Source organism: Miniopterus schreibersii (genome assembly GCF_964146895.1).
Source record: "Miniopterus schreibersii genome assembly, chromosome: 6".
Taxonomy (NCBI): domain Eukaryota; kingdom Metazoa; phylum Chordata; class Mammalia; order Chiroptera; family Miniopteridae; genus Miniopterus; species Miniopterus schreibersii.
In genome coordinates, this window is record NC_138107.1 from 75,006,126 (window position 1) to 75,078,214 (window position 72,089).

Genomic DNA, 72,089 nt, shown 5'->3' on the forward strand with positions numbered 1-72,089 from the left:
CCTTGATCACATTATATTTCTGAAAATGTTACTGGCATTGAGGTTATTGGCTTCCCCAAAGAAATTGAGAGGAAACCCCAGCGAAATTTCCAGACAGATTTTATTAGGCTTATGCTTGAGCACAGAGGAAAGCAAGGTCCGTCCTCTTGGCTGCTTTTATAAGCTGCTGACAAAGCCGGTGGGCTTTTTGAAAAAGGCAGGCTTGTGGAATTTTCCATTCCGGGGGTGAGTGACTTCCTTTTCCAGCTGCGTTTCTGGTAACTATGTTCCAGGGCCTTCACTGTTGGGGCCGGAGGGCAGACTGCTCACTGCTGCACCCCAGGAAGGTGTAGAGCAGTAAAACATTGATCAGCCTCCAATGCAGGTCAATAGTTTCAACATCGGCAGTTAATAGGGAGGTAATATTGGCCACTTTTGTGTTTTTGAGTAGGGAGCAGAGGGGTGGTGACCTTCTTGAGGTCAGTTTATCTAGCATTCCTTCTGGCTACCTAGTCTTAACTTGACCTCCTGGCCGCTGGTATTCTCCATTCCAGGCCTAGGTTCCTCTGCTGTCTCATAAAGGCTGTTCTGTATGTGGTTCAGGGCAGTGCTTACAGACATCGTGAATACATGCTCGCATAGAGATTTGACAAGGATTCTCAGTAAATTCTTATGAATGTGATAATATTGTCTCGGATGCAAGGACAGTCGTGACTGAATGAATGATGGTGTGTGAAATGTAGATTAATAACTAAGTGGCAGAAAGTTTCTAGTGTTCTGTGTGTGTGTGTGTGTGTGTGTGTGTGTGTGTGTGTGTGTAAGCATATGTATGCATGGATATTTCCTCAGTGTGAGAGGCAGCCTAGTTGGTAGGTAAGAGTGTGAGTGGTGGGGCCAGACCATCCTGGGCTTAGATGAGATGTAGATAAACTACTGGAGTGCCCAGCACAGCTCTTAGCTCTCTGGTACTTAGCTCTCTTAAATGTTATCTATGTTTATTACTATTACATCATTAACTGTATTCTGTAAACATGCAGCAAGTATGTTTAGGCAACTTGAAGGTGACCTTTGAGGCATGAGAGATCCTAAATACTTTGAAAAACAAAATCAGATTGGGTCTGATCTTAATAGACAGGAATGATCATGAGGTAGCATTTATTAAATATAAATGTAAAATATGCTCAGAGGTTCTCAAAGCCAACTTCATGTTATAGGGTGGGGATGACATACTTACTGAGAACATTTCATTCAACATGGATCAGGATGTGATGTAGAAACGTAGAGTCTAGAAGGACACTCTCCACTATGTTGCCACTTAGATATGTGGCTATATAAAATGAAATTAGGTAAATAAAATAAACATTTAGTTCCTCAGTTTCATAGTCACTTTTCAAGCACTCAGTAAGCAAGAGCAGTTTGTGGCTTCTGAGCAGGATGGCACAAGCATAGAACATTTCTGTAATCACAGAAAGTTGTGTTGGACAGTGCTGGTCTAGAATGCAGGTGGCGGTCATATCTTCCTGCGCTGCACTGGTCAAGCATATGGTTGTATTAGAATATGAGTAACACATTTTAGAGGGTCATAGACCAAATGGGACATGTCAGATTAGAGGACCTGGAAAGTGAGAGAAATAAAACCCATGTCGTATGATGCCTGTTGAAGGACCTGGGTGACTGGTGAGGAGAAGAGACGGTGCTTCCTCTCTGCTAAGTACCAAGGCTATCGTGTGGAAGAGGAATTAGATGCCCTCATGGCCCAAGGGGTAGGCCAAAGACTAACCCGTGGACGTTAGAGGAAGCAGGAATCGTTATGCTACGCAAACCCATTAATTTAGAGAGGCTCTTGACTTAGATAGCCTGTGTTCAAATTCTACCCTGTCTCCTTTCAGTCGGATGACCCTGGGCAGGTTACTTAAACTCTCTGAGCCTCAGTTCCCTCATCTGCAGAACAGGATAACATTAGTGTCTTCCCCACAGCATTACTGAGGAGAATAAACAATGTTATATATACAAAATAGAATAGCTAATGAGTGTTAGCTATTATTATGATGTCATATTCTGGCTGATAGAAAAGAACCATCTAAGTATCGAATGAGCTGTCTGGGACTTAGTAATTCCCATCGCTAGAGGTGTTTAATGTGTTGGTGACTTTTTGGTGGGGAGTATGGGGGGCTCTGAAGCTCTGAGTGAGAGGATGAATTAGAGTTTGTTTTGTTTTTTGTTTAGTGTTTTGTACTTCTGTAAACTTAACAGCTTTAACTTCTAAAAGTATTTGGTTGTTTTATTATCAAGGAAAAGGTACTCTTTGGGGATCATACAGAACTTTACTTTTTTGTGTTTTTCTACATTTAATTGTTGTATAAATCTTCATGGTAACCTAAGACAATTTATTTATTTATTTTATTTTTTTATTTTTGACAGTGTTACAGATGTACCCCATTCCCCACCCCCTTTTGCCTCCCTCCACCCAGCCCCTGCTCTACCCCAGGCCTTCACTGCATTATTGTCTGTGCCCATGGGCTATGCATATAAGTTCTTTGGTTAATCTCTAACCCTCCCACCCCCACCCCTTCCCTCTGAGATCTGTCAGTCTGTTCCATGCATCTATGTCTCTGGACCTATTTTGTTCCTCAGTTTATTTTGTTCATTAGATTCCACATATAAGTGAAATCATGTGATATTTGTCTTTCTCTGACTGGCTTATTTCACTTAGCATAATACTCTCCAGGTCCCTCCATGCTGTCCCAAAGGATACGAGATCCTTCTTTTTTACAGCTGCATAGTCTTCCATGGTGTAAATGTACCACAGCTTTTCTTATTCACTCATCTACTGATAGGCACTTAAGATTCCTTCTTATGTAAGCATCTATGGTTATTTTAACTTATTTTTTTCATTTCATGTTTATTTTTACTAAAGCTATTCCCAGGCCTTAAGCATTTTTGACTTGGTCTGATGGCAGTTCCTTGCTGACCTTGAAGGATGGAGCAGAAGGGTGAGGAATGGACTGTATTCAAGAGTAAATTCATAGTAAAATACCAGTAACTTTAGCAGGGCCTCAAATATAATTCTTATAGTAAGTAGTAGCTAAATAAATTTTAGTTTAGTTTGTGACTATTGCTTTCTGCCTTAAATCTACTAATCTTGCATCCAATATGACACTTCTTAACCCATTTCCTATCATTTGTATTTACCTGGTCTCCTCTGAGAGGAGGAAGCAGACCGGTACAGCTCATTAGAATATGCTTGGATGTTGGCCATGCACAGTGGCTTAAGCGCCAGGGTCTGTCGGGAGGGAAGGGCCCCTTTGGGGTGTTCAGGTTCTGCTACCCAGCTGCAAATGTGTGACCAAGTCACTGTGTGTTGGGTTCTTGACTTGATAGGGTGTTCACTTATTAACTCATGTAAGTATGTGTGTACATATCAAGACTAAGATTTTCTGATGTCATTAGACACTGAAAATATTTTTAAAAGATAATTGATTGACGTGATGAGGAAAGTGCTATTTGCACATGTAGAGGAGTCTGAGGATAGAGGGAAAGGATTTAGCAGTTTGAGAGTTGTTCTGGCAACATTTTCTGAGAGGCAGGCCAAGAGGATGCTTTGGGCATCTGCAAAAGTAGCGATATTGAACACACGATTCCGTATATGTTACTTGTTAATTGGTAACCCAAAAAAGAAAATTAAAGAACTCATCATGACTTCTTAATGTAAGCTTAGTGACAGTGGTGATAGAACCCAGGGAAAAACGGATAATCCAGATCTCCGATTCTGTGCTCTCACACATGCTTCCTGTGCAATAAATTGCGGCGGATTCCTTGAGTGTTTTTTGTGTATCATTTTTCTGTTCCTCCTCTAGTGTCGATCATTCATACTTCTAGCTCCACAGTCTACCCAGTGTCTGGTACAGGATAAGTACTTAATAACTGCTCCATGTTAAACTGCATTTGCTGCTTGCCCACTTCTCGCTTAAGTGGAATACAGCCTGGATCCCAATTGCAACTGGTTTCGTTTGTTGGGAGCTGAATTAACTTCCTTGAGACTTTTCCAGCCTATCCGTGGTAAACAATCACTAAAGTTGGCAGAAGATGAGGCCTACTTAATTGCTCTACAAAGGTGGTTTTCAGGCCTGTTGCTGGGTGACAAGCAGGCGTGGGCTGGCCCGGACGCTGGCTACATCTCCGCTGCTTCAGTAGGTGGCGCTCCTGTTCTCTCTGTGCTGGAGCTGGCGGCGCCCGAGGCTGTGGGTTGGGCAGGCAGGAAAGCAAATCGCCAACTCACTGCAGCTTTCTGGGGCGAGCAGCAGCACAAACCCATTAGCGGCGTGGTGGCAGCCGCTGCTCTGTCACTGCTTGCAGGCAGTTGCCGAGTAAAGGCCTTTGGAATCTGGCTGTGAGAGTGGAGACATCAGGAAGTGGTTTAAAAATAAGCTGGTTAGGAGTCAGTTATCTGGTTCCCTGCGGGCATTGTCTGGGAGCAGTGTGGAGGCTGAGACCAGGCCACAGGCAGGCCCTTCCCTCCTGTAACTCTGGTTTGGAACAATCTTATCAAAAAAGCTAACTCTCTGAGGCCCCATCTTGGAACCAAGTTAGTGAAAATCTAGCATATCTTGAACTGGTCAGAATTGTATTTTTTATACTTGAATGCTGGCTTCTCCTGATCAGTCTTGATTTCTAACGCTCTGTCTTGTTGCTGATATAAGAGCGTTAGCCCTTGTAAGATGGTGTCTCTAGTTGGGGTTTAGAAACTATGGTCACCACATTTACCCTCTATCTCCTGACAGCTGAGTTTCAACCAATGCTATGGCCTGAATGTTTGTGTCTTCCCAAAATTCATATGTGAATTCTAACCTCCAGTGTGATAGTTTTAGGAGATGGGGCCTTTGGGAGGTGATAAGGTCATGAGGGTAGAGCTCCTATGAATGGGATTTGTGTCCTTATAAAAGAGCCCCCCCCTCCCAAAACATTCTTGCCCCTTCTGACATGTGAGGGTACAAGCAAGAAGACAGCCATGTATGAACCAGGGAGCAGGTTCTTACTAAACATCAAATCTCTAGGCACCTTGATCTTGGACTTCCCAGCCTCCAGAACTGTGAGAAATAAATTTCTGTTGTTTATAAGCCACCTGGTCTATGGTATTTGTTATAGCAGCCCAGATGGACTAAGACAACCAACAATGTGCCTCCTCTATCTAATTCAAACTCATAAACTCTTATACAAAGTGATGGGGAACCTTGAGCCACTGGGATTTGATTTTTGCTAGTCTTTTAGTTTATGGGATGACTGTCATGTTAGCAAATTTTTGTCCAATAGCTGTATCTAGAGGCAATAGCTGTATCTTTCTAAAATTTCAGAGGATAGAAAGTGACTCCTCAGAGAGACGAATTCACTTGTGGATCATCTCATATGTGTCTGACAAATGCCTGACAAGTATGCTGCCACCACCCCTCTTTCTAAGGTAGGATTATTACTTTATCGCGGCACATTCTCCTGCTGGGATAAAACTTATTTGTCTGGTTCTAACCGTGGTTGATCTTTAATATTTTTATTATATTAAATAATAATAAAGGTCAAAATATTAGTTGAAACAACAAAAGTTGTTGATTCTTAAAAGAAACTTGAAAGGGACAAAGCCTCAGGGAATCATTTAACTTTAGAGCTCAAGGGAAACATGACGAATCTCTAGAATCTTAAAACGATGAAATTGATGCCCCTCAGCACCTGCACCTGGGAGGGCGGCTCCCCTTGCCTCTCCCCACTTTCTTTTGAATTGTTTGTCTTGTCTTATTGCTTTGTATGATTTCCGCGTGTAATCTACACAGTCATGCTTTGTTGTATTTATTGTGACTGTCTTCTCCCTTCTGTTTTTGTCTTTTAATTTTATTTATGTTTAGCTGTTTCATTCCCTTTAACTTTTGAAGATCATCAGTTTACTTGTATGGCAGGCAATTAATTTGTTATAAAAAGCTCTCACTCTTCTTCCTTTGAGTATTGCTCTAAATCACTCCCAGACTGAATCAGAGGACTTCTGGATCAGTTTCCTAATAACAGGCAAGGGAGCATCCAGATGGTCCAGCAGTGACAGCACAGCTAGTCAATAGTAGATATTTTGGGGAGATGAATTGTATCACAGCAAAAAATCTCTCTGCCCAAAGAATGAGTCATGGGCCCGACTGGTTGGCTGGTAGCATCTGTAGTCAACTCTGGTTTGCTATCGCTGACTTAGTGATTAAAGCATAAATGGATTGGACACTTCCTCTTTGGCTTTTAATTCAGGGAAATGTGCTCAATATTCAGGGATTTGGTTTCAGCTGGGTGATAGTAGTAGAGATAAAGCAGACTATAGCTCTGCCTCCAAGGATGCCAACTTTGTTAGAAATAGTGGCCACATGGGGAGCTCTTCTTTTAGAAAAACCAGAGTCAAGTTAACCTGGTTGCTACCACTTCTTGTATTCCCTGCTCAAGCCATGGCTGGTCTATGTGAAGAACAGCATGGAGACTTTATCAAGACATACCCGTAGCCTTGTCTGAGGATGGGAGTTGTGAGTCAGTGGTGCCTGTCATTTTGGGCCGGTGGTAGGTACAATTATTTCATGAAGAGCTGCCACTACGCTTGTAGCCTCATGTATCTGCCTGCTTGTTCAGAAGTCAGATTGTTAGCCAAAAAAGAATGAGCCCTCTGACCCTGTAAGCAAAAGAGGATTAGTTGTGCAAATAAAAGTCTGCAACAAGACATGATCCTATAAAAAATGAGCTAGTCACAGAACTAATACCACATCTGCAGTGTTTCAGCTTTTCAGTTCCCAGCCCCATCACACACATGCCATAAACTTGCACACAACTACACACACTTACATGGGCTTGCATCAATTTATTAGGCACAAATACAGTCATGATGATAAACATTCACACAGAACTACATACATACAACACACTCTCACAAAACTACACACATATACTCGCACATGTTACACACAAATACGCATACATACTCTCACACATAGGCATGCCCTCACACACATATATGGCACAGGCAGATAACCACACACACATTTCATAAAACCCTCCTTTTCTGCCAAGAATGCAAACTTTTCCACTTAGAGATCTGGGTATCATTTGTAATAAAATGCTCGTAGAGGTTTCCTTCCTGCTTTGTGGTTGCTGAACATTGTGGTTGAGTAGGACCTCTCAGTGTCTCTTGCAGCCCCTTTCCTTGGTAATGAGTCCCTGGTGCGTGTAGTGGGAGGAACACTCAGGCCCGTCACATGACCAGGAGCTGTGTTTCTGAGCAGATGGAGTTCAAGGTATGGGTGGTCCTGAAACCCTGTGTTCAGCCTTGTAACCACTGCCATCCAAGGGCTAGCACAGAACCTCACACATAGAAGGCCTTCAATATATGTTGAATAAATCCAAGAATTTATGATTGCTCCCTTAATGCTTCCTTCATCTAATTTTTAAAATTAATAAAAATTAAAAAAAAATTTTTGAGTAATTTCTTGTTTCCTTCTCTTTGCCTGCCTTTTAATAGAGGTGACCAAGGTGATGTGTAGATTTCTTAGAATGAAACCCTCCCTAGAGAGTAGAAAGCGTTACATAACTTCATAAGCCTCTAAAGGATTTTAAGTCTCAAACAATCAGAGACTCCAAAACCCTCAGACATCTAGTTCAAGGCTCTGGTGAAGAATTACACTGGATTAGGTAGAGCAAGTGCTATATTCTAATCTAGCCTATCGCTCATGACTTTGGGTGTGATGAAAGGCATCTCCATTGTACTATTTCTAAAAATGTGAACTCTTGACTTTTAGATTTCCATCCTAGCTAAGCAGTCCTCTTCTCCAATGGCTAGGAAATGCCGCGTTCAAGGAGCCCCTCCCAGATCGGGATGGTTTGGGATGAGAGATTAAGCAAAAGGCAGATTAGCTGGGTCTTTCTGGGTCTTGCTAGAGAAAATTCTTGGAGCAGTTAAAAGGACTAGGTAGAGGCAAAATGAGCCGACACCTTCTACATTTCCTCCCTTGCTCCTCAGAGTATTTCTGAAGGACACTTGGCAGAGCAACCTGTGGAAACATGATCTCATGGGAGACTGGTACTGGAGAGAAACTTGCACACAACTACACACTTACATGGGCTTGCGTCAATTTATTATTCATAAATACAGTCACGAGGATAAACATTCACACAGAACTACGTCCATACAGCTCACTCGCACAAAACTACACACATATACTCGTACATGTTACACACAAATATGCATACACACTTTCACACACAGGCATGCCCTCACACACACATATGGCCACAGACAGATAAGCACACACATTTCATAAAACCCTCCTTTTCTGCCAGGACCGCAAACTTCCACTTAGAGACCTGGGTATCATTTGTAATAAAATGCTCGTAGAGGTTTCCTTCCTGCTTTGTGGTACTTGTCCTCCAGCTGGGGGTTTTGTTCTTGTTAGCCCTGGGCATCATGTTCTCTCTGTCTCCCTTCCTTTCTCCACATAAACACCCCCCCCCCAAGATTTTCGAAGTTTCACTCCGTTACGTTCTATTGAGACCAAAAAATCAACCAACAGTAGAACGAAACCATAATCTTTGTTAGGTGCTGTTGAAGCATAGAAGTAACAAAAGTTAACATAAATATAAGTAAAATTTAAAAATAAAACCACTGCCAGAGCATTTGGGGTGAGAAGTACCTTTTTAATAGATACACAAATTTTAGTTATTTCATTTAGAAAACACCAAACCACTGATGTTTCTGGAAAGTAGACTTGGCATCTCTAGAAACAGGTACATGAACTTGATAAAGATCTTGTTCTTTCAGGTCTTATGAGTTATTGTTATAATTAGTAAAGCCAAATTCTAACACAAAGGACTCTAATAAAACATTCTTTGCATATTGAAATAATTCTCCCAAGGCCTAAAGTTTTGCAAATTTCAGGAAGGTTATTGTATCTGAAACTGCCCAAGATATATAGTGAGTAATGTGTTGCTATGAAAGCGTTTTTGGATGAAAAAAAATAATAAACTTTGGGTATTAGAATATTTGATTTACTGGATTTTGGCTTCTCTCTTGCCTATTTCTCTTGCTAAACATTCAGACTGAGACTTGACTGTGATTATCTAATCTTACTCCATTCTTGGAAGTTTAGCCTCTGTAAATAGTGGAAAAGGAGACCCTCCTGAATTGTTATAGTGAATTTTTGGCTCTGAATTAAATGAATGTTTAAATCTCTAAGACTTCAAGTAATGTTGACTTTGGCTGGATACCCCGTGGTTATAATATCTTAAGTCTTTATAAATACACGGGTCTCAAATAGTGATATGCTTCCCCCCCCCCCCTCCCAACTAGCATTTTGTTATTAACCTCACTGTCTACTTCAAACAAATTTTATGCAGTTTACAATTCTTGTAGCATATGGTTGCTGCCTACAAGCACTTTGTGTGCCTTGGCAGACAGCCACAGGCGACACTGAAGAGTGATTTCCTGCATGAATAATAGGGAATCTTGGTTTTATCCATTTTTCTACTTGAGTTCACCTTTTAACGTAGGGGTGGGTTTGATCTCTCTTTTCTTTGTTCTCTCCTCTTTCCCTCCCTCTCTCCTTTCCCCATCTCTCCTTCTCTTCCTTCCTGTTTTTCTGTTGAGGTCTCCCTCTCCCCTAGGTAGAGTAATTTAGTCTGTCCGGTACTATTAGAGGCTCTTGTCAAGCCGTGATAAGGTACTACTCATGTAGCCAACCCCAGGTGTTTCTAGCTTTTGTCTTCTCCTGAATCCTTACTTATTTTTCAAGTCATTTTGAGTAGGGCCCCATTTTTCTGGCAGAGAAATCCTCAATGTAGAAACTGTGTTGGTTTGTAAGCCTCATCACTCATATTGAGACTCTGTTTTGGAAAAACAATAGCTTTTACTTAGCAATAATTACCTGCTGGAAAGAAGGAGCAGGTGCTTTGAGAGTATAGACTGAGGCAGTGATAGCAAGAGGCGGTGGAGAGCCCTCTGGAGAGAGCGATGGGTGACAGGGAGGATACTGAGGAGTTGGCAGGGCCAGATGAATATTCTGTCTCAAGGCCTCCGTAGCACAAGAGGCAAGGGATGAGCACAGTGTCTTCTTAGCCTGAGGACCCTCAGTCCCTCCGTGCCCTAGCTCCCTTTCCTATTTCCAACAGTTTCCTTGTAGGAAACCACTAGGAGGCTGGGTTGCAAGGCAATGGGCTGAGTTGAGTAGAAGCAGCAGCTGGAAAAAGTGAGCACTCTACAGCTGTGATTGTTTCCCTTTCTCTTTAGTGCCCGGTGTGGTCATCTTTGTGTCTGTGCACTCTACACAGACTTGCAGTCTAACCCAACTGCCATTCCATCAATTGGCTGAACTTATTGACCTACCATTGGGTTACTCATTTTTGCCCAACATCACATGGCCTAAATACTTGTGTTCTGAATCTACTACTGATTCATAGAGCATCAGTCTCAAGTGCAAGTAAGAGATAATTTTTTTTGATTAGCATCTAAATATTTTGCATGAGAGAAATTCAAAAAAGGTTGAAATAAATGTATGTAAATATATACATATATATGATAACATGTGTAATATGTACATAAGCACATACATGTATATATTCACACATAGATACATTGTATATATTTATACACATGTACATATGTATATAGGCACACATATGCATACATGATGCATATAATGTTTAAATGGAACCCGGACATCCATTACTTTCTATGGAACTTGTTAAACTATATAAGGAAATAAATAGAACACCACATTTCAGCATTTATATATTGCAGTGGAAGTCTTTAAATACCAAATCTTTGTGTTGATTAACAAATTGAATTAAGTACCATCTTAATGTCAAATTAATATAAATTTTCTATTAGCATGTCTTGTTGCCATTTGGGAAAATTATACTATCAACCAGTGTTAAGTAGAAAAGCTCCAAATCAGATATAAATTGAGAGCAAATAGCAAAGGCTGAATGTGCTCTGCATAACATTTAAAAATGTTTTGATTCTAATTAAGTCTCTTCCATTAGACACCCCAGACCTTAATGCCTCTTTCAGAAGAGTCTGTTGTGACAAACAGCCTCTGGAGGCGCCATGAGGCTTAGTCTCCTTCGTCCAGGTTGGTTCTGGCCACTTTGGGCAGCTGGGGTCCGGCTGAGGCCCCTCCTGGCAGGCCCTCTCCTGCTGCTTCTAGTGGAGGCTGCCTACTGGGCTCACATCCAGGTACCCCAGCTGGAACTTGCTCACCTGATGGGGGGGCTGGAGCAGGACCATTTGTCTCCATCCCCCATAAGGAGGCCTCTATTGGGGACTGCGGGGCCCGACCGGAAGCTTCTGCGTCCGGAGGGGGCTGTTGATCAGCCAGTACTCTAGTGGGGAGACCCTGGTCTTGGGGCTCTGCTCCAGGCCCCACAGGAAGATTACTGGCCCTGGGCTGAGGTTCTACCTCGTTGCCTCCTTCGGCCTCAGCCTGAGAAGCTGGGGGAGGCGGGGGCCTCTCTGGATGGCATGAAGTGCTCGGAGAGGGCTGTTCTGGCTCCTTGAGGGCCCTGTCACCGCCCCCCTGAGGACTGCTGAACTCTGGTTGGAATTCTTTGGACTGGTCAAGGGTCGACTCTGATTGATGAATAACCATGAAGGCCGTGGCCAGGTTTTTCACAGCGTCGTGAACGCTGTTGGCGTTCTCTGCACCCACCTCTTCACCCACAGACACCGTTGACTCTGGCTCTTCGTCGGAGGTGTGCTGACCTTGGTCATCCTCAGGCATTTTCGCTTCTCGAATTTTTTTGTAGAGTTCATTTCTCTCTTCTTGTAAAGCTCGACAGAGATTCTCTAGCCTCCCAATTTTCATCACGAAGCACTCATATTCTTTGGCTCTCAGTGCTTTCTGTGATTTGAAAATACACATACACACATAAAATGTTAAAAAGCAAAATTGCCAGGATGTTCTCTGGAGACAAGCAAAACCATTTGTCCAGGAATTTGCCCACCAGGCTCTGGGGTTTGATCACAGAATGGTGGCTGGATAGACACTTGGTCAGAGATGTCAATTCTTTTTTTTGCATTGTATGCTAGACTCTGGTAGAATTTTAGTCACTTTGGTAGAATTAGGAAAGAAAGATGGCAAAACCTCTCTCTGCTCCAGTCCAGGGCTTCTAAAATTGTATATGAGCCCGGCCAGGTGAGGCTCAGCGGTTGAGCATCGACGTGGGATCCAGGTGATCGGGGTTCAATTCCCAGTTGGGGCACATGCCCGGGTTGCGGGCTAGGCAGCCGATCAATGACTCTCTCATCATTGATGTTTCTATCTCTCTCTCTCACCCTCTTTTCCTCTCTCTGAAATCAATAAAGATATATTTTTAAAAAAATGAAAATAAAATTGTATACGAATTTTCTGCCTGCAAGACTTAGAGGGTGTAATCAGGGATGGGGATCATCTGGCCTGTGGGCCATATTTTGTTCTGGCCTTACCAAGGCAACCGCAGGCGGGACTCGGGATTCAGTAAGTCTAGGAACTTTTTCCATAGCTAATTTTTAAGTTGATAATTTTGTATGGCCCTCAAATGATATAAATATCCAAATGGCCCTTGGCAGAAAAAAGGTTCCCCACCCCTGGGTAAGTAACTGCTTGTGGCAAAATGAATGAGACGGACTGGGACTTGGCAGTCAGCAATGCCTTATCTATTCTATAGCTAAACTGCTATATGCTAATCTAGCAATTGTTTGATTTATGTTGATGGATAATAGACTCATGTCTTTGGAATTGGTTGCAATTTGGGATGAATTGTTAGAACAGTAATTATAACCAGAGAAACTCACCACACACTAATTCATAATGCTGGCTGCTCACACTGTTCAGTTTTTCTTTCCTCTAGAAATGTCAGCACATTTGTGCATGAAATCATTCCTAATTATCTTACCCCTTCCCCCATTTTGTGCTACTCTGTACCCTTTAAGGCTGCTTCTTTTTTTACTTGTTTATACGGAGAGACCTTCTCCTGTAAGTCCTACCTCTCAGGTCAAAGGCCATGTATTTTTGCCTTTATAGTCTCAAAACCTCCTCAGAGCCTGACATAATATCAGTGTTTAAAAGCCTGTTGGAGGAATTAAACAATATATCTCCATATCTGTCTGTAAAATAGCACGTACCCTGGGTGCTTGGGCTGGTGTCTTCTCTCAGTAAGTTCAAATCAATGAATTAAATCATTCTGTACCTGTTATATACCAGACACCAGGGGAACTCAGAGACAAGCAGGACACTCCTCAGGCCTTTAAGGAATTCACGGTCCTGCAGGCTTGCTGCCACTTGGGGGACAGCTTTGGCACCAACAAGTAGGCATGTGATTTAAGGGACACAACACTCTTTTAGGAGTCTGGACCCGATTCTGAATTACTTTGCTCTAATTACTTTTATTACAATTTCATACATCACGTCCCAGAAAAACTCAGCCCTTTTTCGAAGGCAGTCATTTGTACTGTTAGGAGACAGCTCTCCAGGCTGAGTGCCTGAGTGGCCAGGGGACAGTGAGCTCAGGGCAGAGCTCCTCACCTCTTCGATCATGTCCAGCAGGGCCTTGTTACAGCTCTCGAACCTGGCCTTCCACGTGGCGGTGTCCTTCTCCAGCTTCTTCATCTTCTTCGTCGTCTACGGAAACGAGAGTGTTTTAATACTCATCCCGAAGCATTCCTCTGCCGAAGAAGCTACTAGTTCCCTGTGTGAGGTCAGGGCAAGTCCTTTTGTCACCAGCTGCTGGGCAAACACCCCGTTCTATGCGAAGGGAGGGAGAGTGAGTGGGAAAGTCACCGGTCATCCCCGCATCATGCAGGTCAGGGTGAGCGACCTATGGGCACGGAGCCAGTGCAGGAAAAGGGAGACTACCTAGGGCCAGGCTGTTTTCTCATTGGTTTTTCTCTCTTTTAAAATAAACAAAATAGTTTAATTGAGCCCCCCAAATAAGCTTGCAATTTAGATGGTTTACTTTATTGAATAGAGGCTCTGGGTGAGAAAGTGGCCTGGCTCTTCAGCCATTCAAATGTTGATGAAACCTGGGCGCCTGGGAGCCGCAGCCACACAGGCGGCCCTTGGTCTGCGTTCATTCGTCCAGGGCCGTAGGGTTCACAGAATGTGGTCGCACACGGTAGTCACTGGACCCTTGAAACAGCCCCACGAGGAAGGTTCTGTTTCGCTCCACTTTGTAAATGGGGGAAATGAGGCTCAGGGAGGTGGAGTAATGCTCAGGTGAGTTAGCTGAAGGTGGCGGGGGCTATTGCACCCCATTTAATGCAGTGTGTGCAGGCGTCTGCTGGCTCCAGGCTGGGGCTGTGTGTGGGGAGATACAGGAGTGAATGAAACACAGCCTGTCCTTTTTGAACCCGAAACTGCTCACATTCCTGGTTGGAGGATCTCCTCTCTGCTTGAAGTAAAGGACAAGGCACGTAACCCAGGCCCAGTGTCCCTGGATTACCACAGCTGGCACTTGCTGTTTGGGCCAATCTGCCTGAGACTGGGTACCCTCAGAGGCCAGAGGCTGGGCCCAGCTGTTGGCCCCAGGGCTCTATAGAGAAGCTCGGTGAGCCTCAAGTGGCTTTTTAAATTTTGATGATTTCTTAACCAAGTTAGTAGTTTATGAACTTTTTAAGGTCATTGACCCCTTTAGGAACTTGATGAAGTCTATGGGACCACACTCAGAGAAATGCAAATGTACATGTCAAATTTTTTGGCTAATTCTCAGGTCTACTAAAAGTCTATAAATGAACTCCAGATTAAGAACTCCTGCTCTTAATCTTTGAGATTAAGATTTCTCGTTAATATTTATTCCAATCTTAAAACTCTATAATTAATTTTTTAAAAGTGGATAGATCCCTCCAGGAGTGGGAAAGCTATAACTGTTAACAAGTGTTGGCCTACTAGTTTGCTTACTGACTTGTGGAATTTATCTTACTATTTTATGAAAATGTTTTGACGAAGATGCTTTCTACACTCAAAAATGGTTAATGCCGATGCTTTAGAAACACAACTCTGATGTGGGTTTTTGTTTGGGAAAATATTGAATTGACTAAGATTTAAACATTATATCCCACAATAATATGAGCACCTTATACTTATCACACAATTTTTAAAAGTTGAAAACCCTTTTAAAATATGTTAATTTATTTCAACTCCATACTCTTATGAAGTAAGCTAGGGACATATTGCCTTGAATTGTATTAAAAATAAAACTGAGGAAGTTGAATGAATTCTTTAGTGCTGCCCGATGAATAGGATCAGGTCAGAATTTCAGTCCAGAATTCCATCTTCTTATTCAAAGACTCTTTAGCTTCACCATACTACATGTCTTCTCTTCTAGGAAGGATTTTATGAAATGGCATTTTCTGCCTTAAAATTTTACTCTTGCATATTTGTATGAAAGCTTTTTTTTAATCTTTTGAAGATTAGATTTTTTAAAAAATTTCAGTATAAACAACATAATGCTAAATCACTAGCTCTTCTCTTTTTTTTGTTTTGTTTGTTTTTTGTTTTTGTTTTTTGCTATCCATGGACTAGAAAAAAAATCTTCCTTAGAGTGAAAGTGTATCCTAGTGTTTTGGGGCTCTTTTTAAGATTAATTCACTAGATACTTACCAATAAAAAAAATACAGCTCAAGTCTCATTGGCACCTATATATGTTTCATTACTTCATGAGAATGCACTGGAATATCTTAGTGAGAGAAAAAGGAACCCAAAGGAGAATTGCCTGTCAAAATAGAAAATGTCAGTGTTTTGTGTGGGGTAAGCAATACTCACTTTGTCCATTTCCTGCTTGAAAGTGGCGAACACCTCATTGCTTTTTGTCAGTGTGCCCTGGAACTCTTCAAACCTTCCAGAGTAGAGGGTGAGCTGTAAACGGGAAAGAGCAGATCTATTTTAGGGCTCTTTCAGAATGCTTCCAGAACAAAACAACATGTTCATTGTTCAGTATTTGTTAAGAGAAGTGATTTAAGGGAATTCTCAATTCAGTGTTGGTAATATGTTCAGTTCTTTTCTTTACTATATGATCAACCGAGGTCAGTGACTATGACTGAAGTACTTCTTTAAAGAAAAATTAAGTAATAAAATATGTCATTACCACTTCATTGTATCATAACTTTTACCAACAAACAGTTATTGAGCTCTGAACATATGCAGGGGCTGTGTATACAAAAGTATTTGACATGTAACTCCTGCTTTTGAGGGACCTGCATTCTTGATGGGAAGACAGTCCCAAAGACAGCTTAACTACCGTTCAGGGAATATAAAGTGCCAGTGCAGAGAAGGAGACATGTTTCTGCGGAGGTGAGCCTTGAACTTGGTCTTGGAGGAAGTGAGAATGTAGACAAATGAACGGAAGTGATAAAGGAAACGTGGTCCAGGCATGGACGGGGCTGCTGCCATAATGCAGGTTGTGCCACTCCATGCAATTGCCATTTCCATTTTAGACATTGTGATTTGGTATACTTATGAACACAGTGTTCTAGCCAAAAGCTGTTAAATGCCCCTTTTCATCAAAATCAGTTTCTTATACTAGCTTTCTACAGATGAAAATAATGAGTCTTGAGGAAGGAATGCCTTTTTCTAATTTGCACACAACGACATTGTATGGGTGAGCACTGGCAATTGTGTGGCTCGCCATGGGAGTGTAGGGCAGAGCCTCTGTGCCTCCACATCCTCAATTCCAAAGCCTTGGAGTGGGAATAGGGCAGGACAGGGCAGGAAAGTGTGTAAATACTTGATTTTTAGTGACAATAATACAACCATAAAATTTTGCTTTTGAAAATAATTTTTGGGTAGCATGTTTTGAGTGAAAGATTTAATATGGATGATTCAAGTGAGTAAAGTCTGTATTTTCGGATGAGTCTTTGGTATCTTTGAGTGTCCAGAACAGCCCCAAGTCCTCAGATGGAAACAGAAATGTCTTCTGTATGAAGCAGCAAGTTTGCCACATTCAGCAACAAATAAGAACCTGAGGCTGCCTTTGGTATACTGGGATGGTTGGGTTATTGGCCAGATGGCAGGCACCAACTAACCAGCTGGTGGTACTTGTGAGACTGTCCTTTCAAAGGCAGAGAAGAGTGCACCAAATGAAAGCCAGTAGAATGTAGAGTTCCTACTCTTGGAGGTGGGAGTTAGAGGGCGTGTGTGGGAATCAGCCCCTAGAACTCAGAAAATTTGCTTGTCTACGATGGCTTATTCTCAAATGATTCAGAATAGCAGAGGTTTGATTACAGTAAAGAACAACAAAATGATAACATAAAACCTTTTCATTGGATACAAAATTTCTAAAGAAAAGTCAAACAACAGCTGACCATCATTTTGAAATCATTCATTAGCACTGTGAGTAAGTGACAGAATTTGGGGCAACTCTGGTAGTCTAAACTTGGGTTCCATGGCATACAGATTAGAGAAGACTGGGTAAAGGGGCATCAGGGAGTGCGTCGCCAGGAAGGTTTTACACACACATACACACACACACACACACACACACACACACACACTGTGTAAGACAATACATTTTATTATATGCAATGCATTCTCAAAACAGATTTAATTCTGTTTTGTTTTTTTCAAAGTCCTGGGTGGGATCCAATGAATTGATTGCAGGGCCCATGAGTAGGTGAAGCCTCTCAGTTTGAGAAGCTCTACCCTAGTGTAAGTTCCCGTGGGACTGGCTACTAATACTGCCCAGGATCGGGTGGCCTAGGGTGGGAGTAACTCCCCCCATCTAATACTCTTTACTTTCTATAACAAAATCCCTTCATTTCCATTCTTGGCCAAGCGCTCATATTAATTTCTTTTTCTTCCTCTTTTTTCTTTTTCCAACTTTTCAGTAATTCCAGCAGAGCTAAATGGGACTCTCAGATACCTACTATGGTCCCCTGAGCTGGTCCTCTCAACCCTCTTGCGGCCCTATCGTTGCAGGTTGCAGACAGGAGAGGGCAGGAGTGAGCGCGTGCACGGTCCCTCTCACAGAAGCAACCTTGACATTTCTAGTGGGAGTAACCACATCCATCCCTTTATTTGGGCAAAATGTTCTTTTTATTGTATCAGTTGGGCTGATTGAGATTCCAGACACACCCAGAGTGACTAGAAATAATGTCTTGCTTCATTACTACCTCTTCTGACCTTTTTCTAGTGATTTTTTTTAACTTTTTGCCTTTTAAACAATTTTAAATTTTGGTAAAATATACATATCGTAAACTGGACCATCTTAACTATTTTTAAGTGTATAGTTCAGTAGTGTTAAGTATATTCATGTTGCTGTGCAACCAATCTCTAGAACGTTTTCATCTTGCAAAACTGAATCTCTATACCCATTAAACAGCAACTCCCCTTCTGGTGTCTTTTTAATATTCTGCCTTTCTTCCGATTTGACCCCATTGCCATACGTGGCAAAACCTGTGTGGATTATACCTTTTTCGGGTAACCAACTCCAGCCCTCCACTCATACCCCCTAAAGATGTACACTTCCTGTTTACCACATGGATATTTGTTTGGTAGCATTTTTCCTCTCACTTCCAAGCATGATGCGCATTTGTTCTGATGTGTCAAGTTCCTGCTCTCACTCTGGTATTTCAGAGCAGTGTGGAAGGAACATCCCGAGGTCAGGCACAGGGCCTCTCCTGCCAGAGGCAGAAATAGAAACAGGCCATTCTAGGGTTAGTAAACAATAATTGCCTCAACATTTCTATTTTCAATGGGCTGACACACACATTCTTTTAACTGAGCACCGCATTTAATTACAAACATTCATAGTGTACAGGGAACACAACTGTGCTCAGGAATTTTCTCAGCAAACTTGTGAGATTTGATTTGGGAACAAGTCCATTTATAATAGTAGTTGCAGAGGACTCCCCTCTCATCTTCTGTTGATAAGGTGAGGACTTTGGGGTTGAAGGACGATGATTACCCATCTTTAATAGTTTACTCACTGATCTTTCCCCGCAGGCAGTATTTTGTGTCTGTGTTGTCAGGGATTGCTGACTTCCCACATCGAATACGATCTTCATCCTTATTGATCCAATGAGCAGTCTATTTGTAGTGATGATTGCATCCCATTGATCAGCTCTGACATTTAGTCTATTGCCTTGGTTTGTATAGTTGAAAGCCAGGCATCTCTTTCCTAAGTGAGAATCATGCCCCAAATTGGCAAGCTGTTGGACTGAAAAGTGACTTCCATCCAGGAAAACACAGTCCATCTTTGATATTTCCCTTGCTCAGATGGTAGAAATGGGGACTAAGGCCTCCCCTTCCTACCACCCACCCCTTTAAAGACATCTTAAAACCAAAGGAAGTGTTTGAATGCTATGCAAAATAATCTGTGATAGACTTTGTTTTTCACAGTTTAAATGTTTTACACATATAAAATTGATACTCTTCAAGAGGAACCTGTCTAAACATTATTATACAAAGGGATTCAGGGCCTCTCTAGTCTTCTTGATGATTAAGTAATTGGTGGAGTTTTTAAAGTGCCTTAAAGAAAAAAAATAGACAAAAGTGGGTTCTTGAAGAGTGAGCCACGTGCCATGGAAAATAGGGCAAAAGAGGAGAAGGCAGGGTTAACTCAGTTATGGCTACACTTGTTTAGCCCTGGAAGTTCTTTACATTCATGAACTAGAGCTGAGCAGGTTCTTGAGTTCATCTTTTCCAGTGGTTCTTAAGCTTTTTTGCAAATAGAGACTCCCCTAGACTCATATATATTTCTTATGTGGGGTTTCACCTATGAAATAATACTAATATTAGCTCATATACTAACTGTCAGCATTTTTATTAACATTATTGTTATAACTAGATTGTAAATTTAATTAGGCATGGATTTTGGTCTCTCTTATTGACTACTTTATCTCCAGCACCTAGAAGCATGCCTAGCACTTAGGTGCTCAGTAAAATGTAAGTTGAATTAATTATGTTTATTATGATCTAGGCACTGAGTTGAGTGTTTTGCATGCGTAATTTGAAAGCAAACTACATATATTACATATTTATGAATTCATTTTTCTTTTAAAAACTTACTCAAATATATGAATAATTGCCATCCATAGCCATACTTGCTGATTGAGAGGTGTTATAATGTCAAAAACAACTACATTTTAGCTAGCAGCTGCCGCCTTGTGTGCTGTTATGTTTTGGAAATACTGAAAAGCAATAGGCCTCCCAGAGGTCAGAGGACTACAGCGTGGGATCATTAATCCATTCTATCACCCTCATTTTACAGACAAGGGAATTTAGGCCCAGGGAGGCTCAGGTGCATTGCACAGGGTCACACAGCTTTTTAGCAGAAGAGCCAGGACTCTGACCCTGGCCCCTGGACTCAGTCCAGCATTGGAGGATGACTGAGAGACATTGGAGAGCCTAGAACTCTGAGTAGATGCTTTTTCAAGTGTGAGGGGTAAAGGTGGAAAATTAGAGCGCACCTTTATGTTTTCACTGTATGGGTCCTTTCAGGCCTACATTCTCCGCCGACTGTCTAGCCTGGAGTCTGGTGATATTAATATGTTCTTCTCAAGCTTATTATCTGCATTTAGCAAAGAGGGTAGAGATTGCCTGTAACATGATATGAACAATGAATAGTTTCAAGTATTGTCTGTGTTGTGAATGGGGCAGAAATGGGGCCAGAAGCCCCGACTCGCCCTCAGTCGCCGAGGTCCCACCGGCCTCGCCCTGCCCGTCTCTGGTTGGAGCGCCACCACTATCTGCCACTGACCGCACACAGTGATGCGGTGGGCTCTGTGACTGCCTGGAGGATGATCTTGAGTTCATAACTCTAGGCTTTAGTCTTTTAACTCTGGTCCCTTCACTCCATTAACAGTCAAAAGCTTCATGGCTCCAATGTCTATGTAAGGAGTATTTTCAAACTATTTGGATATATCACTGGAGGGAAACAATTCATTTTGCGTTCAGCGCAGTACGCTTTAGGAAGGTTAGCCATCCAAACGTGATCTGTGTTTTGTCTGTGCACTGGTGTAATTTGTGATTTTTACTTTCTTATTTTTCTTATTTGCTTTTTCTTTTACAATGAGCAAGTATTTAGCAGGCAGCGCATAAGCATTTACAAGGGAACCGCTCAGATCTTAAATCAGTGCTGCCCAGTTTGGAAGACTTCTGATTTCGGCGCCTCCTGTGGGTTTGTCCTGTGTGATTTCTCAGCTCCCCTAGGGCTCGGGCATTTCTCCCTGCACGGGAGCCGGAGCCCCATGGGGTCCGCAGCCGGACGGCTCTCCTGGAACCTGACGGAAAGTGTGCCAGGAGGGGCAGAGCCCCGCAGGCCCAGGAAGGACGGATGGTTCTGGCTTTCTCCCAGAGTCAGATGTTCCATGAGGCTTTATTTTTGAGCCTGAAATATGAATTCCCGTAATCTAGTCAACACATGCACGACATCACAAAGCCAAATGAGAATGGTTCCTGACTCGTCTGCCGTTTTGTCATCCCCCTGACAACGCCAACCTCTGAGAGCACAAAGACTTGGGCGCTGACTCTATTTTTCTGATTTCCTTTTATTATGAATAATATCAAACAGGCAAGGACACTTTCAGTGTTGACAATTATAGAGGTGCATAAGAGCAGTTCACATTTTATTCTTACCTTAGTAGGGTAGTGGGGGAGGAGAGACAGGGGACATTCGAACAGATAGGTGGGAACCTGGACACCAGCTTCTCCTCATTGGCCATTTTCCTGCCCTTATGTGCACGTCAACAAACCTTTTGACTGGATGTTGTTGGTTCAGAGCATTTATTTTTCTTAGATATACGTTGTGATTTTATTTTTACTTAATAATAAATATGAATTTATTACTTATTTGCAACCCCTATCCCCCCTCTTCCTGCCACAAGTGAGCCTTCTGCACACGACCTTGGGTTCACAGCCTCTTACTGGGAAGAGGAGAGCACACCCCATGCACCAAGGTTCCCCCACTTCACCTGAGCCTGCAGGACTGTCTCTTGTTCCTTTAGCACTTTGGCCTGAAGTTTCCACTCTGCTGCCTGGCTCAGCAACTGTGAGAAGAGAGAATGCAGGGAAAGACTGTCAAATTGTTCTTTAAATTACGATTTGGTTCTAATCTATGTATAAAACATAATAACTTGCTAATTAACCCACTCAAGTAATTGGGGGGGAACTTTGTAAAGACTCTAAGAAATCTAAGAAAAATAGTCTCAGTAGTTGGATTCTCAACTAAAAATTAGTAGTTTTATTGGGGGGGGGAAGGGAAATCATTTTCAAGTCAAGGATGAATCACACAAAATTTGACCTCCCACCAAATTCTGGAACCTTCTTTAGCAATCCTGCCTAACATCATTTGGCCTCTGCTTGAACATCTCTAGAACATCCCCACTTGGGGCACTATTGTGAGCCACTGTTGGGGCACTGTTGTAAGCCACTGTTTCTTTATATTAAACCCAAAGTTAGTCTCCTAACTAACCAGTGTCCTGTACCATAGCGTGCAGCAGAATCTCCTAGGGAGCATGTACAACTTCTGCTCCCTCTCAGAGAACGTGAATAAGGAAGTTCAGGGTGTGTGATGGGAATCCATACTTATAGCAAATACCCAAGATGGTTTGGATATTGGTGGTCCATGGATTACATTTTGAGAAACACTGGGTTAGAAATTTGACCTCCTGTCCTAAATCCTGTGTAAGGTTTACAAAATAAGTCCTGTATAAGTTTACAAAACAAGGTCCCTCTTCCATAAGATAGCCTTTCAAATACAGTCAAGGCCCTCATAGGAAACAGGATCAGAACTCAGAGCTGAGGGGTTAAATTGAAAAAGTTGTTTTAGTCATAAAAATGACACAAACATGTTATTTTAACTTATGAGGTATGTTCATTTATTTATCCATTTTGATGTAGGGCTCTGGTGTTTGTTTTGGGTGTGGACCTTCATAATAGAATCCAGAGGGGTTTGTTCTAACAAAAATAATATCCATAATGTGCCACGTAAGATTTATAATGTTTTTCTTTTTAAAACAAATGTTCTAGAATCTAAAGACCAAAAGATACTTGTGAAGTAGCTTGATTTTTTCAATCCTGTAGAGTTTTACAACTCTCTCCCAGTCTTTTATAGCTACTAACCTCTAGTTTGACAATTGTTCCCTGCTCCTTGCTTACCTCTAGTATTTTAAAGCATTAAACATAATTTTCATAGAAACAACTTTCTTTTCACACTTCTGTTTCTTCAGTTAATGTATGATTTTGTTGATTCTCACAATAAAACACAAGGATAACTGGAAAGAAAAGGTTTGGGAGCAAAAGGCTGATTCTTGGTCAATTCCCTTTTACTTAAAGGGGGCAACCACGTGTAGACAGTCCAGAGCAGCTGACTAGCCACAGGATTCAACATGCTGTGGGCATCTGTCAGCCGTGTGTTTGTGGAAAGAAACACATGGTGAGTGTCATGGATTAACCTGGTCAATCAGTCAGGTAGCCATCAGTTAAGAAGATACATTGATTTAAATTTTCTTCTTTGTATTTGTCTCTACTGTAAAAAAGTGTCCATGAGGTCCATGTATTACTTTTGTGATCAAAACAACAACAATCCCAATAAAATCATTATTATTTTTTAAAACTTGAAGATATTTTTTTTCTTATTCAAGTTTGTCTTTTTTCTCATGACTCTACCTCTCCATTTGTAAGATGGGCTATATATGTTCCTCTATACCTCCCAGCGTGCAATTCATCAGAAGATGAATTATTACAGAAGTGAAATAATTTGAGTGGTCTGGGGTAGCTATGAAGTAGAGACCTGCAGTGTCCCCTCTGGCCATCTGAGCGGCATGGTGGTTGTGTACATGGCCCTTGCTTCCCTAAGTGGGTTGAGGAGCGCCTGCTGTGCTGGGTGGTCCCTGGCAGAAAGGAGGCAGGTGGCTGCTTGTTCTATTTTTAGCGAAGGATCCCCCCAGCTCTGACATTATTTCATTACTTTCAGAAACAAGTATCAGACCCAGTGGGGTTTCCCTAGTAGAAATGGGGTAGGTGGCCAGGCAGCTTTGAAGAACTGAGTGGGAACTACTTTCCTTTGACTCAAAACCCACTATGTTTTACTAAATCAGGGCAGGAAAATAGGTAGCATGGGAGTTTCTCACTAAGGCTGGGTCACCCCACATCTGCCCCCCAGTCTCCCTCACATGAACCTTTGCCTAGGTGTTCTTCTGTCATATCTCATATGTTATAGACCACAGGTACTGATCCTATAGGAAGCATATTTTACCTAATAGAGTACTTATGCCAACAGGGGAGTTTCTGTTTTCTTATAGGAATACAATTAAGTGTTTTATTTCTTTCTTTGAGAGCTAGATTGTAGATGGATTAATAAATTAATCTTTTTATTAAGAGCACATGGACTTCTGATTTGAAATTATTCAGTGTTCACTAAGTTATGTACTCCAGAATTATGTCCTTTTGTTGCTACATTTGAAAACCAAAGTTATTTTTAAATTACTATTCTAACAAATTGAAGTGATTCTGATCTGATTTTCAGTAAAGGCAAAGCTTGTGATCAATTATTAAATGGCCAAATTCCAATGATTAGCCCACTGACTGTGTCTTAAATCTCAATCTCTCCCCAGCAATAGACACAAACTTTTAGCTCTGAAACATGCCTCGGAGTGTGATGTGCTATCACAGAGCTTGGGCTTGGGGGCAGATACACTTTGATGTATTATACATCTTGGTCCCTTAGCAGCGTGTGACCTTTATTAAACAGTTGCATATCCTCTTTGAGTCTTTCATCTGTAGAATGGCCCTACAGCTGTCCGGGAGTATTTGGGGTTAATGAGATGTCAGGGAAAGCCACCACTCAGTTTCTTAAACCAGAAACTCAGGAGTCATCCTTGACTGCTCTTTTCTCACTGTCACCTTCAGTTCATTGCATTGCCTGCTGGTTTTACATTGAAAATCTGACTTCCGTCCATGTCCAGCTCTCTTTACCACCGCCACCTCCCTAATGCACACTGTTACCATAGCTCATCCAGATTGCTGCAGTAGCCTCTCCTCTTGCTTCCTTGTGCCTCTTTAGCTCATTTTCTACCCAGGAGCCAAATTCATTTTTTACAGATGCCAAGCAGATCATGTCACTTCCTTTGCTAAAGCTACCCAGTCCTTCCCCATTATTTTTAGAATAAAATCCAAACTACTTTCCAAGCCTACAAAGCTATATAACGCGGCCCCTGATTCCCTCTCCAACTTCATTTTGAAACTTTCTCCCGCTGGGTCAGCGTGTTCTTGCTACCTTACCCCTGCCGCATTGGTTCCAGCATCAGAGTCTTTGTCATTGCTACAGTCACTGCTGCTGGAGACATCCTTCTCATCGGGTAGGCTCAGCTCAAGCCGTCTCTCCTGCGGGAGGCCTTCCTGGTCACCCAGTCTAAAGGAGGCCTCCTCCTTCTGCCTTCTCAGTCCCTCCTTATTTCCCTAGTAGCGCTTATTATCTGAAATTAACCTTCCTTGTTTGCTTCTTAATTGCTTGTCTCTTTCCAGTTAGACTCTAGTCTCCATGAGGGTCATGACCTTTTCCATTTTGCTCACCACTCTACCCCAGGACCCAGGATGCTTTGTATATGACAGGTACTGGGAAAAGATTTGTTGAATGGATGCCTGACTATTTTATGCAGAAAGTAGTTTAGGTACAGTGCCTCCTGCTGGGTTGGCCAGTTTAGTTTCCAGGGGAGCTCAGGCTCTTTCTCTATCAGCCTACGGCTCTGTGATCACTCTCAAAAACAACTTTCCCTGGGGTTCCCAGGCAGACCACACAAGCACACTGACTCAGATGATAAGTACATATTCTTTTTCGCGTTTGTGTCGCTCCTCTGCTTCCTTCATCATTTCTTGCGCCTGCTCGAGTTTTGCATCCACCAGCTTCTGCTGCAGTTCTCTGTGTTTAAATATTTTGTCCAGATGCTAAGGAAAAAACAAAGTGCACACATCAAACTTGACTTATTATCGGTGCTGAAAAATGTAAAATAAAAGAGTAACCGTATAAACACACATTCTCCAGGTTTTAAGAATTTAAAAAAGAGGGGAATAAATGCGTTGGCATCACTTATGGCTTTGTAGAAGAGCCATAAACTGGTGAAGTCCCCTGTATTTTGCATAAGCAAATGTGGTGGCAAAGGTGGAGGTGCCAGAATTCAGCAATTATAATTCCAAAAGTCCTAACATTATTTTTCTAAATTTGGTAACTATTAGATACAATGCTAGTATTACACCAGGCGGCCCAGACAGTGATGTGTATCATAACAGCACTATCACTCAGTATTTTGGCTTTTTCTATGAATATAAAACCACTTTTAAGCACAACATTAACATAGTTTATCATGGTGAATTCTCTTACATATCCTCCTGTTCTTGCTTCAAGGGTTGTGAGGAAGTTCTGGGGTACCAGCATGTGGCCCCGGATCAGGGACTAGGCAGGAGCCCCCTGACTTCAAGTCTGTTGCTCTGGTGGGCAAGACAGGCCAAGGATCGCATGAGTTGATATGCAAATGTGCTACTGTGCCACTCCACACCTTTTCACCTCTCTGCTAGCTTGATCAAGAGCAGCTTCCAAATCTACCCCAGCATGGAGAGTTTCTTGGTCATTAGGAGGTCCCATTGGCAAGAGGACATGTGGAATTCTATCCTTGGGTTTTACTTAGAACCAGCCACAGAAGTATACATCCAGGCTACCAGGCCATTCCCATCTGAGATCTTTCTGAAGAGTATGGCTATTTTCTTTTAGTTCCTTCCCTTTGCCCTTGCCTCCACTCTGGAGCAGGGTTGATCTTCCTAACAAGATGAAATTGTCTCATGGCATTTTGGCTTATTATGGAGAGTTTCTTGATTTACCTAAGTGGTGCTACCTAACCTGCCATTGGCTCAGCTATTTCCTTAGCATGTTGGCAACAGAACCACTTTGAATAAATTATGTTACATACAGATTATGTTTTCAAACAGATTTAAAATTTGGGTGGGATGAGAAAAGAAATACGATAGATCAAAATCCTGATGGGACTTCAGGAGTCTTACAAACATATTCAATATTAAAATATAATTGTGGAGTTATGGAAGCTCCTGATAGCCCCTTTAAGGTAAACTATTCAAGCAAAACTCTTTTGGCTTTTGTGACTGTGGGTGATTTAATCTCATAGCCTTTGCTTCCCATCTATAAAATGTGGAAAATATGTTATTATCTAGTGCATAAAACAGTTGAGACAATTAAATGACATATTGTATGTATAGTTCTTAGCATATGGCCAAAACTAAGCTCTAAATAGATCATACCATGATGATGATTATAATTATTACATTATTAATACTAGTATTGACTTGTGGGGCATATAGAATACAGATCCTTATTGACATGGTGATTCTTAAGAGGGAGTGTGTGTGATATTTCTTGGCTCTGTAGAGGGAGTTTTAAAAAGGCTGAGGATATCTGTGCTCACAGCCTACTACTTTCTATTTATTGCCTTTGCTTTGCAGTGACTCCAGTTTTGAAGAAATTCCATATGACTTTCAGCCAGGTATTTCACAATCCCATCTGCTTTTATTTGGCTGGTAGAAGAAATTCAATCCTAAATAGTAATCAATTGAGAAGGCTGGCCATAACTTTCTTATTAACCACCTTCCCCACCTTCACAACCCAGATCAGGCTCTGTATCCAGCGCTTCTAAGTTGTTTGATGTGGTTCTTACCTCCTCTCTGAGCTCATACTGGTCAATGATGCTTTTCAGTTTCTCTGCGAGCTCTGTGTTCTCCTGACACAGCTTCATATTTCGCTCACTCTGCTGCTCAATCTGGGCCTGGATATCCGTCAGGGTGCTCTGGAAATGATTTGTGATCTCCTTTCTTTTCTCTTCTTCCTCCCGTGCCCGTTGAAGGGTTTCCTCCTGTGTATAAAAAGCAAAATCTTTCGTTATACTGGTTTACATGTACCCTGGGTATATAGGGTTCAGGGTTTGGTCAATGAAAGGAGATTCATGTGCAGGGGAAGCAGATGGGTTTTTTTCATTTCTCTAGAGCTATGTTGCTCAGCCCCAAAATAAACTTATGAGCAAAGGTTTCAGTGGTGAATACACGGTCACTCAGAGCAGGTGCAGCCAGAGTCTTGAATTTGATAGCTGGTGATGAATAGACTTGTTTTAAAGATGACGGGTCTCCTGTAGAGTGAATGAACTGCAGCGATTTCTAACAAACATGCAGCCGCTCGGGTTTGATCTCTTGGCTGTGGCCTGGGGAGAAAGGCCACTCTGTTTTACTGATAGACGAGAGATCATGCGTTCCGCTGGCTGGCACAGAAAGAAGAGTGGATCTTATATTCCTCTATACAAATTATGGGATGTGAACCACATAATTGTATTACCCAAGTTTTATAAATATAAGTGATCATAATATAAACTTTTCCTTGGTAAGAAAAAACTTGCATCAAAAAGCTTGAAAAAGAAACTAAGATAGCTAGAGATCAATGACAGCAATAAAAAAATGTACAAGGAAATCTTAGAAAATATGCTGGATATTTTATTTCTGAAGAAGAATTGTCATCCCACGTGTCACATAGGGTAATTGAAACGTTCAATGTAAATTTTGAATCTGAAAGCAATATTAAGTTTCAAACCTTCTTTAACTCTGAAATGAAACATCTAATTTCCCCTCTTCCGCTTTGTTAACATTCAAGAATTGGAAATTAACTTTTGTGTTATTTCTGTTCCTTTTTCTCTTAAATCAAAACTTTCCCTTCATTGCTAACTATTAACAATGTACCCACATTTCCCCCATATCTATATTGAGACTTGTTTGCTTTGTGATTATTGCGCTCATTCTTTTAGAATAAAAGAGTTTAATCTTGCTCCATCATATCAAAGATAGAGACATTGCTGACAAGTGATACTGACGTTTTAGGATTCCTTTCAGTTCTGATTAATTATTATTATGAAAGCTTGCTTCATTGCTGGCAAGTAAAATTATACTGCATTTAGCTGCCTACTATGGTGATCAAATTATGTACCAAGATTAAAAAAAGAAATGATGATTTAAACAGAAGTAATTGTGCATATCTTTATTATGATAGAATAATGTGATCAACATAAAAATTGATGCTGAGAATATATGCTCTGAAAATATTTTATTTTATCATTAGGTGTCCTCTTTCCTTTACAATTTTAATATCATTTCTAACTTTAATATGACTCCTGATATCAGAATCATAATTTATTCATGGTATAAACATTTCTCGAGTGATAGTATCTTAGGGATATTGTAGAAAATAGCTACATTTCCTAATCTGGAGAAATTAAGTATCAGAGATCTTGTTTCTTTGAACTTTGTATGCTAACACTTACTATACATATTTCACTAGAAATGATTATGGCCATTTGTTAAGAACAATTGAATACACATGTGGTAGTGGTTATTTCTTCATTGCTCCTAATTAGCTTCGAAGTCAACAAGTTCCTGGTCATAGCATTGCAGACCATGATCTGAATGACATTTGCATTTATAACAGTTCCATCCATGAACGGATAAGTTAGAGGAAGAAGCATCCCATGCTCCTCAGGAAATCTCAGTTTTTCACTGGCGACTGGATACTGAAAGAAGGTATGGATGCTATGAGGGCATTAGACACCCATCAGACCACCGCGTCACCCATTCCTAGCCCACAAAATGCCATCTTGCATTTTACATTGAATTCTTTTTTAATAAGAGAAAAATAAATCTAGCACAATCTTAGAAAATTTGAGTCAATTGATAAGGAAAGTGCAATCACTTGAATGGTGTCTGAGATAAAATGTTCTTTATCAAGCACATTATTAAAAGTGAAAATTAATGCAAAGAAGATAGAGGGACAAAGTCTGAATACTTAAGAAAATAAACTCTGCAATCCTCATTGTCTATCTTAGAACTGGTGCTATGCCTGGCATGTGATCCATAGGTGTTCAATATATGTTTATTTAATGTATCAATGAATTGTTAATTTATATATAGACATGCAAGTAGCTTGAACTAGATGGTTCCTATAGTCCTTTCCACATTAAAATTCTGTGAAATTTTTTTATAACAAATCGTCCTTATTCCTTTACTAAAATAATGCTACCTGAGACACTTACCCTTTCCTTATAGGGTAGTTCTTTTCCAGTATAATTTGAGGTTCAGATTTATTGCTTTGAATATATGTAGTATTTTGTTGAAAGAAGTCCATGTTTCAGACTTTCACTGGTCTTTTTCTAAATTATTTTAAATTGTGAGGTTTTGTAGAGTTTTTAACTCACTGAAGAATCAATTTTAATAAGGAATAATGAATACTACATTTTATGGTGGTGGAAAGAGCCTGCTATGCTTTCTCTTCCTCTATCTTCCCAAGCTTCTAGCATTTTCAATTTAGGCATACTTAGGCTGTTTCACTAGTATGGCCAAGGAAGCTTATACCATGCTGACTCTTCTACAGATAACAACTATAAACTCTGGACAAAGTGTAAGAAATAACCATCTTATGACACTGGAGAGTAAACAAAATCAGGCAGATTCTGGAGGGAAGTTTACATCTGTAAAAATGGAATGGTACATTGTCAGTTTCCATTTATACAGCTTTTAGCTTGAGGGAAGACTGCAATGGGCACCAGTATGGACTGGGTAAACTCCCATAGAATACCTACTGTCTTTCTGGTCTGAAGAATAAGAGTACAGAGTTCTGGACAGTGATAGCTACTGGAAGGTGAGAGGAGATTCCTAGGAAGGAGACAGCCAGAGTGAGAGAGCCATCAGCTCTTTGAATTAAGCTCTGCCCAAACCTTTGAATGACCCTAAACCACAAATATGCATGGTAGACTCAAACCAAAAATAAATAAATAAACGAACTGAGATTTGAGTTGCTGCCCAAAAGAGAGAATTTGTAGTTTGACTCTAACCAACTTAATTGCCTACTTAAGAAAAATTCAACGTCCTCCAAGGAGTGTACTAGAAACCATATTCTCCACAACATAACAGCCACAACATCCAGGATATAATCTATAATGACTTAGAAGAACCAAGAAAATGTGACCCATTCTCAAAAGAAAAAGTAATCAGAAGAGGCCTATTCCATAATAGCCCAGATGTGGGATCTTCAGACTTGAGTTTTAAAACAGGTATTATAACTATGCTCATTGATAGAAAGGGAGATATTATCTCAATGAATGAAGAAATAGGAAATCTCAGGAGAGAGATATTATCTATAAGAAAGAAGCAAATGGAAAGTCTGAACTTAAAAGTTGCAAAATATGAAATTTAAATATCACTGGGTAGACAGTGCAGAATAGACATTAGAGAGATAAGAGTCAGAGAATATAAAGATAGACCAATATAAATGATCTAATCTGAAGAGAAAAGAGAAAAAGGATTGGTGAAAAACATGAAGAAAGACTTGAGAATCTGTGGGGCAATATCACGAAGTCTAACACACATGGAATTAGGATCTTAGAAGGAAAGGAGAGAGACAAAGGGGCAAAAACAAAACAAAACAAAACAAAAACCATTTGAAGAAATAATGGCTGAAACTCTCCCAAATTTGGTGAAAGATGTGAATTAGAGGTACAAGAAGCTCAGCAAATTCCAAGTAGGATAAATATGAAGAAATCCACACTTGGCATAAAGTATTCAACATTCTAAATGCCAAAGATCAATAGCAGAACCTTAAAAGCATCCAGAGGTAAATGACATATTACATGCAGGCAGACAATTCAAATTATTGTTTATTCCATTATTAAATTAGGGAGGCCAGAATACAGAATGTATAAAAGGCTGAGATAAAAAAAGAAAAGAAAAGAAAACTTGTCAACCCAGAATTCTATACCTAATGAATATAGCCTTCAATAATAAAAGCAAAATAAAGACATTTTATAGATAAAAAACAAGAGAACTGATTCCTAGAAATACTAAAGAAAGAAATACTAAAGAAAGTTTTTAGTACTAAAAACTTTATAAGAAATACTAAAGAAAGTTTTTCATGCTTAAGAGAATGACACCAGACAGAAATGTAAAGCTTTAGAAGGAATGAAAAGCACCAGAAAGGTAAATTTAAAAAAAGTTTGTTTTAAATTTTTAAAGAAATATATATATATTTATATGTAATGCTCAAAGTAAAAATTATAAAATTGCCTCACGGGCTTTATAAATATATGTAAATTTAATACTTATAACAACTACAGCTTAAAGGTGGGGGCAGTAAATGGACCTATTTAGTTGCATTGTTTCTACATATTATATGAGACAATACAGAATGAACTGTAGGTAGACTGAAAAGTTAAGAATGTGTATTGGAATCAGAGAAACCACTAAAAATGCAAAGAGGTATAATTAAAAATCCAAGATATAAATTAAAAAGGAATTAAAAAATATTCAAATAACCCTAAGGAAAGCAGGAAAAGAACCAGAGGTGACAAGTAGTGAATAAATAATAAAATGATAGATGCATAGTGAACCATTCCAATAATTACATTATATGTTAATGAATTAGTATGCTAATTAAATGGCAGATATTATAAGAATTAAAAGAAACAAAGTCCAACTATATACTGTCTATAATAGATGCACTTTAAACATAAAGACCCAGGTTGAAAATAAGTGGATGGAAAGAGATATACCATGCAAACAATAATAGCAAATAAAACTTGAGTGGCAATATTGATATCATATAATGTAAACAGGATAAAGATTATTACTGAAGTAATAGTGATCATAGTGATAAAACAGTCATCAAGGAGACATAATCATAACTATGTATACACATTATATTCGTACTTCAAAATACATAAAGCAAAAATTGACATAATTAGACGAAATAGACACAAAAATTAATAAAACAACTAGACAAAAATTCAGTATGTATATAAATGATCTAGAATTAATTGTTACTTATGCAGCATACACCTAACAGCTGAACAGACATTTTTTCCAAGTGCATATAGCATGTTCATCAAGATAGACCATATATGATAGGCTATAAAAATTAACACTTCTAAATAATCCATGGATCAAAGAAAAAATCAGAAGGGAAATTAAGAAATATATTTAAATTTTAGTCCTGATTTTGCCACTTGAAATATGCATGACCTTGGCCAACTAATTTAAGTTGCTGGGTCTCCTTTATTTCAATAAAATGGAGATGTTAACCTTCAAAAGTTTGCTGTGAAGATTAAAGAAGATAACATATGTATAGCATTTAGCACAAGTCCTGGCATAATAATGATGCTAAATTTCATTGTCCATAACTGGAGGCCATTATTGAGGGTGTGTGGGTGTTCCCACAGGGTCCCCTGCCACTTCCATCATTCTGTCTTTGGATGCCACCCAAACAGGCCATGCACATGATTTCACTCTTTACATCTCTTTGTTGATAAGTCTTCCCACTATATTAGATTTATCACCTTACTGTAGAGCACTACCCAAAGCCAGGAGATTTATGAAAACACAGAGCTCTATTACTTGAACACATATCTTGACTTGAAGAGGATGCTCCCCTTCCCAGGCTCCCATCTAATCTCAGTTTTGATTGTCCTGAGAGCAGTGATTGAAGAGATGCCAGAAGCCCATCTCCTACAACTTATGATCTGAGAATTAGAGTTCATGACACTGGTCTCCCATTTCCCAGATATGAAAGTACCATTTTTGAATACGAGGAGACATTATCCCCTTCTGTTTTTCCATCCCCCTAACTTCATGGTACAAACTCGGCAATGATCTTAAGTTCTCTGTTTCTTTAAGTATTGCTTTTTAAACATATGTAATAATAACTCCCAGGAATATTGGCGTCTAATTCTTGTTTGTCAAAAGCTTTAGGATCTTCAGCTGGAAAGGGGGTTGTGGATGCATACAGCATTATCTTGGAGAGCCCTGCATCTTGCTTCATTGAATGGAGCTAGTGTCTGTGTGTAATCAAAATGACCACACTGCTAAAGGCTTACGCTGTAATGAATGAAACCCATGCAGACTGGATGAAGTGGTCAGTCTATTATTTTTAGATTGAATAATTAAGTCTGAAGAGCTTCAGTGTTTTTAAATGGCTTTCAATTTTGCTTTACCATGTCAATTAGCTTTGTGTCAATCTAATTCATGTCATGCAGATTTCATTATCATATCAAAATGTTGCATTTTTACAAGTTTATATTTTAAAGAGTAGAACGAAGGCACGCATTTTACTATGGGCCTGTTCTGTGTCAGGTACCTTGTGGGCACTGCACATATGTACCCTCATTTAATTTTTCCCCAACCACACGGTGAAGTTGCGACAACTCCCATTTTATGGAAGAGGAAACAGGCTTGGGGAGGTAAAATAATGTATTGAAGGTCACAAGGGAGCAAGTGGCAGGGCTAGTATTTGAACCCAAGTCTCCCTGATTCTGAGCCTCATGCTTTTTCCATGAGTAGCAGAGGCCTGTGTCTTTGAGGCATGCAAGAGGGTGTGTTACGCGGGGCCCTGGTGACACATACCTTCAGTGTCTTGTTGTGTCTCTGCAGCTCCCGACACAGACTCTCCAGTTTGCTTCGAGCGAGGATAGCTCTGCTGTGTTCACTTTGTAACTGGTCTTTTTCTTTTTGGATTTGCACCTGTTTCTTTTGTAGGAGCTTTAATGTCTTTTGCTCAGTGCGATGTTCATCCAGCTAGACAGGGGCATGCGAATGTGAAAGAAAATGGCAAGAATCTCTTTTTAGTTGATAAAAAACGAGCAAAAGCAGAAATGCCTAAAGATCACTCTGTGGCTGTTTGGAAATATTTTCTTTGCTATTATCACTGTCCCTCTGGAATCAATGGATCTCACCAATGTTACCTTTGCAGTACTTGCAGGTATGGTTTTCATGGTATAACGTTTATAGGTTTCTCCTTATCATCACTATTATTATTGATCTCTTTTTACTTTTATCTTCTTTTTCATGGTCTAGAAATAGCTTTCCTTTCTTGTGTCTCTCTAATGATTCCAGTCAATGTTAGAAAAGCATGTCTCAGAATCTAAACTGCCAGAAGTCTTAATAATTAATGCCTTGCACTGGGGCAGTGGTCAACAGTGTGTCTGCTTGGTTTACCTTTAGTTTTCAACATTCTTTATCAAAATAAGCGTATAGCAACTATTTTAAAAAGTAGGAAAAGGCCCTGCCGGGTGTGGCTCAGCAGTTGAGCGTCGACCTAGGATCCAGGCGCTCGGGGTTCGATTCCCGGTCAGGGCACGTGCCTGGGTTGCAGGCTCGATCCCCAGTGGGGGCCTGCAGGAGGCAGCCGATCAATGACTCTCTCATCATTGATGTTTCTATCTCTCCCTCTCCTTTCCTCTCTCTGAAATCAATAAAGATATACTAAAAATAATAATAATAATAAAAAAAAAAAGTAGGAAAGGGAAAAAATGGAAGATGAAATCTGTGGGCTGTGAGAAAGGGGGAGAAGAGAAAGTACCCCTGGACTAAGCATTGACGAACTGTCACCAAAGTTTCACAAGTAGCCACTGCACAACTTCACAGCATCAGTGACGAGTATGTGCGCCGTGCCCTGCTCTCTGCCCTCCCGCACTCCCTTAGCGCTTACGCCGAATAAGTCATGACAGTCGTTTCTGCTGAGCACAGGTGGGGCCTCTTCTCACCCTCCTCCTGCAGCCGTAACTAAGATCAGGGATGGCGGGGAAAATGGAACCAATATACCCCTGGACTTTCCATCTCAGGACGCTCAAGTTCTGGCGTAGGGTTGCCAGATAGAACGTAGGACCAGTTAAATTTAAAATTCAAATAAATAAGGAATACTTTTTTAGTAAAGGTGTATCCAAAGTATTGCATGGACGTACTTTTACTAAATAAATTTGTTGTTTGTTTACCTGAAATGAAAAGCTACTGGGTATTCTGTATTTTTATTTTCTAAATTTGGCAACATTTTTTTAAATCCTCACCCACAGATAGATTTTTTATTGATTTTAGAGAGAGAGGAAGGGAGAAAGAGAGAGAGAATCATCAATAGGTTGCCTCCCCTACGTGCCCCGACGGGGGATCGAACCAGCAACATTTTGGTGCACAGGATGACACTCCAACTGACTGACCCACCCGGCCAGGGCAAATTTGGCAACATTTTTATGGAATTCTCATTGGGTTGGGGCCCTTTGGGGATCAACCTTCAGAAGCCACCAGAGATTAGCATCCTCTCAGAGCGTGGATCTCAGACTGACAGTCAGTGTGACCACACGCAAGTGCAGTCCTCTGTCCAGAGCCATGTCCTCTGCTGGACTCAGTCTCATCACCTGAATGGTGGTTAAGCCAGGTATGTACTTGTCATAATAATGTCCCTGTTGGCTAATGAAGGGGAAAGGTCCTGGGAAGCCCCTCTGTGCTTCAGCGCCTAGGTGTCCCTGGTGCCTCACAGAGCCTGAGGCAAATGGATACGCACACGACAGGAGTCCTGATATGTCTCAGTTACTGTATCTTGAAGAAGCATTTATTCTCTCTGAGCTAGATGAACAGGACTGTCACACTTTCTTCAGTTCACAAATTATTTTACTCCTGCCACACTGAAATGTTCATGACAAACTCTTGCCACAGTAAGCTGGGGATATTCATACATGATATTCTATCTTCATACTTACAGGCAATTTTTAATTATTAGTGAGAATTAGTAGCAGGAAAAACAAGGCCCATATTACTATAAATATTGATTAAAATTGATGTCCTTCTTGATATTCAATTGGAAAATCAATGATATTATATATTTTTCATGCCCACCTCCTGTTCATAGGATGTGTGAGGTCCTTTCATTTTGTACATGTTTATTAGATAGGGGTGAAATTCCTCATATTTATGTTTAGACTTGAAATGACCTGTTGTCCTTTCTTGAAATTTATATGTTATTTTTGTTATTGCCTTTACGGTTTAGACTTTACCTTTTGAAGATTAAAGCACATGTCAGGGGTTCTCAGCCTTAGCACTATTGACATTTGGGCCAGATAATTTTTTGTTGTGTGGGCTGTCCTGTGCATTGAGGGCTATTTAGCAGCATTCCTGACCCCTCCATGCTAGATGCTGGTAGCACCTCCCCCCCCCCCCCCAATTGTGACATCCAAAATATCTCCAGACAGATATTGCCTATTGTCCCATGGTGGGTAAAACTGCCCTTTTGGGGGAACGCTTCCCTATGTGATTTATCTGGGCGTCAGGAGGATAAGGTACATGTGCTTCATAAGTTGGAAGAGATAATCTGTGCTTGCTCATCAACAATTTCATGTCGTAGTTTACTCAGGATCATACATATCTGAAATCTAGCTGGGCCTGTCTTGCTTTGCTCTAGATAATAGCCCTTAACTCTCTGATAATTTTTTATTTTACAGTGTGGCATAGTTTGTATAATTACTTCAGACTTGTGTGCATGCATATGAAGCTTCTTGATAAATGAAAACAAGCATATTGCAGCTGAGTCATCTGCAGTCAGATGCTAACCTTGTGATTTTAATGCACTTAGACCCAGTTCTGCACAATTATAATAGGCATGTAGGATTTTATCTGCAAGTTCTCTTGTTCTCTTTTGTGTTATTAAATTTAAAAAGTAAAATTAGTGCAAAGAACTAAATCAGAATAGTACTGGCAATGTTGTTATAACTACATTAAAATTGAGAAAATTTGCAAAAATCATTTTTCCTAGTTCATTTCTTAATTAGGTCACGAGGTGTTCTTATTTATTAAAGAGCTTATCCTTATTTATTAATGAATACCACAGTAGGTAATAGTACACAGTTCTATCTGTAGGGGTGTGCGAGCTGGAGTGGCAGTTCCATGCACAGCTTTGAATTTGATGATTTATTCCATGCTAACACTTACATTTCAAACACTTTCTATATTAATATTCAGATCAGTGAGCAGGGAAATAGGTTTTAGTCTCCAAGTAAAAGATTAAAATTTCTCATAATTTTTTCTTTCTGAAAAGGAAATGTAATGGTTTGGGGGGGGGGTCAATTTTCTTTTATTTATTTTTTCTAGACTGATCTTTGGGGTTTTAAAGTTTATCAGACATGATACAAACACCACAGTATAGGAAGTAAGGCTTCATTTGAGGAGGGTCCCTGGAAAAATGACCTCTGTGAGGATGACTGCTTGGCTGGGTGGTGAGTAGGTGCCGGGAGTTCCCTGAGACCAGGGTGAGCAGCCCCGGCTTATGAAGAAAATCTTGGACAGAGTGGAGAAGTGGCCCTTCGCCAGTGTCCCACTGTGGGGCTGCACTAGCATGACTGGCTTCCTGCGTGAGCCTAGAGTGCCACCCCGTCCAGCCAGGGGTGGAGTGTGGTGCTAGAAACTAAACGGGAATGGCCTTGGTATGAATGGGCACACTGAAGGGGCAAAGGGGAAGCAATGCGGGGCATACTGAGAAGAGCAGGCTGGGCAGATGAGAATGGGAGCCATATTTTTTGGAAAAATATTATTTTTGACACCTTATTTTATGGCATTGAAATTATTCATAGATGGTTACCAGCTGATTAAAAATTATTCATAGATGATTACCAGCTATTAAATAAGTTGCAATAAAATTTATACCCTGATACTTGATTTATAAATTTCTGCCATTCTTTTGGAAAGCAATAAATATGGTCATAAACACACAAAAACAAAAGGCATTCATATTGTTTGACTTAGTAATCCCAATTCTGGAACTTTTTCCTAGTATCATAAAAAAAGAGAGAGCAGGAACCATCAAATGCAGGATGATGTTCACTGCAGCAAATAGTGGGAGGACTTTTAAGTGCCTCCAAATTAAGGAACCAGTAGATATACCACTTAGTGGAAATGACAATGCTTTTACAAAGTTTAATTTGAAGGCTATAAACTATAGTTTATATTTTTCATATGAGCCAAAATACCAGATTCCAAATCACACTTGACCCTTGAACAACACAGGTTTGAATTGCGTGGGTCCACTAATGCAGTACTGGATTTTTTTCAATAAATATGTATAGCACTGTAAATGTATTTTTTATTGATTTGAGAGAGAAACATCCATTTGTTCTTATTTTTGCATTCATTGGTTGCTTCTTATATGTGCCCTGACTGGGGATTGAACCTGCAACCTTGGTGTAGCTGGATGATGCTCTAACCAACTGAGCTACCAGGCCAGGGAATTGTATTTTTCTTGCCCTTATGATTTTTTTTAATAACATTGTCTTTTCTCTAGCTTATATTGCTATAAGAATACAGTATATAATGTATATAACATAACAAAATGCGTGCTAATTGTTTGGTATTGGTAAGGCTTCTGGTCAGCAGTATTATCAATTAAGTTTTTGGGGAGTCAAAAGTTATACTCATATTTTTAACTGTGCAGAGGGTCGGCGCCCTAACCCCCGTGTTGTTCTAGGGTCAACTGTGTAACTATGTGTACCCCATGATGGTAATTATAATGAAAGGTATCTCTGCATAGAGAGCATAACTGGATAGAAAGGTGGATAAATCAAAGGTTGTGTTTTTGATTATGGGATTAAAGATATTTTTAGTTGAATTGTGTATTCAGCATTTTTCTTTCTTTTTCTTTTTTCCTTTATTTTTAGTCCTCCCCTGAGGATATTTTTTCCATTGCTTTTTAGAGAGAGTTGAAGTGGGGGAGGAGAGAAGCATCGATGTGAGAGAGACATCAAGTGGTTGCCTCCCGCATGCGCCCCGACTGGGGCCCGGGACCGAGCCTGCGGCTGAGGTACATGCCCTTGGCCAGAATGGAACCCAGGACTCTTCAGTCCGCAGGCCAGTGCTCTAACCACTGAGCAAGCTGGCCAGGGCTCAGCATTTTTCTTATATCATAATGATGTGGGTTATATAATGAAGAAATAATGAGAAAGTATTGTTGGCAGAGTTAGGCAGTCAGCCAGTCACTCAGGATTTCTGAATTTTTGTGGGTCTACTGCAGAGACAGGGTGCGAAGATCAATGAAAGAAAGGACCCAACACACAGGGGTGACAGGACTGAAGTGAGAGTGAAAAGGAGGAGAGCAGCCCACTTCTTAAATTCCACCCCATCAGCCATGATGAGATGTAGCCAGGGGCCTGAGGGTTTGTGGGCCTGGAGCGTATTCATTTCTGGAGGCCCTCTTTTTAAAACCCCAAACCAAAAGTCATAATTAAGAAGAGAGAAGTCAGCCCCGGGCTTCAGAGGCCCTGCCTCGCAGCAGCTTAGGCCGCCTGGAGAACCTGCCCGCGGGAGCAGGGCAGCCTGCTGCCTGGAGGGATTGTTCTGCTGTGTGTGTGTCTGGACATAGTTTCATTCTGCCACCACTTCTCTAAAAGAAATAAGCAACTTAAATAGTTTTTTTAAAGAATAGAAGCAGAAATGAGGGAGAAGCACATTGCCTTGCTTTACTCGAGAGGGTGCCGCCTCTCGGCTGTGGGCCTCGCACGCTGCGGGGTAGGACACAGACCTCTGATGTCACACTCTTCTGCAGGTGATTGCGAGGCTTCACTGAAACCAGCTTTGCTGGGTTCACGGAACGCCCCCTTTTCCCCACCTTGCCCATTGTAGGAGTACTGGTGAGGAAACAGCGCACCCCGTGGCTTGTCTGACGGCTTCCCCTCCTCCCAGCAGCCCTGACCCACTGAGAGGGAGGCTGAGTGGGGGGACCTAGAACTGGGCACATTATAGTCCACATCAGACACTTGGCCATGTGGGGGAGGGTAGGAGAAGGTAGAGCAGAGAGAATCAATGAATGAATACCTAACTAACTAGCTTAACTACCTAACTACCTAACTAAAAGTCATGGAGACCAAGTGAGAATGTGTCACAAACCGAGGGGGTGAGATTAACTCAACCCTCTGCCTCCCTGAGGGGAACCCGCCCAAAAACCTGGGCACACAGTGGAATGAAAATTTGCCTTTACGTTGAGTATATTTCTGTTTTATTGCAAAGCCCAAAAGAACTTTAAATATCAAGAATTTCCAATTATCTGTAAGTCTCTCTTCTATCCCCCAAGTTACACACATACTCCAACGCTATTCTCTTTCCCCTTCTGCTGTTATTTCTCAGTTTTCCTGTTTCTTTTTTCTTTAAAAATATTCTGCTTTTATGAATCCTAGCTTTGGCTTGTCTGAGCTAACCAGTCATGGTTTGTAAAGATGTACCCAAAAAACCAGCAGCCTCCTTCTCTCAGCCCTAACAGGAGCCTGAATCTTTCTGACAGAAAGAGTTAGTCAAAGATCTTACCAGTTCAGCATACTTCTTGAATAAAAAATCAAGCTTTTCTTCAGGTGTTTGCAACCTGTTCAGATTTTGCATTAGCAGGTTGGCTTCTTTGCCTTAAAAGAAAACAAAAACCATAAAGACATTTTTAAAAGTAAGTGTTGAGCTTGAAGTTAGATGATATGGGTTAGAATCTCAAATTGTACATTCGCTAGTTACTACCCTCCCCTGACCAAGCCATTTAACCTATCTCAGCTGCAGGTATAATTTTCTTGTCCTATAAGAAGGGGTGACACCTGCCCTACAGAGTAAGTGAGGATTAGTTGAGAAGTTGGTGAAAGTATGTGGTACAGTATCAGCTCATGGTAGATTCTCAATGTAACAGTAGTCCCCAAAAGTCCATTCTCGTTACTTTCCCCCCATAATCTAAATGTTCAAATGAATTTTAAATATTTTGAAAATATTCAGAAGAATAAAATCACTGACTTTATGAAAGAATAAATCACCCATTTTCCCTCATTAATTAATTTTTTAAAAGAAACAAAACAGTCCATCACAATTTCTAACTACTGTGAAACAGCCATCATTGATACATGGAGTTTCTACAATTCCAGCTCAAAGTAGAGAAACGTGTGTGTGTGTGTGTGTGTGTGTGTGTGTTGCTGCTCTTTTAGTACCTATTTCCTCTCTTTTGGGGGAATCCAGTTCTGTTTCTGTGCATGAGCCCATTCCATGAGTTTTGGTGGTAATAACTGATCATATTTCCTGCCAAGCAGGGAATAAAATCAGTTAGAGAAAATGGACCCATGACATGCAGGGTCTTTTCCAGGCCTTTGTGTGTCTCTCTGGTTATAGGCTTAGCCTTCCTGGGACCTCCCTTCTCCCTCCCAGGCCTTCATCTCTGTGGGCAGTTTCATTTTCTGCTCCCAGCTGGAGTTTATGCTTCATTTAAAAACTCATCTGTTAGTGATTATTTGATGGTAAGCCTTGGATTCTTTCTTTTTTTCTCCCGTTGTTCTTCCCTTTGTCTTCTTCAGCTCAAACTGCCCACTTTGCCTTTTTGTGGTACCCAGAAATCTTGTCTTTAAGTAGTCATTGGGAGGAGAGGGACCCTAGATCTACCTGTACCACTGAGTATGTACTTTCAAAAGTGCGATCAGGGTGGAACAGAGTAACCATCACTCTGCCTAATCAGAGTGGGGAGGTCAAGCCACACAGTAGAGCCCATGTTTCCTGATATAAATCTACGTAAGACTATTCACAGCGTTGACAACCTTTCCCTCAAGAACAGGTATTTCCTGTCTGCTGGAATGTTTGCTTTCATCCCGGGTTGGCAGAGAAATCATGGAATAGGGTCGCCAGAGGAAATACAGGACATGAGGCATAGTTGTTCTAAAAAGCTTATGTATTGTTCATCTAAAATTAAAATCTTCCTGGGCACCCTTTGTTTTTATTAGCAGATTTGCTAAATCTGCTAACTTGAATGGCACCAAAGCACTTTAGGTCTAGAAAGGACTTCAGAGAGTATGCAGACAACTAGTTAACTTTATAGATAAGCATCTAAGGCCCAGAGAGTCCAAAGTTACATGATTAATCCTGGCAGAGCCAAGGCTTGAATCCAAAGTTTGTCCACTTGCTCTAAATCACTTTACTCCCATGTGGAATTTTGATGCCAGGGAAACCGAGAGAAATAAAAGGAAACTTTTTTTTTTTTTTAAATGATCTCATCCCTAACAGCTGGTTTCCTCTATCTTTGCCCAGTGCGTCAGTTCAGATTAGAGACGTGGCCTAAGACAGGGGAGAAGGTGGGTGTGAGAGTTGCCCCATCAGCTCTCCAATTATGGCCTGGCAGAGCACGCTGCCTTTAAACTGATAATCACTGCTGCCCCCGCCCCGGCCCTAGCAGCAGGGATGAATTTGTAGGGTACAGGTCAGGCCAGCCCTTCACTCTTATCTTCAGCCTGTGGAAGGAGCCCACATGGAGACTGCTGACCTGAGTTAGTGTCATCTGTGAAAGCAAGACACTGTACTGTTGATCAGATCAGGCCCAGGATCCAGCACAGTGTTTGGTCCGTGAGGAGTGCTCAGGAAATGTCAGCAATAATGGAACAAAACGAAGCCAGCCAGTGCACACGAGTGTCATGCCAATCACATGAATGCTATCTTGAAGAGAACTGTGTGACTGATTAGAGGAACGATAGGTCTTACTGTCACCCACTAGTGACATTTAGTGTATGTTGGGACACCTCGCAGTATGAGTACCAACATGTAAAACCATTACATGTCTCCTTTGGGGGAGACAGAAACACTTAAGTGAGTCCAATGGCTCTTCCCTGTGCCCCCCCTGCCCCCCCCCCCAAGTATCTTTTCTCCTTTTTGTTTTCTTTAACTGTGAGAAGATGATTTTATTTTTTAATCCTCCCCTGAGGATATTTTTTCCATTGCTTTTCAGAGAGAGTGGAAGGGAGAGAGAGAGAAACATCCATGTGAGAGACACACAGCAGTTGGTTGCTTCCCACATGCAGCCTGACGAAGGCCAGGGACCAGCCTGCCACCGAGGTACGTGCCCTTGGCCGGAATCAAGGCCGGGACCCTTCCGTCCACAGGCCGACACTCGAACCACTGAGCCAAACTGGCTAAGGCAGAAGAAGGTGTTTTGTTTTCTTTGATAATCACACTCACTGAGGTCTCTTCTCATACGCTGTTATTTTGTATAGAAGATTAACTAACATTCAGGAGCATCAATCTACCCTTCAAAAGTGATTTCTCCCTTCGACAAAAATTCCAAGAATTCAGAACCGGGCACGTACAGAATTCATAAATTTGTGACATCAGAACACTTTGTTTGCAAACTTCCATTGATTCTGCTGGACTGGAGGGGTGTGTGGGATTATCACAGAGGAGAGGGAGAGACAAGAGATTGGCTCATCCTCTGAGAAAGGCTGTAATTACAGTGCCACGAAAATGGGGTCATTTGGTGACAGTGTTAGGCACAAGGGGAAAAACTACATTACTCAGGGACATTTATTAGGAGGGGGTGATCTGCCTTCTCCCCAATGTGTTTGTCATTCTAAAGCCACGTGATTGTGACATTCGTCCTAAAGAAAGCAAGGGCCTGACCTGAAGTCCTCATTAGGGCTGGACAAGGTATATGGTGGTACATGGCCACCACTCTGCCGAATGCTCAGTTTGGTTATAAGTCTACACGGGAGTAGAACCACCCGTGCCCGAGAACAACCATGTCGCATATGGCTGTGGCCACTGGCACCGCTGTAGACAGTGGGACTGCTGGAATATAGAAGAATTACTTCTACGTCAAAGAAACTAGAAACCTTAAATTAAGATAATGAAGTTAGTTCTAGGTCACTAAAATACAGCTGAATGGAAAACAATGTAACTAGGATTTTTCTTAAACTTTTAGCACAGTGGTAACTATTTATGCAAAGGTTGGTGACAAATTATGTAGATTTAATGAGTGTACGAAACTGCTTTTTCTCTTGCAAAATTATCTTTTACAACTTTGGGGCTAAAATTTGGTTTTGAATACAGATGTCCCTTCTTCCTTCCCGATTTCCTAGAGTGGTGGATGGAGCTTAAAGCAGGAAAAGACTGTGAATATTCTTTTCAAATGTTAGACCCAGAATCACATTTCAGTGTTAACCTTGTTTTCCCTCTCACATAATTTAAAGGTAATGAGTGTAATACAAATAATTCCTGAGCACCTATAGATATCTTTTAAGGGAAATATGTACGGATGGATATAGACAGGAAGGGTAGTATAGTAAAATTCACCCTGGCCTCAGGTTGGGGGACCTGGGTTCTAGAACTGACTGTATAGTTAATCAACTAGTTGAGTGACCTTTTTTACAGACTCCTAACCTCTCTGGGCCTCATTTCCCTGCCTATAAAATTAGTGGGTTGACTAAATGGATCCTGAGTGCAGCCTCTAAGATTTGATGATCCCATGACTGAAATAGCTTTCACTATTTTTAGCACAATTTAGATAAGAACAACAAAAAATAACATTGTTTGGCTGGCGTATTTGTTATCTCAAACGTTTTGGTCCACTTTCAAAATTTATATTGATTCTCTTACCCCTCACTGTCACCTCTCCTAGTCATGGTTTTTGTTTGTTTTACTTGATTTTATTAATTACATCAGTGTTGAAAATACTATCTTCCCTGTATTTTCTAGTCATATTGTTTTCCATTCAGCTGTATTTTAGTGACCTTATTATATATCATTGGAACTTTGGCTTCTCACTCAATTGGAGAGTGGACCTGGACTTCTTATTAGTTCTGTTGATGATGTGTTTAAACTACTAACAATTTCTTGGCTATAACTATAAAGAAAAACTTCTTAAAAAGAAAAAAACCCCTCTAAGTCTAATAATGAGGAGATTATTCCATGGAAAATAAAATAAAGCCAACCTTATAATAAAAAAGAAATGTATTAGAGAAGTGAGAAATGCATACATCCTTTCTCAACTTGGCTTAGAAGGGAGTACTAATTATTTTGTTCAAGAAGTCTTTTTCTCTTCCCTTCCACCGACTTCTTAAACCCTCCCCTCCTTTCAGGATCTGGCCCAAGTCTTAGCTTCCCCATGCATCTACTGTGCACCTTTCAGTCTCTGCTGATTCTTCCTCCCTGTGAATTCATCTGGTTTCCTACCATCTCTTCCAGAAAATTTAGCATTTGCTTCAAAGCAGCAATTTATTTCCCTCTCACAGTGGAACTAAAAATCAAGCTAAAATGTTTGAAACAGACCTTCTGGGAAAGTGACCCAGTCTAAGGCAAAGTAAGTAAATGGCTGAAGACATCTCAGATACCAATGTCCTAGACAAGGTGTCCTACAGAAGGTAGAACTGAAACACACCTGGAACTAGAAAGATGAAACATTAAATAAGCTAAGTAAATGTTCCTCAACCACCGTACCAATTATTTTTATTTTTTATGTATATCTGGTTCTGCAATATTAATGACCTCTGGTCTTCCCCGTGCTTTCATTTTGAGTGATCTCACAATCACATCAATTAGTTGAATAACCTTTTTTTTTCTTCAGTCTTTAAAACTCTCTAGGCTTCAGTTTCCCTGTCTATAAAATCAGTGTGTTGACTAGATGGAGTCTGAGCTCAGAATGGACCTGTGGATCAGCTCTGTTTCTCTCTTGGACTTATGCTTCAAACTGATTTCTTACTCAAGCGGTTATCAACCTAAAGATCAGAAGGTATATTATATTTTCTCATTGACTTTGTGGTGTTTGTGCAGCCCACATAATGTTAACAGAGAAATGATTAATAAGACACTTGTGAGCCTGGAGGATGGTGTGGGGGAAGCAAGGGGAATACTTTAGATGTTAACAGGACATGTCATGGTGCTCTCTAATGGGGAATCTATATTTGCTTCTTTCAGTTCAATGCCAAGGAAAAAGTAACTCTACTAACTAAAGAGATTTTACAATGTTCCCCCAACTGCTCTGGTGTATAGTGTGTGGACTGTGGGAGGATACGCAGCCTCTAAAGGAAAAATAAGTCCTGAGTGCTCGGGTTGTGGAAGCATTTTCCAAATGTTCAGAGGTGTTCTGTGAAGGAAGGGTATTGTGGTCCAATAACTTTAGGAAATTTTGTAAACTATGCTCATCACTGTTGGAGATTTTCATTGTTGTATATATTAAAGGTCAGAGAATTCTGGCAGGAGGAAAATTTTAACTTGGTCTGAAATCGCCAATATCCCAAAGTTGGAAAGTTTTGAATTAGAGACTCAGAACATTTCAACATCTTAAAAATACCAATAAAGCAAATATTATCTGATAAACATGCAATAATTAAGAACTCATCTTTGATCAAATACGGAAGTGAAGTCTAAGGGTATATCTTCAGGCATGGGTAGAATGACTTAATAAAATTCTACAAAAGGTCCAGATGGATTTTCAAAGAGGACCACAGCTGGCACTTTAGATTTTCTCCAAAGGATGGAGGAAGCATCAGGACCATTGCTTCCACAATTTGTTTGTGTCAAAATTACTCAGGGTTCCTTGGCCCTAATCCAGACCTACCAATTCTGAATCTCTGTGCTAAGGAGCAGCATTTTTGACAAATTCTGTATTTGATTCTAGTGCATAGTTAAGTTGGAAAACCATTGGTTTAGATGATAGTGCAGTGCCATTTAATTGATAAACGGCCAAGAAGCCTATTAAAATCACTTGTGGACAACAGAAATAATACTTAAAATGGTGGTTACTACATATTTAGATTAGCCTAAAAATGTTGTTTTAACTCATATTGTAGCTGAAATAGTACAGGGATTGGAAGAATATGCTGATGGTGTTCAGAGGAATGGCATGGAAGGGTCAGCAGTTTAGATGCATATAATTAGAGAGGACCCAGCTGGGCGCTATGATTCATAAGCATTGGTTCTAATCAAACACATTCAATTGAAATTTGGTAACTTGTGGATGTGGCAGAATTAGAATTGTGGAATTTTTTTCTCTAATTTAAAAAAATTATCTGGCAATTATGAGGTTAATACAGATTTTGAAATAATTTATGAACAGAATACAAACCAAAATTGGCCTTCTTTAGCTTTACTCCTACTTTCTTCATATCCATCTCTTCAGCACAACACATAGAAATTCCTATGTAAAGATAGTTTTGGAGTGATAAAGGAATTTCCTGGTTAGACACTTGAAGTCATTGGCCTCTGTGTGTGACTTTGTATTGTCTTACGGAAAGCTTAACAATGACTAATGCAAAGGGACTTTTCTGAGATGCCTTGGATAGAGAAGGAAAAATAGCTCTGTAACACAGAGCAATTTCTTCTTCTCAAAGTTCTAAACACTAGAGTGATTGGAATCTTGCACGATGGAACTTGGTATTATCTGGGTTAATCTTTTGCTGGGTGGGTCAAGTATGCTATTTGAATGTGTCTTTTAGCCTTTTTTGAAAGCATTGCCGGCAATGGGTTTTAAGCATCCTAGTGGTGTCCTCTGCCAGCACAGACATACTTTTGGGTTCACAAAAAACCTGTTACTGGAGTCTGAACCCAGTTCTGACTCCAACACATGTAATCTTTCACTCTGCCACGTGGTCTTCCAGAAATGAGTAAGATGTGATCACTGCTCTTGATAGGTTCCCCATCCAGCTTGGGAGGCAGCTCTATAAACGAACCATTGCTGCAGAAAATTTAATAAAGAACTGAGGAAGGTGACGCTAACTCTACCTGGGCATGTCAGGGAATGTATTACATAGGAGGTGGCATTTGTAGTGAATGTTTCAGTAAAATTCACCAAAGAAGACAGGCAGCAGGACATTCATTGGCAAAGTAACATACTTTCATTCCTAGCTAAAACTTTAATTCTCGCGCCCTTCTCTCACAGCTCTTTTTGGTGTTCCCAGTCCCCCATGGCTCTCCTAACAATTTAGCCAGGCCTGTTCTGGCACTTACCCTATGTAATAATCGGTGTGCATGTTTGTTTTTTCTCTTCATACCTAGAGCTCCTTGACTGAAAGGCCACGACAACTTATTTATCTTTGTGCGCTTAGCACAATGCCTCATAAGGATTAGACATTAATAAGTATTTGCTGAACCAATGAAGTAATGAGAGTACGAATATTTTCTGCAATTGACATTCTGAAACGGACGCATTTCTGAAGAGCTTTGTTAAATAGAAAATATTTTATAATAGTAATAGGACATACTACTAAGTGATCTGACAATCATTTTATATGTACAAAACAATCCTGACATTTTTATTTTGTTTAAATCCAAATTTCATAGCTTTGCTTTAAATAATTTCCTTTTTATTCATCCTTACAACAAATATTTATTGACCACCTAGCATGTGCCATCCATTGTCCTCGACACTAGGCCTCTGATGATGTCCAGATATATATACAGTCCCTGCCCTTGAAAAAAGAGCTACTGGAGCAGATACCCATTAATTAAATAATCACAAAATAAATGTGTATTCTTAAATGATGATATATGCTAGGAAGGAAAGAAAGATACGTAGTATAACAGAAACAGAAAACTGTAAGACTTCGTCTGTAGTTGGGCTAAGAAAATGCCATTTGAGTTGTGAGCCAAATGATGAGGTTAGTGTCCCAATGGCTGAACTGGGGAATGGGGAGAGATTTGTAGGTAGAGAAAATAGGATGTATGCAGGCCCTATGGCAGGTTTAACGAACTGAAAGAGAAGATCAGAATGACTAGTTATTAGGCAGCAGTGGCGGTGGTGGTGGTGGGGGCAGAGTGTTCAGGAAGGGGATGTTATGGGGTAGAGTGATGTGAGATAAAGCCAGAAAGAATGGTTTGGGTTAGACCATTAGGGCTTGAAAGACAATGTTAAGAATTCTGATCTTTGTTCCAAGAACGATGAGAAGCCATTGAGGACAGAGGGGAGGTGGGTAACATGTTGGAAGTTCACTTTCGCTCTATTGAGGGAAAGTACGGACAAGTACGGCAAGGAAAGATGGAGGGAGACCCTGAGGTAGCTACTGTAGTAATCCAAATATGCAGTGTGTCTTTTAGTAAAGGTTGGAGCAAATGCCCTTTTTTGAAATAATTCAGAAAAATCATAATATGGAACGTAATTACTTGCCTAATCCTTTCAGGATTTTCTTTTCCAATTTTTGCTCTTTATTGCTGACAGGCTCTTTGGCTGTGGGTGGTTCTCCAGAAGCCACGGGTTCTCTCTCGGTCTCTTCAGGGGCTTCCTCACAGTCCCTGTCCTCGTTGTCGGCTGGTTCTGTGCTCTCAGGCTGTTCGTTGGCCTCAGTGGAGGTCTCTTTCCCTGCTGTGCAGGCAGCAGACCCATACGTGTTAATGATGTCTTCCAGTTGTCTATTCAACTCTTCAGAGATGTCATGAGCCCCTGTTTCAGGCTTCATGTCCGCCTCCTTCAATGGTGCTTGGAGTGGGGCCGAGAAGCCCTGACCGTCTTGCTTCTCCAGGCCGTTTTGACTGGGTAATGGTGAACTGTCCCCTGGAGGTGCTGACTGTGGTTCTCCTGAGATCTGTGCAGAGCGATTGGCCTCCATGCTGGGAGTTACCTAGTGGCAAGCACAGTCAGGCTTTATGAAATTAACCCAGTTACAGGTAAATGGTAAGGATATCCCCAAATGGGCACCCACTAATTACAGTTTCTAATGTGGGATGAGTATGCTTTCACAAAACATAAATATTGCGATTAGGCAAGTAGGAACAGTAGGAAGCCATTTTTCCAAATCAGGTCATACTATTAGCATATTTTTGGTTTTGGTCTTTAAATTCCAGTAGTATCTCTTATCCTTGACATTAATAGAGTAACCTAAGATGTTGTTTTTTGTGGCCAAATTTGTCATTTTGCTTAGAATAACCAATTTGTGTTACCATTCTCTTAAGTAATTCTATGTAGATTTATAATTATTGGAAGTACATGGATGTATACATTTAAAATATTTACATTTTAAATGGTGTTATTTTTTCAAAGTTAAAATATTTAATACAAGAGCTACTGAACTTACTAAAATCCTTCATCATAATAATGTTTCTTAACTCTAATCTATAAATGAAGATTTGATTAATATGAGTACATTGATATAAATGAATTATCATACTGGATACATAACATACTTCCTTGATTTTCTGATATTTTCCTTTGCCCAGGTGAGCAACATATAATCATCAATGATAAAAATACTTTTTTTGAGGTTCAAACTAGCATCATTTTTGGAATAAGACAGAAAATGAGAACACATATAAATTAATAAACAAACACGTGGAAATATGGTGATGCTCATAATAATAATTCTTTGAATTTCTATAATACTTTTTTGTTCTAATATAAAAACTTTGTTTCAGAAAAAAGAACAGATTACAACTTGCTCTTCTCAGTCAAGAAACTCTAGGATATAAAAGGGATATCTGTAACATTTTGAACAATAAAAAAATTAAAAAAAATAAGTAGAAACTCTAGGATAACGTAATATTTTTTAAGAAACATCAGTGTTTAATGAACAGGGAGGAAAAAACTAGAGAAATGATTCAGATATAATATGGGCTCTTTGGAAATAGAGGGCAAGGAATGAGCTGAGTCAAGGATTCCAGGGTTTCTGGCTGTCACCATTTCTAGGCTTGCAATAGATTTGGCTTATGCCTTTAAGTTGTGGTGCATTTTATTTGTAAGTGATATTTAATGGTGCTGCTGCTAATTAACAGGATAAAAATATCACAGTGCCCTTGTAATGCACAGGTTTTGATGCTATGGTATCATGAAAGCAAAAACAGAAACATACTGTTCTATGCATTGCACAGCTTCCTGCTCCCTTCCTCAGGGCAGTAGATGTCAAATGCTTGAATGCCAGCAAGAACAGAAAAGTCAATGTACAGACATTGCCACCCACTATGGCCCTCCCCAAGTACTCATTAACTTAGAAGGAAGTACTTTTTTCTCTCACCCATTATATTCTATTTTTTCTTTTTTATTGAACTTGTTGGAGTGACATTGGTTAATAAAACTATATAGGTTTCAGGCATACTATTCTATAATATACTATCTGTATATTGTATTGTGTGTTCAGCATCCCAAGTCAAGTCTTCTATCACCATTTATCCCCCCTATACCCTCTTCTGTCTCTCCCATCCCCCTTTCCCTCTGGTAATTACCATACTGTTGGGGTTTTTTGGGGATTTTTTTGCTTAATCCCTTCACTTTTTTCACCCAGCCCCACAACCCCCACTCACCCATTCTAATCTACCAACTTTATTATCTAATGGTACAGTAAACAGTTTCATTGTCTTCATCGCTGAAGTTTCTTTATCGCAGCCCCTACTTGTTGGGCACACTCATCTATATATAACTATGCCTCGCCTAAACGCAGAGAAAGACACTTAGCACCTGCTGTCCAGCCAGAAGCTATTTTAAGCTCTTCTAAAAGGAGCCATGGCATTTAGCACTTTATCCTTGAAAATCAAGGGAAGAGAGTGCTTTTAATACAAGTTGAAAACAGTAAACATTTACTGGCTTAAACTCATATGTGGGTTTTAAAGTGTTAGGAAGGCTTTTTAGGATGTAATAAAATCTAGAGTAAACCAAACTTCAAAGCAGTGCATTTCAAATGGACTCTCCATAGGAGTTTTAGTGTGGTTAGTCTAAATGCAAGTGTTTTGTCTGCATTAGCTTTATTCTTCATTCATCAGAGGCCATCATCATTGATGTTTTTGTATCCATCCCATGGGTAGCCTTTAAACTCATGTGCCACATTGACTTTAAAATGGAATAACTTAGTCATTGTAAACCACAGGACAACTCAATTCCTAAAAGCAGCCTCAAGATAAATCAACAGGAGGGGAAAAAACCAAGGTCAAAGAACTGTTACTTTTAAATCGTCTCTTTCTAGATTAATTAATTTTACAGCAAAAAAATTATTTCTCAGTTTTAGCCTCTAGAAACTTTATCGCAGCCTTTTTCCTCCTCTGAGGAGTTTTCACTTGTACCAGCAGCCCCGGCAGATCATCACACACATCCCTTCCTGAGCAACACATTTTAATTATAAGTAAAGCAATGGAAAGTCCTTCCACATCTCACTGGCAGTCTCGAGGCTGCGAGTTTTGAACACTACAAACCGCACCCCACATCTTCTCACACTGCTTGGGGGAGTGTTTGTCATACTTACCAGAAGGCAAGGAGCTAAGCAGAAAGGGTAAAGGAGAGGCAGAGAGGCAGCAAGAAGCTAGAACAGCAACAGCAGGAGGTGGGCAGCAGCTGCGCTCTTGCAGGGGAGAGGCACCAAATGCCCTCCATGCCCCCCCGCCCCCCCGCCCCCCCCTGCCCCCCCCGCCCCCCCCTGCCCCCCCCCCCTCCCCCCCCCGCCCTGCCGCCTGAGGCAGCAGGAGAGCAGGGAGGGGGAGGGAAAGGAACACCGTGTGACACAGCAAGAGAGAGAGACACCCAAGCTTGGGTAGCTGTCGCCTGGGCAAATGTCTTAGAAAGGAGCAGCAGCTGGCAGATCTTATCAGACTCTATGTTTTATCTTTCAAAAACTTGAAACGCTCAGGATATAGCCCCTTTACTCGCCCAGTTTTTCACCATTGTTCTTCTGGGCAGGGATCGGTTTTTCTGATTTCTTGGTTTATTTCCAGCGTGTCTATGATTCATCTCCTATTTTTCTCTTCTTATGAGAGCCTCATTAATTAGTATCAGGTTTCTTATAGGACTCATGCGGGGGTGGGGAGGGGGAGACAATGGCTTAACAAAGAGGAGGTGGTACAACTACTTTAATTCTGATGTCATTGTTTGGTTTGTTTAAAAAATATGAAATAACAATTTAGATGCGGTCTTGGCAGTGGGTTTAGTGTCTCCTTCACGTGCACGGTAATTAGAGTGACCCCGGATCCCACGCCTTACTCGGGTCGCGGCCTTCACATCTCAGCTAAGCCCTTGGGGAAGCAGTTGCTTTTTCTTCCTTAGTTGGAGGCTTCCCCGCCTTCGGAAGCAGCGTTTCTAGGTCTTTCCCACCCTTTCGAATCCCTCAACCTGCTCAATTCCTTTGAAAAAACCACCTCCTTCCCATTCACTGTAAAGCGCTTCTCTTAACCCCACATCCATTCCCCCGGACTTTCTGCTTCTGGAGAGTGTGTTCCCACACTTTCCAAAGTGCATCCCTCCATCAGTGTCTGCTCTTGAGACTGGCAGGATTTAGCGACACCCCCTGTAGCAGGCAGGAAATGCCACCCACCCGAATAACTTCCACACCCTAATCCCAGGAACCTATGAATATAGTACTTCCTTTACATGCTAAAAAGGGATTCTGGAGATGTGATTAAATTAGGGACTTTGAGATGAGGAGATTATCCATAATTGTCTGGATGGGCCCAAGGCGACTACAAGTGTCCTTATAAATGAAAGAAGGAGGTAGGAGGGTCAGCGTCAGAAAAGCAGATTTGAGGACTGAAGTAGAGGCCAGAGTGATGGGGGGGGGGGGAGGGAATGACCCAGGAATGTGGGATGTCTCTGGAAGTATGGAAAGGCAAGGAAATAAATTTTTCTATAGATCCCCCAGAAAGAATGCAATTTTGTTGACACCTGATATTAGCTGTGAAACTCATTTTGGAGTTTCACACTCATTCTAACCTCCAGAACTATAAACTAATAAATTTGTGTTGTTTTTAAGTCACTAGATATGTGGTAAGTTGTTATCATAGCAAGGGGAAAGTAAAATATCCTACCACCTACTTTCTCCCAGTTCAGGGGAGGCATAAATTATATATAGATGAGTGTACCCAACAAGTAGAGGGCAGGGTAAAGAAATTCCAGTGGTGAAGACAGTGAAACTGTTCACTGTATCATTTGATAATAAAGTTGGTGAATTAAAATGGGTAAGAGAAAAAAGTACTTCCTTCTAAGTAATGAATGATCGGTGAGGGCTGCAAGTGGGTGCTATCCTTGATTAAATGGGAGCAAACTGAACAAGTCAGATCTCTCAGTAAATGCAAACAATTAATGAGTGATTCTCACATTTAAATAACGTACAGATTCTTTTAATAGTGTAACTTAATGTTGAAATTCATTTAAAGGGAAAAAGAGGACTCAGCATGGCTGAGCTAAATATTATATTATTATTCATACCAATATGTACTACTATAAAAATAGGTATACACACTTTTGATGCTTATTGTTATTATATGATACAAACTTTAAAAAAAATTATTTAAAAACCGTAGAAAAACCAATAAATATAATTCAAATCACAACATTGCTCTTATGTGACAGATTTTGCTGCAATTTAAAACATAAATACGGTCTGACTATGGGTCCTCTTAAGTTCATGGACTCTTCTACAGTGTGTTTTGTGAAATGATTCCATTTCTTAAACACTTGGACCATTTAAATTATTACATAAGTTTCATTTATATGACCTGCCATAATTTCAATTGGACTTCCTTTGATACCAGTGCATAATTTACTGCCCTTTCTCATTTCCCTGCAATCATTAAAATAGTGCTACCTGATGTTCCCTAGCTTGATTAGATATACATATGATAGTGAAGGCACTAAAATGACAGATATACATAGTGACACCAAAATGACAGCTACCCCGATGAGATGATTCAGAATGGGCTTATACGTTTCTAATTATAAATGAAATTAATACCAACACACAAACTGTGACTCCCAAGAATCCATCTATGGCCTGCCAGAGGCCCAAAGATCTGAGGTAGAGAAATTAAGAAGATAAATTAATAGAGCTTAGTGCTTATTATAAAATCAACCTTTGAGTTACTGTAAGGAATAAATTATTTTGAAAATAGTATTTTAATTTTTATGCAAATATTATAAAAATTAGTTTAAAAATCAAATGATGCTAAAAAGCTCATCACAAGAAACAATAATCCCTGTCCTCCCCTTGTCATGCTCCCCGGAAGTAATATATAAAACTGTTGCAGATACTTCTGTGATTTACTTTCTCGTTTGTAAATAAAATACTTATCTTGCTATCCATCAACTCATCAATTTTTGACATTACCTATTGTCTTCCCATAATGACAGATGAAAATTTAAATTATTGACATCTGTTTTTCTCTCCTCACTTCTCAATAAAATTATATCTTATTTTAAAATTTATATTCTATGTTTTCATTATTAAAATAAAGTTTACTGCCAAATCAGGTAGAACACTGTGACTGTAGTTCCATTCTTTTGAAATTTTCTGTTTTTTCCCCTGGAGTTAATGATTACCTTCTTTAAAAAAAACCCTGCTTATTATTAAGAATACTCTGTCTTCCCTAACTACACCAAAGCTCTGTAAAATGCCTCTCTATGCAGTTTTCCCCAAGATCAAATCTATCAGACGATTTGCATATTATAGTATTTTCTTGGTCATCTCGCCCCACATATCAATACCCAGGCCCTTGACTTCCTGTGCAGCCTGGCTGCTGACTTCCCTGCCCGGCACAGCTGTGCTCCCAGCGCTTCCCCCGCCTCCTGGGAATTCCCTCTGCCTCTCCTGTTTCCTGCCCGTTCTTCCTCTTTCTTTGTTTACTTCCTCATTGAGTGAAACACACTGTCCTTGGGCTTCCTGAGGGAGCTTTTGTGGGAGACTTTGTGTCTCAAATGCCTTTTTGGTATCCTTATATTTTCTTCATCAATAGTTTGGCTGGATGTAAACTATTACGAAATGTAAAAATACATATTTCTGTATAAAACTTTTTACATTTCTGTCAAAAATGTTCAGACATATTCCCTTGTCTTTTAGTTTTCACTTTTTTTCCCCTCTTAAAAGTGCCAGATGATTCTTATTCCTGATCCTTTGTAGGATCTATTTCTTTTTTCCTCTTTGGGCCCTTTAGGGTCTTCTTTTTATCCTTGATACTATGAAGTTTCGCAGTGATGAAATTTGATTTTTTCCTCCCATTTATTGTGCTGGATGCTTAATGGGTTTTTAATCTGGAGATTCAGGCCTTTAACTCCCTCCTCCCTTATCATTGTTTTTCATGCTTGCCCTCCCCTGGACCTCCCATCCTAGAGTCCAGAGCCTTTCTGGTTAAGCTCCAGAGATCAATCGTCAGGTGTCCTAAAAGAATAGAGAGAAGTTCCTTGACTTTGTGAGTGAGATTTGGGACATTTGGGTCTAACTGTTCGTTCTCCTAATTAGAAAAAAAACAACACCTAGCCATCAAATGATTCTACTATAGTCCCCAAGCCTTACTGCTACTTCAATATTATCTCCAGTCTGAGTACTAACCTCAAATTTCTTAATCTTTTCAGAATCTACCAGGCAAATTAGCTAGCTTCTCAGTTTCCTGCTGCCTTTCCTGCAGCCACCCAACCCCATTTCTGTCAAGCACACTTCTTCTGTTGGATCATTTCCATTACATCTTTTGCTCTCATCATTTACTGTGGTTTGGGGTTTATGGATGCAATTCTTCGGGTTTCACAGATGTTAGAGTTTCTGTTTCTGTTTCTTGGTCTTGTTTGCTAGTGAATTTTAGAGGAGAAAGAGGTCAGAAGGATCTTTACAATGTTGTCTTGGACTCAGGAAGATCTGTTTAACCATTATAGCAGTCCAGTATGGAAACGAGCTCTTCCCCAATGAGAAATATCCCATAGAGTCTGGTTGTTTTTTTTAGGAATACTGAAGAAGAAATTTCTGCATGGCGGGGTTGGGTGGGGGTAACATCAGATTCAATGACTCATTTAAGATTTCTTTCAAATGCACAAGTTTATGAATTCTATACTTTTCTACTACAGACTTAAGGGAAACAGAAATCATATAATAATTAAGATTATATGCCTGAAAATCAGTGAGCTTCCATATGAATATCAGATCTTTTATGTAGGCTATATTTTAATTTCTTCATCTTCAATTTTCTACACCATGAAATGGGGACTAGCTGTTTCACATGGTTGCTAAGACAGTAAACATGGTCTCTATCATGAACACATAATCTATGTTACAATTCCAATAATGATGTGTTTAAGTGAAGCCTGAGAAATGGGAATTATATTTTCTACACCAGTAATATTTTGAAATTATGGTTGTCTAGAGACAAGTTCAAGTCTGAGAATCTATTGTATCATCTCCTGGTTGTCGTATACATACACTTGATCTGGGTTAGATCTGGCTTGGGGTGAGGAGGAAATCTTTGTATATTCTGTTGCTACTCAGCAATCGCCCTTGTTTCTAGGATAGGGGAATATGAGGGTTTGTGGCCAAGCAGAGATTATTTTCAATTAGCCTAAATACAAAACCAGGCAGCAAGTTAAACTATTTGATTCCTGACTGGCACCTCTTTAATTTGTACCAGTTGTGTGCAGTTGGTTTAAAGAAGTGAAAAGTACAATTTACGTCCTATGAAAAAAATTTAGTTTTATTCCTTTCAAGCAAGAATTAGGCAAACAAAGATGGTCTTCAGTAAAGGGCAACGTGAACTAGCTTTCTGGCATAAAATCATTTGAAATTTACATAAATATTGGGTGTTACACTTGCGCTTGAAAAGGGCTCCACTTCTTAAGGGGCCTTATTTAGTTACACGGAAATACTGTTTGCATGATAGCAACAGAATCATGAATTTCTTCTTATAAACGATGCAGATAAATTTTAGGGTATTCTCCTTTACCATGAATCTCTGTTTCACCTGAATTAACAAAATTTTGCCACATGCATTCTACAAGGGTGATTTAATTCATGTCAATATTTTGTTTATGGAGGGTCAGAATAAAGTCCATCATATTGTAATAATATTGGACCCCTCATCTTTGAAAACCCCCTTCTATTGTGTTGCCGAATGTAGTAGCCACAACCATGGGGCTGTGTTGCCTTGTTTGTCTAGAATGTGTCCACTGAGGATAGAGCTGAGTTTTAATGGCTGCCAAGGGCCGCAGCAAGGACATTCCCCTGGAACAGGCTTCACTGTTCTAGCCTCTGAGTGGCAGCAAGGGGGTTGAAGGCCACATGGCTGAAGCATGGAGATGTGTCTCCCCTTGGTCCTGTCTAAAACTTGTGTCATCAGTGGTTTACCCAGTGGAGTTCCAGGATGTTCCTTTGGATAAGGGTCTGCTTGTTGCTGCAGATTGGCAGGAAAACCCTGATGGCAGGGGTACAGTCACTTTGTGGTGTCCCACTTCCTCTGTCTCATGTTCCCTACAGGAAACTTGGGAAATATGTCTCATTTGAAAGAACTCTGGTCACAAGATACCAAATTAATGACAACCAGGCAATGATATAGATTGACTGAAATGTCAATTGCTGATGTCCCCAACTTTGAGGTTGTCAAGCCACCTGGGGCTTTGGACTGGGACCCTCCTGTCAGATACATTTTTTTCCTCCTTCCCATCTTCTCATTCCTTCTTGTTTGATGGATACAGTGGGATCTGAAGAATCTTGGTGAGGGAAAGAACCTCACAGATCATCTCACCTCCCTTGCACTCAAAGGTCCTGTCCAGAGCCACCCTGAGCTGTCTTCAAGTAGATGACATTTGATGAAAAAAATCAGCCTTTCCTAATAAGCTAGCACTACTTGCCAGGAGTTAAATAAAAGATAAAGTCTACCAAAATGATAGATCCATTTGTTTTACTAGACAAACACTGTGCCTCCTTTCAAAGTTTTGACAAAGGCATTTTTTTTTTTTTCAAATAAGACTTTCTGAGGTTTGCTAAGCAATGACTACAAAATTCACCTTTCCCTTCTCTGATTAGCATCAGAAGTTCTTTTGGTTCTTCTCCCTAAGGGTCATGAGTTCTCCTTTCCCCTGCCTGAGTGTCATGAGCCTACTTCCCTGCTGATCACAAAGCAGTTCTCAAAAGGGGTCTGAGGTTGAACTTATGTTTAAAGGAAAGCCTGTCATTTTGATGTGTTAAAAAACGGGTGTGGTGGTCACCTAGTTACGATCTGATGAGTTCTCTTCTCCTTCCTTCTTGCAATGCAGCTCTTATCAAAGAGTATGGACCTATTTTTAAATTCTAAGTCTGTGGTCTTTTTCTCCATGGTAATTTGATGTGGTTTTGATAGCATCTAGAACAACACAGACCCTGAGACTGACAGAGGTGGTCAGCAGGTTAGGACCGAGTGAGTAAATGCTTGGACCTCTGATACTTTATTTTTTAAAATTCTCCTTATGTTCCCTCCTTACCTCTCTTTTGTGGTGTACAGATGCCTGGGCTTTGTTGTTTTGGAGAGAGACCGTTAGCTGAATTTGTCTATCTGCGTGTCTAGTCTTTAAGGGCCTTTCCTGCTCTGAATATCTCTTATGTAACTGGTTGTCCCTAGACTAGGTTAATTTACCATGTGTGCTCCTTAATTTAAGTTCAAGGACTGGGAAAGAAACACCTCATCACTTTTCATCTTTAGACCATTGCGTGGGCCCCATTTTGTATCAATCTGGAATTGTACCAAATTGATTTTGTTAATCAGTTATGATCCCAAATTGTGGTTGGATCTTGGCAGAACTGCCCTGTGGCCTAACTCCAGGGATCGCCAGTCAAACAAAATAAACGCGAGGCCCCCTTGCTTTGTGCAACATTATTGTCCTCGACTCAGCCTGGAACTATGGCCAGACGGAATCATGGGGTCTGTGAGGAGAACAAATTTCTACCTGCCTTCCTCAAAGGTCCCCAAGAGAGGCTGCAAAATCATTAAAAACATGAAGGGAAAACACAGGGAAATCCTTTCAGGTGTCTGTATAGTGCCACCAAGTGCAAAAGATGACACCTTCAAGGACTTGGTTGCAGGAAAATGTAACTATTATTCAAAAGTAATGATAGCCTCGCTGTTGGGGACATGAGTGCCCAAGTAAACTTCTGCACCCTCTGCTATTGCTCCTAGCCCCAAATCTACCTTCCTAAGAGGCCCCCATAAACTGCCATACATTCCTTCTCTAGCGAGGCCACGAAGTCTTCTATAGATTGCCTGGAAATATGATTAAGCCCCTGAGCCGTGATCACTACATCCCCATGAACTAGAAGATACAGCCTAGAAGTAAGAGGTTTGGGTCCTCATTGAGGAACTGCTGTCTGCAGGGCCCCACACTGAGTGGGGCACAGGGCCCTCACCAGGAGAAGTCTGTTCACAGGAATCAACTCTTCTGCCACCTGAACCTTACTTTCAAGTCGCTGAATGACGAACTTATTTCTTTCAGAGTACATGTTTAAATTCATATGTGTAATTTCAAAAACTCTGTGTGCATTAACACAAAAGGTGGTCCCCTCCCTTAAAACAAAACAAAAAAGAACCCTTGGCAGGCTACTAACACATTGAAAATCAGAGATCTTAGAATCTAAAGAATAAGGGTCTTTTGGGAGGGTGGGAGAGGAAACAACAAGCAAACAGTTAAAAAACACTATTAATTGAAGCTATAAAGTTTTATTGGTTAAAAGCACATATGAAAAATTTGTATTTGAATAGTTTGCTGGAAGGGATTGATTGATGTATATTTAGCTAAAATATAGGATGACAGTATAAATGTCTGTATAGAGTTAACTAGTATAAAAATGCTATTTTAAATGAATACTTTTTATATCAAAGATTTAAGCTCAAAAAGAGAAATTTAACTTTGCGTTAATAAGAAAAGAAATAAGACCAAGGAAGAGATAGGAAGCTAGGGCCTGCGTAAAGGTCTGAGAGGGATAAAAAGTGACCATTTAAAGTCTGTCCTAATAACAAAAGCCCCAGTTCTAGAAAGATAGGGGTTGAACAACAGCAACAACCAAAATTAATGTGATGGGTTTTCTACAATATTTTTTCCCCAAAATTAAGTCATTTTGTATTAAAAACCTATTAATTCCAAAGGTGACCATACTTCTATTGTACAATCAAACTGGGAAATTTAATATGACTTTGTGTTTTTCTCTAATACAAGTTTCGATTTCTCCATTAAAATTACAGTGAAAATATGCAACTACCTTATGTAATTGTAGATAATATTTCTACTGAACTATCTTATTTGGATACATTTCACTTATTTTCTGATAAAACTCTTAAGTAGTGTTTGGAAATTTGAATTCATAAAATATTAAGTAATGGAAGTTTTTATTTATCCAAAGACCCCTGAGAAATTAGAGTTCTATACTGGTGTCATCTGTAATTAAATTAAAGACATGTGTTTTTGAAAAGATAAAAATTTGTCGGACAATATATTCAAAACATATGCATTTGAATCATGGGGCAAAGGAGAGACTTTCAGTCTGAACCTCAAAAGCCCCGAATTTGCATGTATGTTATTTGCATGCTAAGTCTCCCTTTGATCTTTTTGCAGAAAATGAAACACCTTGAACTGGCCTGATGCTGGGTTGGAAGTAGAACTAATTGGGCGGCTCACTTGGGTTTATAAAATGCAACTAAAACATTTCATGATACATTAAGTTGCTAAGGGAATGAGGAAATGTTGAATGGTACTTATAAGAAAGTGCTGTGGGTCAGGAAAGGGAGAGGCATTAAAAGAGTTTTCAGATAAGGGCAAGATTGAGGAGCGCTAAAATTTAATTGACTGCGTGATAGAGAAATTAGAGAGGGGTGGGAAGAATCCCTGTGACCAGCACCCCCTTGGATAAGTGAACCCCTATTCTTCATTGTGTAGTGAGTCATAGGAGACACGGCTGAAGCTCCATCCTCTGAGAGCGGGCTTGGCCAGCTCTTGGGCTCTCTTCCAAAGCTGAGTATTAGCACCGAGAGGAGTGCCCCAAAGCTTCCACTTCTGAGAATGCAGAACCGGCAGCTGCGACCAAGACCTCAGACTCAAAACCGATGGAAACAAGCGAAACGAACCGTCTGTCAAACGATCACCGACATAGGCACAAAGAATGAGGCTGAAGAATGAACCTGGACCCGAGTGGCTGGAATCCACATCCTGTTTTGGGAGCCCGTCTCAAATCAAAAGCCACCGCATCGACTGGGTTGAGCTTTGCTCGTAGTGATGTTGGAGGGGGCCCTTTGGAACTCTGAGTCAAGTAAAGAAAACAAGAGATTATTCTTGCTTGTGTAAGAGACAAAGTGCTACACTTATAGAATTTCTAAAATTAAGAAGGAGCATTGTAATTTTAGAACAGAATTAGAAATATCAATATAAACTTTAAAAGAAAACTTTTGTAGCACTGATACTAAAATAGCCTAAGAACAATGTTACCCCATGTGACAACCTGTGACACAGTTCTCATTCTCTATATTTTTTCACTAAAAGTGCCTTGGATTCTTGGAGAAACATCTCAGTCTATGCTTGGCCTAGAAATATATGAGAGCTTGGATTGTTTTGTGCCCGAAAGCAAGAAAGCTTTCAGAGATTAATAAAGTCCTATAAAAAAGACATAGGAACCTGCACTGAAAAGGCTACCACTGATCTAAGTTGTTACATTAAAAATTATAATAAATCCTCAAGTTAACTGAAATGCATTTAATCTATTTAAAAGGGTGACGGGATTAAGCAAAACAAAATAAAAACCTCATAGCAGCATGGTGATGACTAGTGGGAAAGGGGGAGGGGGGAGGAAAAAGAGTAGGGGGGGGATAAATGGTGCTGGAAGGGTGGTGAACATACAATACAATATACAGATGATGTATTATAGAATCGTATTCCTGAAACCTATATAATTTTATTAACCAATATCACCCCCAATAAAGTCAATTTTTTTAAAAAGTCATGATTCCCTAAAGATGAACCAAAAAAATTACACGAAGTATTTGAAAATAAGATGAAGGGACTAGAATTTATTGCTGCTGAGCCTTGTTATTTATTTGGCATTATTGGCTCACTTATTATGCCTATAAAGAGTACAGGAATTAGGTAATGCAACATAGATCAGTCAGAAGGCATTTTCTGACACAAGGTGGGAATGTCAGTAGGAAGATTCCATAACGTGTGACTACAAGTCAGACAAAAATCAAGGGAAGTACCCAAAATTCTTTGTATCAGATTTTAAATGATGCCAGGAATGGGGGAAAAAATGCATCACATACAAATGTCTTTAAAGGTAAATGAGAAAAGCAAACCTCACAAGGCACAAAAGGAGGTGAAGTCAAAGGAGGGAGCAGGAAAACAGGTTCCAGAGGTGACGACAGCCTGTCAGTCAGGCCCGCTCGTGCTCATGGAAACAAAGCTGCAGAAGGCAGAGGACAGGACAGGTCTTCAGACAAGAAATGCAAATCGGAGAGAAAAGGCTAAGGTGGCTGAGAAACGGTGGAAGACCCCCTGCAGAAACCAGAGAAACCAAAAATGAAGAGTCCAGCCTCTGATGAGGCCAGTGGGAAAGAAACCAAGTCCAATTAGTGTCATTGCCAAGTCTCACCAATGGCTCTCGTGTGTCTCTTCTAGCTAATCCACAGGTATTTGTGTCAATTCTTTTATAAATGCAAATTATTTGTAGCTCTAGGAGGACATATTAAAGAAAATACCCCTCCATTCTATTTCTTTTTTACATATTTAGGTGGGTGCCTTTTTTTTTTTTTTTAGTACAAATGTTTCGTTAGGTTGCAGAAGGGCAGCTTTAAAAGCCTACAGCCTGAAGTATAACTAAATGGCAATTTGAAGTCAGAGTCATGCATTCCACGTGACAAATGCAGTATTTTAAATGACCAGCATTTTAAACCTGTTCTTTAAGTAGAATGGTTCCCACTAATGCCCTCTCCCTGCTCTTAGTTCTTCCAGTAGAATTGGTACTGGTAGTCCAGTTTTCCTGATTATTTTGTTAATGTGTTGTGAGAACTGGAAATTTTTAAGCATGTGGTGTCTATGTACTAAATTATAAATTAGAGGGAAATTAGGTCTGACAGCTTATCAATATTTAATAATGCTGGTATTTGAGATCCTCTATTAAAGAACAATTTGCGCACAAATTTTATGATAGAAAGTCACTGGAAAGATTGCTGTGGGGTATAACTCATGAATTTTTAGTATTTGTATTAAGAATTGTTTTCAAAGTTTCATGACATCTGTGAACTGACCATGAAACAAAAATTTTTGAAAAAAATGCAAAGGCATCTATATATTATTATATTATCAGTTTATAAGTCTTTAAAGTCAAAGAGATATTTACATAGTTTAAAAATCCCAGACACATCACATGCATTAACCTGGATGGGAGATGTAGGTTTCTATAACTAGCTGGAAGAAGTAGATCTTGTGTGTAATGTACATCCAGGAAAGTGGGCTGGATGATAACTTCTGTCAGATTTGTGGAATTATTAACATAATCACTATAAATAGAATTTTACATGTATCCTCGGGTCTTAGGAAGATCCAGGTCCTCCATCTGTCTCTAATAGTAAAAAAACCCTCAATTAATTAGGAAGAGAACTATCTTTCCTAGTAAGTATGCATCTTTTAATCCTCAGAAGATTTAGAATTAAGTATAGAAAAATTTAAAAGAATAAAAATGATTTATTAATATTAATGTCAAATAGGGAACTATAAGATCTATCTAGGGAAATAGGATTGTAGCATTTCATCAAGTTTTATTACAATTATCTATTTGCCTATATCTCCACTAGACAGTGAGTTCCTTGGGAACAAGCATGATGTCTTTTATCTCAGCATCCCCAACAGTGTCTGGTCCAGAGTCAGTACTTGGTAAATTTTTATGAATGAATAAATGAGGTCCTTCAGGCTGTAGTGAGATTTGGTTCTCGGAGGTATCTTCTCCCAAAGAGATCAGGGAAAGTCTGTCTCATTCCAGGACTATGAGCTGCCATTTCGCAGGCTCCCTCCTGCAGCCAATTCAGAATGTTGTAGAAATAAAGGAAAGGATTCCTCTGATGTTTTTGATGTTTAGTTCAGGGCATGTTTACAGATGAGAAAGGTCAAACTTCAGGGATGCTCCAGGGGCCCAGCCCTTGACATTCTCTGTGAAAAGGTGTGCTGTTCAAAGATCTGACCGCTGAAAACTATGCTTGAATGCCACATGGCTGCGGAGGCCTGGGGACGGTTTTCCTTTCAGACCCCAACTAAGCATTTGCTGTCAGGAGAGAGAGAGAATAAATTTCAAACCACTTCCTATGACAACCCTTCAAATGTTTGAAAACCCTGTCTCTTCTATTTAATAATGCCTGCTTTCTTCAATTGTTACTCTTATGCCTCAGTCTCCAGACCTTTCCTGCACCAGGTTTTCCTCTTCTCATTCTCTCTGTTTCTCCTGCACATTGTCTTGAAGTCCAGAAATGCACCCAGTGTGCAGGTTGTAGCCTGACCCAAGCAGAGAGCAGGGACATTGCTGCCCGTCTTCTGGGCACTGCGCATCCACTGTAGCCAAGACATCATCTTCTCGGCAGCCTTATCATGTTCTTGACTCACCATGCTTGGAGCCAACTCAGGTTTCTGTGTTTTGTTTTATGTTGTTGTTTTTTAAAGTGATATGCTTTAAATATGATTCTCCAATTCTGTACTTGTGTATTTTGAACTAAGTGACTATTTTGAATCTAAGGCTCTAACTCGAATCTCTATTAAACTGATAGGTTTGGCTCATTATTCCAACTGATTTAGACATTTCGGAATGATGCTTCTACCATTAAATGTTTTAAACTTCAGCTTTTGCCATCTATCCTTTTGATAAACCTACTGCCACATCTTTACCCGAGTCACTGATAAAAGTACTGAGTAAGACAGGTTGAGGGAAAAGCCCATAAAACAACACTATGCTCAACAAATATTTGTGAGTTAGATCATAAATTGGACAGAGGGAAAAGGTGTAGATTGTAGTTACTGTTTCTAATCCTAATGAGTATTCTCCTGAATAATCATGTTCAGGACACGTGCCCTTTCAATTATTCTCATAAATAGTGACACATACTTTTCCAAGGGATAGTTTTCTAGCCTTTCTAGATGTTCCCAGGGCAATCTTATTATTCCTATTCATTCCTTTCCCCGTTTATTCATTCTCATGCAATATTAATAACAATATTAATAAGAATTAAATATTAATAACAGATAATATTTGTAGCTTTCTATATCAGGTATCTAATGGGACATAAGGAACCACCCCAGAACTTTGGGATCTAAAACAATGACAATTTATTTGTCACAGTTCTGTTGGTAGGCTAGCCTCCTGTTGGAGTCACCTGGACTCACTCGTGGTTGCATGCAGCTGATGTATCATCAGGGTGCTAGGCTCAGCTAGGACACCTTGAAGGTTTGAGTTTCTCCCTCCATGTGGTCTTTCCTCATCATGGAGGCCAGTTCAAGCTTATTCACATGGAAGTGGTGGCATTTTGTAGGAGAAAGCCCTGTGTGTAACTTTGAGTGGAACCTCTGTTTGCATCATCTTTGCTGATGTCCAGTTGTTCAAAGCATGTCACATGATCACACCACGGGTCAGTGAGGAAGGGATGGACCCAAGGGCGGATACCGGGAAGTGAGATTTATTGGGTGATATTAGTGTAACAATCATCACAAACACAAATATTTGTAGCACTCTTAGAATTTAGTATGCCATACCTTGTAATTTATGTTTCCTTAGCTTTAGTGAGAATGTCTGTTGCTAGAAAACTTTACTTAGTATGTGTTATGAGGGGACTTTTATGAAAAATAAGTAGGTATTGGGTAAGTATAAAGAAATTAAAAATTTCTAGCTTTAGAGTTTATAGGATCTGCTAATAATTGAAGAATATTTTCCATAAACTTCTTGTCTTAATGTTGAGTATCTCAAATGTCCATGCTGCTGTGCCCACGCTGTATTCATAGAAGGTTAGATAAAATGGATTATGCATTCTTCTAGTCTCTGGCTTTTTAAAGGCAATATTGAATGTATTTAAAATTTTTTGAGTTTTCAAAATATGGGAATTATCAAAGCCTAAGAAATAGTTATTTCATTTCATCTGTATATATGTCTGAAAAATATTTTTGGTAAATTAATTTTGTTCAGACATGTGTTTTAAGACAAACATGCTCCCAATTAAACAGAACTCATTGGTCTGAGAACCAAGAGTAAAAATGGGGGTACCCATTGACCCCTGGGATCTGTTGTATTCAAGATCTTAGAATCCAAATAAGCAATGCTGCCACAGGGCTACAATGGTTCTATGAAAATTAAAGCTGAGACTGATCTGGCTGTTTGAAGCTTTTGATGCTGTTGAACCAAGAGGCAAATAGGCAGGGACATTGCACTGGTAGTTGTTAAAAAGCTGTTCTGAGTCACTGATTCTGGCTATGAGAGGCATGTAAGCTTGTCACTATGTAATGGGGACAGGAGGGAGTATGGTTGGAACCTAAGCGATACACCTGCCCAGCTGCAAAAATTAATGAAGACTATTGTGTCACTATATTGGAAGGACCCCCAAAGCCAATCCTGATCAACCGATCTGCTGTCTGAAAGCAAAGGGAATATGAGGTCGGTAGTGGAAGGAGAAGTCATGCAGACCACATCTTCTAAACACCCTGTGAAAAGTTACAGCTGTGACTACCATAACCTCTACTTGGATTTATTTCTTTGCTTTTGCCATGTATTTCAAGTAATTGTTTTCTGTCTTTCCCGCCACACTTTTGTGTGTGAATTATGTTGGTGGTTTACTTTACAATTTAGCCCATAGTTCTATTGTATAAAGATGGAGTTATACTATCACTAGGGGAGGAATAAATATCACCAAGAAGTCTTCAGTTTTGAGCTGAATGCAGAAACCATTGAGACTCTGGGTCATTTCCTTTTGGGAAGATGAGTACATTTCCTACTCTGTAAGGAATGTATTAAATTGGTGGGAACATTTAGTTTACCATGTAAATGTTTATTTTAACATAAAGAACAAGTGGTGCAGATAGATACTAGGAGGCTGAAGTAGTGGACAGCAATGAATACTTTCCATTTCGTTGGCTGCCCAGCATTCAAATCTTCTTCCTGTTTCAAACCACATTCTCCAGTGAATCAGTCTTGGTGGGGGGCAGGTTTCCGTCTATCCCTGGTAAGGTAAAAGAGGCATACATTCCATTTCTTACTCAACAGCTAGGAGCAACATGACCTAGCCTTGTCCAAACACACTCCCAACTGGCATTTTGAATGTGGGGAGTTATGCAGTGATGCAGGGAACAAAGGTTATTTCCTGGGGTGGTGGTAAGTGTCCAGTGAGGTGGAAAGTTTCCAGCAGTCCAGTACTACTGCAAGAGGTTTTAACAGCATAATCTTAATCAGAATATTCCTGGGCCAACACTCTTTCCTTGATTCCTTTCTGTTTCTGAAACCTGGTTCTCCATTTTTCTTGGATTCAATAGGCTGGCTGTAAAGTTCCTCTTTATTTAAACACACCAGAATCTGTTTCTATTGTGTGCAGCAAGGTTTCTGAAGCATACAATACACCCAAGTGCACGTCACGGGGCTTTGTAGATGCACATTAAATGGTGATTTCTTTTCCTCCTCCTGGCCCTAATACTTTCTGAAACCTGATCAGTAGATGCTGGAGAAATATTGTCAAAGGTAGCAAGGATTCCTGCTTGCTAAAATAGAGGCTCAGCTTATCTTTGAGACATACTGGGTTTTTTAAAATTTTGCATAAGACCTCTTGAATGAATATTTGAGTTATACAAATGTAAACCAAGCATCTGGGGGTGGATCTGCTGTAGGAGGACATTGCTGGAAAATGCAGCTGGTGATGCAAACTGTATGGTGTCCTCAAGCACAGGCCATGACTTTGACACTTGGCTTTGTGATATTTTGGGGGGGATGTCCAGTGTTATTAATTTAAAGTCTGTTGCTGAAATTCCTCCTCCACAACCTTATGGAGGTGCATATGCTCTTCCTCAAGTAGTTTGTGGTGGTTAGTTTTGTTTTTTATGGTATGCACTGAGTTGGGATAAACGGAAGGAAGGACATGCAGAAAGAAACTTGACCTCATGCTAGAGAACAAACAGTCCAAGAAAACAGGACTGGGACTGGACTGTTTGCATCCTATATGTTATGAGTCAGGACATAGTCCAGGTTGACTAACACCAGACTCTCCTGTGAAGGAGCCATTTCTTCTTCAGTCATCTTTGAGCAAGAGGAGACAATCTTAAGACCCTAGACGTGAAGAAAGGTAAAAGTCTTTCCTTCTCAATGTGTCTTAAGTGATCTGGACCCTTAGGCACAGTTATATTCAGACCATTCCTAGGGTTGGAATAACCCGACCCTTACTTTGTTCAGGCTGGCTTCTAGCACCCTCTAAGGACCTGAAGGCAAGTTGAGACTAAACTGTGAGGGTAGCTACCTTTCCACTGGATGCCTTGCATAGGAGAAACCATAGTATAGTTTGGTTAAATGCTACAGCCTAAACTTAGCTGCACCATGGAGAGTTAAGGGAAGAGTCTGTCCTCTAGGTTGGTTGGCTGCTAGCAATGGCCATTGTTTATGGAATGTAGCTGCTCCTGTATCATGGTGATCTCAGAACTTATATCAGCAGAAAAGAAAGGAAAAGAGTGCCTTGACTGAGAGTTTGGGCTAGAAGAACCACATGTAGGATCTGTTGTTGAGCACATGTGAGAAGGAGCTCAATGGTGCTTTCAGAAACAACTAGGGCAGTTTGCTATGGGAAAGTTCATGCTGGGAAGGTAAATTTTGGATATCGACTGAGCCACAACCTTATTTTCTAAGTCACCTGTGTGGCAGACAGCTCTAACATTCCTTTATTAGATTTTCCTCACACATAATGGGATTTGAAACTTTATAATTTTTTATCTGGAACAATACTAAGTAGTTTTTTTAACTTGTTACTGGCATGAAAGAGACTAAATTATGAGTAAAATTCATGATTTTTGCATTCGTTGGATGAAATCTGCTTCCATGCAGTTATTTGTCTGTCATATCTCTCATTGAGATTATTACTCATATGAATGATATAATAAAAAAAGCAACTCTTTGAATACAAATTTTATACAATTAGAATATTTATAGCATCCCAGGAAAATTCCAAGTTTCATATTCTCTTTAAGTAGAATATATTATGGAAACTGTGAAAAGCAAGGATGGAGATTATAGCCAGGGAATTTGAAATTCTTTATGAGAATAAAATAAGTGATAGGAAAAAAAAATTTATACTGACAGGAATCAGAATAAAATATATGCAGGTCAGTTTTTATGAAAATCACAATTCCTTTCTTGTAACTTTAGAAATAAGCCATTTAATTAAGAGAATTACAATGGATGCTATTTTGGACACAAAACATTTACAGAGAGAATTTGAATTATAGGATTAAGGTTAGAGGCTGAAAAGAAGCAGAATATATAAATGGTATAGGCTGAAATAAATTCAAAAGAAATTGGAAAACGAAATTACCTAATGTAATGATAATAGTAAAAATCTCTTTTGGCTGAAATAATAAGTGAAAAGCGACAGGGAGAAAATAAATTTGATAAGAATATATAGACAAGAGTGTAAAAATGTTAGCAGAATATTTCTACTTCTAGCTATGACAGACTAGCTTGTATCATATCAATTCCCTTCCTTTGAAAAGAACAATGAAAAAAGATAGTAAAATATATTAAGATTTTTAAAAACCAACCAGCTTTTGGAGGCATCAGAAAACTGAGGCTGGCAAAATTCACGGGATAAGATCCTGGGGACAAGAGCAATGCACTGACGTACACCTGACATTCCTTCTTGGTTGTCTTCTCAAGACATTTTCTAATATGTAAGTGGCACAGGTTAGAAGATAGGCAGAAAGAAAAGGCTTACAACTTTTGGAAGGCTCCCAAAGCTGGGGAGGCAGAAGCTGTTCAGCATGACTAAGGTAGCCAAGTCTTCAGTGGTCAAGACCCTGGAGAAAGGGAATTGCCAAGATCTCAGCCTGATATCTGGCAATTTTTCCCCCTAGAGGGTGCTTGATAAGCTGCACAGGGAGAAAATATAAGCAGCAAAGCAGAAAGTAGAAGTTAAGATGCTAAACAGAACCCTGGGCAGTTTCGCAGTGTTTTGAGAGATCAGTGTTTGAGATACAAAAACTAGATTCAGATATTTTCAGAGACCTCTTGGCTTTTAATCATCTCAATCTCTGATTGGATCAAGGTGATCTATAAGTTCTCTGACTGTCTTAGAGAAGAAAGAAAAGTTTTCTCTGAAGGAAGGTATCTTCGGGAGCCCTTTTAATTCATCATGCACAATGACTGGCATTTAATAAAAAACCAACAGGCATCCCAGGAGACAGGGAAAGTGGCCAAAAACAGAAGCACTAAAAACAGACCCTTGAGTGAGCTCTATATTGGAGTTATCAGGCAGAGGCTTTTAAATAATTATGATTAATAGATTTAAGAAAATAGATTAAAAACATAGAGAATTTTATCAGAGGACTGGAACCTACAAAAAAAATGGCCCAGTGGAAATTCTAGACTTGGTTAGCACAGATATTAAGATTTCATTAGACTCATTAACCACAGATTAGAGCAGAAGAGAGGACTGCTAAATTGCTGAGCAGAAATTAAAAACAAGAAAAATACAAAAGAGGACAAGTGGTGTGTGACAAATGGTAAGAAGCTTTCACCTATGTGCACTTGGAGCCCCAGAGGAAGAAGGGGGAGAGAATGGGGGATAAGCAATAATTGAAGTGATACTGGCTGA

General features: G+C 40.1%; 1 protein-coding gene across 2 annotated transcripts; it reads right to left on the reverse strand.

Moving 5' to 3' along the window:
• Positions 1-8,560: 8,560 nt before the first annotated feature.
• On the reverse strand, positions 8,561-52,921 carry TXLNB (taxilin beta). Of its 2 annotated transcripts, XM_081141405.1 has the most exons (11): positions 52,772-52,921; positions 49,717-50,167; positions 47,680-47,751; positions 41,142-41,233; positions 34,434-34,604; positions 27,668-27,862; positions 25,773-25,892; positions 21,920-21,994; positions 15,774-15,866; positions 13,539-13,634; positions 8,561-11,876 (listed from the first exon to the last, which is right to left on the reverse strand). In XM_081141405.1, exons 2-11 carry the CDS (start codon positions 50,153-50,155, stop codon positions 11,091-11,093), a joined length of 2,139 nt encoding a protein of 712 aa, XP_080997531.1. In that variant the 5' UTR covers positions 50,156-50,167; positions 52,772-52,921; the 3' UTR covers positions 8,561-11,090. The 2 variants fall into 2 exon arrangements, with proteins under 2 accessions (XP_080997531.1, XP_080997532.1); XM_081141406.1 differs by lacking the exon at positions 47,680-47,751.
• Between the last annotated feature and the right edge of the window lie 19,168 nt (positions 52,922-72,089).

Coding starts and splice junctions, on each gene's coding strand:
- TXLNB (XM_081141405.1), bottom strand. CDS start 50,155: ATGGAGGCCAATCGCTCTGCACAGATCTCAGGAGAACCACAGTCAGCA. Junction 34,605..41,141: donor TCAAGAAGTATGCTGAACTG/GTAAGATCTTTG, acceptor GCCCCTGTCTAG/CTGGATGAACATCGCACTGA. Junction 21,995..25,772: donor ACAAACGCGAAAAAGAATAT/GTACTTATCATC, acceptor CTCTTCTCACAG/TTGCTGAGCCAGGCAGCAGA.